Raw genomic sequence first — 72089 nt, 5'->3', positions numbered from 1 at the left:
AATGAACCGGTACTTAACTTCTTAACTGTCTTAACTCAGTCCAAATTAGTATGATCCAACTCAACTTAAAAACTTTCTGAATGTCATGCATTAGCCCCCAAGTGCCAAGCGTTGTTACTTTGTAAAACACTTGGGACTTGAAACATAGAAGAGTCATGTTGCATAAAAATTGCTTTGGCAGACATTAGCCCCCAAGTGCCAAGTGGTATTGCGTTTGTAAAGTACTTGGTACTTCAATCATTATAACCTTTAGTTAAATCTTGACACACCTGTGCATGCTTGTAGACCGCCCTAACTGAATTGGGCTCTCAATTGACGGATGCAAAGACCCGGCTAGCGGATTCCAAACTTCAATTGAGTCTCTCTAAGACTGAAAAATTGAAGACCAGTTTGACTGAGAAGAAGAAATCCTAGGCCGATGAGAAGGCCTTGCTGATACAACGTGCCGAGACAGCAGAGGTGGCTCTTGAGGAGGTTACCACGGAGCTCACCGGCTTAAAAATAGTGTGTCTCAAATGGTCTCCACCATCTTCGGTAAGTCATTTGTATTAATCACTTATACTTTATTTTGACCAGGAATATAAGCCGCCTGCTGAGCCTTTGTTAAAAAACACTCGCAGGTCCATGAAGCAAAAATCTAAGCCAAGACAGTGTGACAAAACTGAAGGCGGTTTATACCTTGGTGGAGCAATTGTATACTGGCGCTCAACGAGCACTTGCTACTATCTCCCCTGCCAACCAAGGACCCAACAGTTTGAGTGATGTCTTGAAGAAGTTATCGATCTTACCTGCCAGGTTTCAACAGGTCAAACGATTTGTTGGGGAACGTAGTAATTTCAAAAAAAATCCTACGCACACGCAGGATCATGGTGATGCATAGCAACGAGAGGGGAGAGTGTTGTCTACGTACCCTCGTAGACCATTCGCGGAAGCGTTATATCAACGCGGTTGATGTAGTCGTACGTATTCACGATCCGACCGATCCAAGTACCGAAAGCACGGCACCTCCGAGTTCTGCACACGTTCGGCTCGGTGACGTCCTCGCCTTCTCGATCCAGCAAGAGGGGCGAATTAGTAGATGAGTTCCGGGAGCACGACGACATGGTGACGGTGTTGGTGAAGAACAATCTTCGCAGGGCTTCGCCTAAGCACTAAGAAAACTATGACAGAGGACAAACTAGAGGGGATGGGGTTGCCGGCACACGGCTTGGTGTTTCTTGATCTCTCTTGGGTGCTAGCCCTACCCCTCAATTTATATGTTGAGCCTTGGGGTCAAAACTTGGAGTAAAAGCCTCCACAAAGTCGGTTTCACCCGAAAGGCAAGAGTCCTTCTCGCACTCCAGGGCCAGACGCCAGGGTTCCCGGCGTCTGGTCCCTAGATTCCGCAAAACTTCCTTTTGCGCTATCCAAAAACCTTGTGGGCTTTCCCCTTTGGCCCAAATAAAGTGTTCTCGTGCCCAAACATTTCGGGAAACATCCGGAACCCCTTCCGGTGAATTCCGGAACCCTTCTGGTGACCAAACACTATTATCCCATATATCAAACTTTATCTCCGGACCATTCTGGAGTTCCTTGTCATGTCTGTGATCTCATCCCAGACTCCGAACAACATTCGGTCACCAACATACATAACACATATAGTACTATATCGTCAACGAATGTTAAGCGTCCGGACCCTACGGGTTCGAGAACTATGTAGACATGACCGAGACACCTCTCTGGTCAATAACCAATAGCGGGTCCTAGATGCCCATATTGGCTCCTACATATTCTACGAAGATATTTATCGGTCAGACCGCATAACAACATACGTTGTTCCCTTTGTCATCGGTATGTTACTTGCTCGAGATTCGATCGTCGGTATCTCAATACCTAGTTCAATCTTGTTACTAGCAAGTCTCTTTACTCATTCCGTAATACATTATCCCGCAACTAACTCATTAGTTGCAATGCTTGCAAGTCTTATAGTGATGTGCATTATCGAGTGGGCCCAGAGATACCTCTCCGACAATCGGAGTGACAAATCCTAATCTCGAAATACGCCAACCCAACAAGTACCTTCGGAGACACCTGTAGAGCACCTTTATAATCACCCAGTTACGTTGTGACGTTTGGTGGCACACAATGTGTTCCTCCGGTAAACGGGAGTTGCATAATCTCATAGTCATAGGAACATGTATAAGTCATGAAGAAAGCAATAGCAACAAACAAAATGATCAAGTGCTAAGCTAACGGAATGGGTCTAGTCAATCACATCATTCTCCTAATGATTTGATCCCGTTAATCTAATGACAACTCGTGTCTATGGTTAGGAAACTTAACCATCTTTGATCAACGAGCTAGTCAAGTAGAGGCATGATACGTCTCCAACGTATCTATAATTTTTGATTGCTCCATGCTATGTTATCTACTATTTTGGACATTATTGGGCTTTATTTTCCACTTATATATTACTTTTGGGACTAACCTATTAACCGGAGGCCTAGCCCAGAATTGCTGTTTTTTTTCCTGTTTTGGGGTTTCGAAGAAAGGAATATCAAATGGAGTCAAAACGGAATGAAACCTTCGGGAACGTGATTTTCTCAATGAACAAGACCCGGGAGACTTGGACCCTACGTCAAGAAAGAAAAGAGCAGGCCACGAGGTAGGGGGGCGCGCCTACCCCCCCCCCCCCAGGCGCACCCTCCACCCTCATGGCCCCCCCTGTTGCTCCACCGACGTACTCCTTCCTCCTATATATACCTACGTACCCCCAACCGATCAGATACGGAGCCAAAAACCTAATTCCACCGCCGCAACTTTCTGTATCCATGAGATCCCATCTTGGGGCGTGTTCCGGAGCTCCGCCGGAGGGGGCATCGATCACGGAGGGCTTCAACATCAACACCATAGCCCCTCCAATGAAGTGTGAGTAGTTTACCTCAGACCTACGGGTCCATAATTAGTAGCTAGATGGCTTCTTCTCTCTTTTTGGATCTCAATACAATGTTCTCCCCCTCTCTTGTGGAGATCTATTCGATGCAATCTTCTTTTTGTCGTGTGTTTGTTGAGACCGATGAATTGTGGGTTTATGATCAAGTCTATCTATGAATAATATTTGAATCTTCTCTAAATTCTTTTATGTATAATTGGTTATCTTTGCAAGTCTCTTTGAATTATCAGTTTGGTTTGGCCTACCAGATTGATCTTTCTTGCAATGGGAGAAGTGCTTAGCTTTGGGTTCAATATTGTGTTGTCCTTTCCCAGTGACAGTAGGGGCAGCAAGGCACATATTGTATTGTTGCCATCGAGGATAACAAGATGGGGTTTTCTTCATATTGCATGAGTCTATCCCTCTACATCATGTCATCTTGCTTAAGGCGTTACTCTATTTTTAACTTAATACTCTAGATGCATGCTAGATAGTGGTCGATGAGTGGAGTAATAGTAGTAGATGCAGGCAGGAGTCGGTCTACTTGTCTCGGACGTGATGCCTATATACATGATCATACCTAGATATTCTCATAACTATGCTCAATTCTGTCAATTGCTCAACAGTAATTTGTTCACCCACCGTAGAACACTTATGCTCTCGAGAGAAGCCACTAGTGAAACCTATGGCCCCCGGGTCTATCTTTATCATATTAATCTCCTACTACTTAGTTATTTCCTTTGCTATTTACTTTGCCTTTATTTTACTTTGCATCTCTATCACAAAAATACCAAAAATATTATCTTATCATATCTATCAGATCTTACTCTCGTAAGTGGCCTTATAGGGATTGACAACCCCTATTTGCGTTGGTTTCGAGGATTTATTTGTTTTGTGCAGGTACGAGGGACTCGCGCGTAGCCTCCTACTGGATTGATACCTTGGTTCTCAAAAACTGAGGGAAATACTTACGCTACTTTGCTGCATCATCCCTTCCTCTTCGGGGAAAACCAACGCAGTGCTCAAGAGGTAGCAAGAAGGATTTCTGGCGCCGTTGCCGGGGAGGTATACGCAAAAGTCAACATACCAAGTACCCATCACATACCCTTATCTCCCGCATTACATTATTTGCCATTTGCCTCTCGTTTTCCTCTTCCCCCCCCCCCCACTTCACCCTTGCCGTTTTATTCGCCCCCTCTCTCTCTATCCTCCCTCTCTTTCTCTATTTGCCTCTTTTGCCCGCTTGCTTTTTGTTTGCTTGTGTGTTAGTTTGTTTACTTGTCGTTATGGCTAGTCCTTTACCTTCTGCCTCTATGTCTGAAATTGGGAAACTATTCTCGATAATAATTCTGATGCTCCTACTAAAGAACCCACTATCTCACATACAAAAAGATTCAAGATTTATTTACTTGTGCCGGTGCTTTACCCTCTATGGGTAGTTCTATCCTTCATAGAACTAGTAGTCTTTCGGACGCTATTGCCATGCTTGTAGTTGAACTTGAAAGACAATTCATGCACATGCATCCTTCCATACAAAGGATTTTTCTGGAATTTTCTAATATTGAGCATTCTTCTGTTAAGCGTGCTGCTACTATCTTTTTGGCTCATGAGTTTATATTCATAATAAAAGAGGCCAAACAAATCTTTGCACATTATAGGATGGACGCTTGCCATCCTCCCATAGAGGCTATCCTCTTTGATCAAGAAGAAATAATGCATTTTCAATCTCTAGATTATGTTGCTTTCAATGAAAATCTTAGAAAAAGGGTTCCTACCAATGTTTTAGCTGATAGAATTTCTGAACTTAATGATGATTTGGCTATTCAAAATAATGAACTAGGATATTCTCTTGAATATAGGCTCACAAAGTTTTGTCAAAAGAATGCTTATAATGATGAATTGGTTGTGCAATATGAAGGACCAAAGGAGGAACCTATACCTCCCAAGGTTGATCTTGGGGACTTTTGTCCCATTAAATTTAGCCCTTTTGATTACTTTTGCTTGCCTCAAAGAAAACTTTCTGCCGAACGTAGAGAATATGAAATGAGTTTTAATAATTTATCTTACTATTATGGCAATACCTAGATCTATTCTTGCTTGTTATGCCTAGCTAGGGGCGTTAAACGATAGCTCTTGTTGGGAGGCAACACAATTTTATTTTTATTCCTTGATTTTTGCTCCTGTTTAGTAATAAATAATTTATCTAGCCTCTGTTTTGGTTGTGTTTTTGTGTTTAATTAGTGTTTGTGCCAAGTAGAACCGTTGGGAAGACATGGGGAAAGTCTTGTTGAACTTGTTGTAAAAAACAGAAACTTTAGCGCTCACGAGAACTGCTGTCATTTTTATTTGGAAAAGGTGCTATTTAGTTAATTATTTTTGCAGATGATTTATAGATAAGTTCCTCACGTCCAGCAATTTATTTTAGAATTTTTGGGGTTTCACATCTTGCGCTAGCTACAGATTACTACAGATTGTTCTGTTTTTGACAAATTCTGTTTTTCGTGTGTTGTTTGCTTATTTTGATGAATCTATGGCTAGTAAAATAGTTTATAAACCATAGAGAAGTTGGAATACAGTAGGTCTAACACCAATATAAATAAATAATGAGTTCATTACAGTACCTTGAAGTGGTCTTTTATTTTCTTTCGCTGACGAGCTCACGAGATTTTCTACCTTAAGTTTTGTGTTGTGAAGTTTTCAAGTTTTGGGTAAAGATTTGATGGATTATGGAACAAGGAGTGGCAAGATCCTAAGCTTGGGGATGCCCATGGCACCCCCAAGATAATCTAAGGACACCTAAAAGCCAAAGCTTGGGGATGCCCCGGAAGGCATCCTCTCTTTCATCTACTTCTATCGGTAACTTTACTTGGAGCTATATTTTTATTCACCACATGATATGTGTTTTGCTTGGAGTGTCTTGTATGATTTGAGTCTTTAATTTTTAGTTTACCACAATCATCCTTGCTGTACACACCTTTTGAGAGAGCCATACATGATTTGGAATTTGTTAGAATACTCTATGTGCTTCGCTTATATCTTTTGAGTTATATAATTTTGCTCTAGTACTTCACTTATATCTTTTAGAGCACGGTGGTGGATTTGTTTTATAGAAACTATTGATCTCTCATGCTTCACTTAGATTATTTTGAGAGTCTTAAATAGCATGGTAATTTGCTTAAAATCCTAATATGCTTGGAATACAAGATTAATAATAAAACTTTCTTATGAGTGTGTTGAATACTATGATAAGTTTGATACTTGATAATTGTTTTGAGATATAAAGATGGTGATATTAAAGTTGTGCTAGTTGAGTAGTTGTGAATTTGAGAAATACTTGTGTTAAAGTTTGTGATTCCCGTAGCATGCACGTATGGTGAACCGTTATGTGATGAAGTCGGAGCATGATTTATTTTTTGATTGTCTTCCTTATGAGTGGCGGTCGGGGACGAGCGATGGTCTTTTCCTACCAATCTATCCCCCTAGGAGCATGCGTGTAATACTTTGCTTTGATAACTTGTATATTTTTGCAATAAGTATATGAGTTCTTTATGACTAATGTTGAGTCCATGGATTATACGCACTCTCACCCTTCCACCTTTGCTAGCCTCTCTAATATCGCGCACCTTTCTCCGGTATCATACACCCACCATATACCTTCCTCAAAACAGCCACCATAACTACCTATTATGGCATTTCCATAGCTATTCCGAGATATATTGCCATGCAACTTTCCACCATTCCGTTTATTATGACACACTCCATCATTGTCATATTGGTTAGCATGATCATGTAGTTGACATCGTACTTGTGGCAAAGCCACCATTCATAATTCTTTCATACATGTCACTCATGAGTCATTGCATCCCGGTACACCGCCGGAGGCATTCATATAGTCATATTTTGTTCTAAGTATCGAGTTGTAATTCTTGAGTTGTAAGAAAAATAAAAGTGTGATGATCATCATTATTAGAGCATTGTCCCAGTGAGGAAAGGATGATGGAGACTATGATTCCCCCACAAGTCGGGATGAGACTCCGGACGAAAAAAAAGAGGCCAAAAAAAAGAGAAAAGGCCCAAATAAAAAAATGAGAGAAAAAGAGAGAAGGGACAATGTTACTATCCTTTTACCACACTTGTGCTTCAAAGTAGCACCATGATATTCATAGTAGAGAGTCTCTCATGTTATCACTTTCATATACTAGTGGGAATTTTTCAGAATAGAACTTGGCTTGTATATTCCAATGATGGGCTTCCTCAAATTGCCCTAGGTCTTCATGAGCAAGCAAGTTGGATGCACACCCACTTAGTTTCTTTTTGAGCTTTCATATACTTATATCTCTAGTGCATCCATTGCATGGCAATCCCTAACTCACTCACAATGATATCTATTGATGGGCATCTCCCTAGCCCGTTGATACGCCTAGTTGATGTGAGACTATCTTCTCCCTTTTTGTCTTCTCCACAACCACCACTCTATTCCATCTATAGTGTTATATCCATGGCTCACGCTCATGTATTGCGTGAAGATTGAAAAAGTTTTGAGAATGTCAAAAGTATGAAACAATTGCTTGGCGTTTCATCGGGGTTGTGCATGATTTAAATATTTTGTGTGGTGAAGATAGAGCATAGCCAGACTATATGATTTTGTAGGGATAACTTTCTTTGGCCATGTTATTTTGAGAAGACATAATTGCTTAGTTAGTATCCTTGAAGTATTATTATTTTTATGTCAATATGAACTTTTGTCTTGAATCTTTCGGATCTGAATATTCATACCACAATTAAGAAGAATTACATTAAAATTATGCCAAGTAGCACTCCGCATCAAAAATTCTATTTTTATCATTTACCTACTCGAGGACGAGCAGGAATTAAGCTTGGAGATGCTTGATACGTGTCCAACGTATCTATAATTTTTGATTGCTCCATCCTATATTATCTACTGTTTTGGACATTATTGGGCTTTATTTTCCACTTTTATATTATTTTTGGGACTAACCTATTAACCGGAGGCCCAGCCCAGAATTGTTGTTTTTGCCTGTTTTAGGGTTTCGAAGAAAAGGAATATCAAACGGAGTCCAAACGGAATGAGATCTTCGGGAACGTGATTTTCTCAACGATCAAGACCCGGGAGACTTGGACCCTACGTCAAGAAAGAAAATAGGAGGCCACGAGGTAGGGGGCGCGCCTACCCCCCCCCCCCAGGCGCGCCCTCCACCCTCGTGAGCCCCCTGTTGCTCCACCGACGTATTCCTTCCTCCTATATATACCTACGTACCCCCAAACAATCAGATATGGAGCCAAAAACCTAATTCCACCGCCGCAACTTTCTGTATCCACAAGATCCCATCTTGGGGCCTGTTTCGGAGCTCCGCTGTAGGGGGCATCGATCACCGAGGGCTTCTACATCAACACCATAGCCCCTCCGATGAAGTGTGAGTAGTTTACCTCAGACCTACGGGTCCATAGTTAGTAGCTAGATGGCTTCTTCTCTCTTTTTGGATCTCAATACAATGTTCTCCCCCTCTCTTGTGGAAATCTATTCGATGCAATCTTCTTTTTGCCGTGTGTTTGTTGAGACCGATGAATTGTGGGTTTATGATCAAGTCTATCTATGAATAATATTTGAATCTTCTCTGAATTCTTTTATGTATGATTGGTTATCTTTGCAAGTCTCTTCGAATTATCAGTTTGGTTTGGCCTACTAGATTGATCTTTCTTGCAATGGGAGAAGTGCTTAGCTTTTGGTTCAATATTGTGGTGTCCTTTTCCCAGTGACAGTAGGGGCAGCAAGGCACGTATTGTATTGTTGCCATCGAGGATAACAAGATGGGGTTTTCTTCATATTTCTTGAGTCTATCCCTCTACATCATGTCATCTTGCTTAAGGCGTTACTCTATTTTTAACTTAATACTCTAGATGCATGCTGGATAGCGGTCGATGAGTGGAGTAATAGTAGTAGATGCGGGCAGGAGTCAATCTACTTGTCTCGGACGTGATGCCTATATAAATGATCATACCTAGATATTCTCATAACTATGCTCAATTCTGTCAATTGCTCAACAGTAATTTGTTCACCCACCGTAGAATACTTATGCTCTCGAGAGATGCCACTAGTGAAACCTATGGCCCCGGGGTCTATCTTTATCATATTAATCTCCTACTACTTAGTTATTTCCTTTGCTATTTACTTTGCCTTTATTTTACTTTGCATCTTTATCACAAAAATACCAAAAATATTATCTTATCATATCTATCAGATCTCACTCTCGTAAGTGGCCTTATAGGGATTGACAACCCCTATTTGCGTTGGTTGCGAGGATTTATTTGTTTTGTGCAGGTACGAGGGACTCACGCGTAGCCTCCTACTGGATTGATACCTTGGTTCTCAAAAACTGAGGGAAATACTTACGCTACTTTGCTGCATCGTCCCTTCCTCTTCGAGGAAAACCAACGCAGTGCTCAAGAGGTAGCAAGGCATACTAGTGACACTCTGTTTGTCTATGTATTCACACAAGTATTATGTTTCCGGTTAATACAATTCTAGCATGAATAATAAACATTTATCATGATATAAGGAAATAAATAATAACTTTATTATTGCCTCTAGGGCATATTTCCTTCAGTCTCCCACTTGCACTAGAGTCAATAATCCAGATTACACAGTAATGATTCTAACACCCATGGAGCCTTTGTGCTGATCATGTTTTGCTCGTGGAAGAGGCTTAGTTAACGGGTCTGCAACATTCAAATCCATATGTATCTTGCAAATTTCTATGTCTCCCACCTAGACTAGATCCCGTATGGAATTGAAGCGTCTCTTGATGTGCTTGGTTCTCTTGTGAAATCTAGATTCCTTCGCCAAGGCAATTGCACCAGTATTGTCACAAAAGATTTTCATTGGACCCGATGCACTAGGTATGGCACCTAGATCGGATATGAACTCCTTCATCCAGACTCCTTCATTTGCTGCTTCCGAAGCAGCTATGTACTCCGCTTCACATGTAGATCCCGCCACGACGCTTTGTTTAGAACTGCACCAACTGACAGCTCCACCGTTTAATGTAAACACGTATCTGGTTTGCGATTTAGAATCGCCCGGATCAGTGTCAAAGCTTGCATTGACGTAACCATTTACGACTAGCTCTTTGTCACCTCCATAAATGAGAAACATATCCTTAGTCCTTTTCAGGTATTTCAAGATGTTCTTGACCGCTGTTCAGTGATCCACTCCTAGTTTACTTTTGTACCTCCCTGCTAGACTTATAGCAAGGCACACATCAGGTCTGGTACACAGCATTGCATACGTGATAGAGCCTATGGCTGAAGCATAGGGAACATCTTTCATCTTCTCTCTATCTTCTGCAGTGGTCGGGCATTGAGTCTTACTCAACTTCACACCTTGTAACATAGGCAAGAACCCTTTCTTTGCTTGATCCATTTTGAACTTCTTCAAAACTTTGTCAAGGTATGTGCTTTGTGAAAGTCCAATTAAGCGTCTTGATCTATCTCTATAGATCTTGATGCCCAATATATAAGCAGCTTCACCGAGGTCTTTCATTGAAAAACTCTTATTCAAGTATCCCTTTATGCTATCCAAAAATTCTATATCATTTCCAATCAACAATATTTCATCCACATATAATATCAGAAATGCTACAGAGCTCCCACTCACTTTCTTGTAAATACAGGCTTCTCCAAAAGTCTGTATAAAACCAAATGCTTTGATCACACTATCAAAGCATTTATTCCAACTCTGAGAGGCTTGCACCAGTCTATAAATGGATCGCTGGAGCTTGCATACTTTGTTAGCTCACTTTGAATCGACAAAACCTTCTGGTTGCATCATATACAACTCTTCTTCCAGAAATCTATTCAAGAATGCAGTTTTTACATCCATTTACCAAATTTCATAATCATAAAATGCGGCAATTGCTAACATGATTCGGACAGACTTAAGCATCGCTACGGGTGAGAAGGTCTCATCATAGTCAATCCCTTGAACTTGTCGAAAACCTTTCACAACAAGTCGAGCTTTATATACAGTAACATTACCATCAGTGTCAGTCTTCTTCTTGAAGATCCATTTATTCTCAATGGCTTGCCGATCATCTGGAAAGTCAACCAAATTCCACACTTTGTTCTCATACATGGATCCCATCTTATATTTCATGGCTTCAAGCCATTTTGCGGAATCTGGGCTCACCATCACTTCTCCATAGTTCGTAGGTTCATCATGGTCTAGTAACATGACTTCCAGAACAGGATTACTGTACCACTCTGGTGCAGATCTTACTCTGCTTGATCTACGAGGTTCAGTAATAACTTGATCTGAAGTTTCATGATCATCGTCATTAACTTCCTCACTAATTGGTGTAGGCGTCACAGGAACCGGTTTCTGTGATGAACTACTTTCCAATAAGGGAGCAGGTACAGTTACCTCATCAAGTTCTACTTTCCTCCCACTCACTTCTTTCGAGAGAAACTCCTTCTCTAGAAAGGATCCATTCTTAGCAACGAATGTCTTGCCTTCGGATCTGTGATAGAAGGTGTACTCAACAGTCTCCTTTGGGTATCCTATGAAGACACATTTCTCCGATTTGGGTTCGAGCTTATGAGGTTGAAGCTTTTTCACATAAGCATCGCAGCCCCAAACTTTAAGAAACGACAACTTTGGTTTCTTGCCAAACCATAGTTCATAAGGCGGCGTCTCAACGGATTTCGATGGTGCCCTATTTAACGTGAATGCAGTCGTCTCTAAAGTATAACCCCAAAACGATAGCGGTAAATCAGTAAGAGACATCATAGATCGCACCCTGATGACCCACAAGTATAGGGGATCTATCATAGTCCTTTCGGTAAGTAAGAGTGTCGAACCCAATGAGGAGCAGAAGGAAATGATAAGCGGTTTTCAGCAAGGTATTCTCTGCAAGTACTGAAATAAGTGGTAACAGGTAGTTTTGTAATAGGATAAATTGTAACGAGCAACAAGTAACAAAAGTAAATAAAGTGCAGCAAGGTGGCCCAATCCTTTTTATAGCAAAGGACAAGTCGGAACAAACTCTTATAATAGGAAAAGAGCTCCCGAGGACACATGGGAATATCGTCAAGCTAGTTTTCATCATGTTCATATGATTCGCGTTCGATACTTTGATAATTTGATATGTGGGTGGACCGGTGCTTGGGTGTTGTTCTTACTTGAACAAGCATCCCACTTATGATTAACCTCTATTGCAAGCATCCACAACTACAACAAACGTATTAAGGTAAACCTAACCATAGCATGAAACGATCCAAATCATCCCCTTACGAAGCAACGCATAAACTAGGGTTTAAGCTTCTGTCACTCTAGCAACCCATCATCTACTTATTACTTCCCAATGCCTTCCTCTAGGCCCAAATAATGGTGAAGTGTTATGTAGTCAACGTTCACATAACACCACTAGAGGCTAGACAACATACATCTTATCAAAATATCAAACGAATACCAAATTCACATGACTACTAATAGCAAGACTTCTCCCTTGTCCTCAGGAACAAACGTAATTACTCACAAAGCATATTCATGTTCATAATCATATGGGTAATAATATGCATATAGGATCTGAACATATGATCTTCCACCAAATAAACCAACTAGCATCAACTACAAGGAGTAATCAACACTACTAGCAACCTACTAGCACCAATCCCGAACTTTGAGACAAGAATTGGATACAAGAGATGAACTAGGGTTTGGAGATGAGATGGTGCTGGTGAATATGTTGATGGAGATTGCCCTCTCCTGATGAGAGGAGCATTGGTGACGCTGATGGTGATGATTTCCCCCTCCTGGAGGGAAGTTTCCCCGGCGGAACAGCTCTGCCGGAGCTCTAGATTGGATCCGCCAAGGTTCCGCCTCATGGTGGCGGAGTCTCGTCCCGAAAGGTTCCTTCTTATTCTTTTTCTCATCGAAAGACTTCATATAGGAGAAGATGGACGTCAGAGAGCCACCAGGGGGCCCACGAGGTAGGGGGGCGCGCCTTGGGGGGCACCCTAGTGAGCAGGGTGTGGGCCCCCTGGCCTTCATCTTTGGCGAGGATTTTTCTTTATTTATTTTAAGATGTTCCATGGAGTTTCAGGAATTCTGGAGTTGCGCAGAATAGGTCTCTAATATTTGCTCCTTTTCCAGCCCAGAATTCCAGCTGCCGGCATTCTCCCTCCTTATGTAAACCTTGTAAAATAAGAGAGAATAGCCATAAGTATTGTGACATAAAGTGAAATAACAGTCCATAATGCAATAAATATCGATATAAAAGCATGATGCAAAATGGACGTATCAACTCCCCCAAGCTTAGACCTCGCTTGTCCTCAAGCGAAAAGCCGACAATAAATATGTCCTCATGTTTAGAGGTAGAGGCGTCGATAAAAATAAAATACGGACATGAAGGCATCATGATTATTCTCATAATAGCAACATATATAGATTCTGTCATATGATTACTTATGTTCAAGTGATGATCTATTCACAATGCAAAAGTATAAAGCATAAACCTTATTGGGCTCCGACAAACTATAATCTCAGTCATTGAAGCAATTGCAATTTATCATAACATCGGAAAGAGTCTATGTCAGAGCTAAAAAGCAAGTCCACATACTCAACTATCATTTAGTCCTCCATAATTGCTAACACTCACGCAATACTTGTGGTTACGGAGTTTTAATCAGACATAGAGAAAGATAGGGGCTTATAGTTTTGCCCCACAACCTTTTACCTCAAGGGTAATGTCAACAATAATGGTTCATGCTCCCCTACATCCAATTAGATATATATATATATATATATATATATATATATATATATATATATATCATGTTCTTTCCAACATGCTGAGTTTGCCAAAGGATAAAATGAAAAAGGAAAGGTGAAGATCACCGTGACTCTTGCATAAGGTAGAAGATAATAATAAAAGATAGGCCCTTCGCAGAGGGAAGCAGAGGTTGCCATGCGCTTTTATAGTTGGATGCACAAAATCTCAATGCGAAAGAATGTCACTTTATATTGCCCCTTGTGATATGAACCTTTATTGTGCAGTCCGTCGCTTTTATTACTTCCACATCACAAGATCGTATAAAGCTTATTTCTCCCACATCAATCAATCATACATATTTAGAGCAATTTTTATTGCTTTGCACCGATGACAACTTACTTGAAGGATCTTACTCAATCCATAGGTAGATATGGTGGACTCTCATGGCAAAACTGGTTTAAGGGTATTTGGAAGCACAAGTAGTATTTCTACTTGGTGCTGAGAATTTGGCTAGCATGAGGGGGAAAGGCAAGCTCAACAAGTTAGAGGATCCATGACAACATACTTTATCTCAGATATAAGAAAGACATAACTCATTAAGTTGTCTTCCTTGTCCAACATCAACCCTTTAGCATGTCATATTTTAATGAGTGCTCCCAATCATAAAAGATGTCAATGATAATATATCTATATGTGAAAACCTCTCTTTCCTTATTACTTCCTATTAATTGCAACAATGACCAAAGCTATGTCTGCCAACTCCCAACAACTTTTAATCATCATACTCTTTCTATGTGAAGTCATTACTCTCAATAAGATCAATATGAACTTTTTGTTTCTTTTTATTCTTTTTCTCTTTTCTTTTATTCACCCAAGATCATGGCAAAATAATCAAGCCCTTGACTCAACACTAATCTTTATTATATTTAGCTCACAGACTCGATTACAAAGAGAGATCATAAAGCAAAACTCAAAACTAGATCATGCCATAAACTTTATTCTACTAGATCAAGATACTACTATTAGGATCGAACTAAGAAAAACGGTAAAGATAGGAGTTGTGATTGTGATACGATACCGGGGCACCTCCCCCAAGCTTGGCAGTTGCCAAGGGGAGTGCCCATACCCATGTGATTATATCTCCTTTGTCGGTGAAGAAGGTGGAGGTGACGGATAATCGCACATCGAGCGTAAGAGGTCCTCCAGCTTGCGAATAATGCCCTTGAGTGCGACAATATGCTCCTTAAACAAAATATTTTCTTGTGTGAGATACTTGTTTTGTATACGAGCTAACTCAATCATCTTGAAAGCTTCGATCTCAGGTGGGGTAAGAAGGTTATGATCAAGTTGAAGGATGTCTTTTGCTACCGGAGCTTTATCCTCCGTGGCCTTCTTGATCCTTTCATCCTTGTTGACCCTCGTGGGTTCTTCCCTCTTCAGATCTATCTTCATTAGCCAAGCATCGTTGTCACCATTGTTGGAGGAGGGAGACGACATGATGCCTATCCTGGAAAACCCTGACAAAAAACAGCTCGAAACAAGAACAGAGGAGATTTGTGTGATACGGGAGTCAAAACCTTCGGGAGGTTATATAATGAATTTTTACCGAACAAAATACGTAACATGCAAGAAAACGAAGTCCGGAAGGTACACGAGGTGCTCACGAGGTAGGGGGCGTGCCCTATGGGCGCGCCCACCACCCTTGTGGGACCCTCGTGTCCTTCCCGGGCTGCTACTTATTTTTCTATTTTTCTAAATATTCCAAAATGGACAAATGTTGCCTTAAAATTGTTTCGGAGTCGGTTTACTTACCGTACCACATACCTATTCCTTTTTGGAGTATGAAACGTTCCGGAAAGTGTCCCTTATGTATTCCTCCGGGGTTACGGTTTCAATAATATTGGTTTCAACATTTATGGGATTACCTGAGATATAATGTTTGATTCTTTGACCGTTTACCACCTTCGGATTTGTGCCTTCAAAGTTGTTGATTTTTATGGCACCAGAACGATAGACCTCCTCGATAACGTAGGGGCCTTCCCACTTAGAGAGAAGTTTTCCTGCAAAAAATCTTAAACGAGAGTTGTATAGCAATACATAATCACCTACATTGAACTCACGCTTTTGTATCCTTTTGTCATGCCATCTTTTAACTTTTTCTTTAAACAACTTGGCATTTTCATAAGCTTGGGTTCTCCATTCATCAAGTGAGCTAATATCAAATAACCTCTTCTCACCGGCAAGTTTAAAATCATAGTTGAGCTCTTTAATAGCCCAATACGCCTTATGTTCTAGTTCGAGAGGTAAGTGACATGCTTTTCCATAAACCATTTTATACGGAGACATGCCCATAGGATTTTTATATGCAGTTCTATAGGCCCATAATGCATCATCAAGTTTCTTGGACCAATTCTTTCTAGACCTATTAACAGTCTTTTGCAAAATTAATTTGAGCTCTCTATTGCTCAACTCTACTTGACCACTAGACTGAGGGTGATAAGGAGATGCAATTCTATGATTAACATCATATTTAGCAAGCATTTTACGGAAAGCACCATGAATAAAGTGTGAACCACCATCAGTCATTAAATATCTAGGGACTCCAAACCTCGGAAAAATAACTTCCTTAAGCATTTTAATAGAAGTGTTGTGATCAGCACTACTAGTTGGAATAGCTTCTACCCACTTAGTAACGTAATCAACAGCAACTAAAATATGTGTGTATCCATTAGAGGCAGGAAAAGGTCCCATATAACCAAAGCCCCAAACATCAAATGGTTCAATAACAAGTGAATAATTCATAGGCATTTCTTGACGTCTACTAATATTACCAATTCTTTGACATTCATCACAAGACAAGACAAACTTACGGGCATCCTTGAAGAGAGTAGGCCAATAAAAACCAGATTGCAATATCTTATGTGCAGTTCTATTCCAGCGTGGTGTCCTCCATAAGCCTCAGAATGACACTTGTGTAGGATCTGTTCCTGTTCATGCTCAGGTACACAACTTGTAATTACACCATCTACTCCTTCTTTATAAAGATGTGGGTCATCCCAAAAGTAATGTCTCAAGTCATAGAAAAACCTTTTCTTTTGCTGGTATGTGAAGCTAGGTGGTATAAACTTAGCAACAATATAATTAGCATAATCAGCATACCATAGAGTACTATGAGAAGTACTTATAACATTAATTGTTCATCCGGAAAGCTATCATTGATAGGTAGTGGGTCATCAAGAACATTCTCTAACCTAGACAAGTTGTCTGCAACGGGGTTCTCAGCTCCCTTTCTATCAACAATATGCAAATCAAATTCTTGTAGCAAGAGAACCCATCTAATAAGTCTAGGTTTAGCATCTTTCTTTTCCATAAGGTATTTAACAGCAGCATGATCAGTGTGAATAGTTACTTTAGAATCAACAATATAAGGTCTGAACTTATCACAAGCAAATACAACTGCTAAAAGATCTTTTTCAGTAGTAGCATAATTTCTTTGAGCATTGTCTAGAGTCTTACTAGCATAATGAATAACATTTAATTTCTTATCGACTCTTTGCCCTAGAACAGCACCTACAGCATAATCACTAGCATCACACATAATTTCAAAGGGTAAATTCCAATCAGGTGGCTGAACAACAGGTGCAGAGACTAATGCTTTCTTAAGTATTTCAAATGCTTCTACACAATCATCATCAAAGACAAATGGTATATATTTTTGCAATAAATTATTCAGAGGCCGAGAAATTTTTGAGAAGTCCTTAATGAACCTCCTGTAAAATCCAGCGTGACCAAGGAAACTTCTTATACCTTTGATGTCCTTGGTACATGGCATCTTTTCAATCGCATCAACCTTGGCTTTATCAACTTCAATACCTCTTTCAGAAACTTTATGCCCCAAGACAATACCTTCATTAACCATAAAGTGGCACTTTTCCCAATTCAAGACAAAATTAGTTTCTTCACATCTCTGCAAAACTCGATCAAGATTGCTCAAGCAATCATCAAAAGAGGAACCATAGACGGAAAAATCGTCCATGAAAACCTCACAAATCTTTTCACAAAAGTCAGAGAATATAGCCATCATGCATCTTTGAAAGGTAGCAGGTGCATTACATAAACCAAAAGGCATACGTCTATAAGAAAAAGCACCAAAAGGGCATGTAAAAGTAGTCTTTGATTGATCTCTAGCCGACACAAGTATTTGAGAGAAACCAGAATAACCATCTAGAAAGCAATAGTGTGTATGTTTGCATAATCTTTCTAGCATTTGATCAATAAAAGGTAAGGGGTAATGATCTTTCTTAGTAGCTTTATTTAATTTGCGGAAATCAATTACCATCCTATAACCTGTGATAATTCTTTGTGGAATAAATTCATATTTATCATTAGGAACAACAATAATACCTCCCTTCTTAGGGACACAATGGCAGGACTTACCCACTAACTATCAGCAACGGGATAAATTATACCTGCCTCCAGAAACTTGAGTATTTCTTTTCTTACCACTTCTTTCATTTTAGGATTGAAACGTCGTTGAGGATCACGAACTGGTTTGGCATCTGCTTCCAAATTTATTTTATGTTGGCATAGAGTGAGACTAATGCCCTTAAGATCATCAAGAGTATATCCAATAGCAGCACGGTGCTTCTTCAGAGTTTTCAGCAATCTTTCTTCTTCATGCTCTGAAAGGTTAGCACTAATAATAACAGGATATATCTTCTTTTCATCAAGATAAGCATATTAAGATTATCAGGCAATGGTTTAAGCTCAAACACGGGATCACCCTTGGGTGGAGGAGGATCCCCTAAAATTTCAACAAGCAAATTGTGTTGTAGAATAGGTTCCTGTTTAAAGAATACTTCATCTATTTCCCTTCTTTCATTCATGAACATATCATTTTCATGGTCTAGCAAATAGTGTTCTAAAGGATCACTAGGAGGTACGGCAATAGAGGCAAGACCAATAATCTCATCCTTACTAGGTAATTCTTCCTCATGATGTTGTTTACTAAATTTAGAGAAATTAAACTCATGAACCATATCATCCAAGCCAATAGTAACAACATTCTTTTCGCAATCTATCCTAGCATTAACAGTGTTGAAGAAGGATCTACCAAATATAATGGGACAAAAGCTATCTTGCGGAGAAGTAAGAACAAGAAAATCAACAGGATATTTAGTTTTCCCACACAAGACTTCAACATCTCTAACAATTCTCATCGCTGAAATAGTATCTCTATTGGCAAGTTTAATTGTGACATCAATATCTTCTAATTCAGCAGGTGAAATTTCATGCTTGATTTCTTTATACAAGTCATAAGGTATAACACTAGCACTAGCACCCATATCACATAAGCCGTGATAACAATGATCTCCTATTTTAACAGAAATAACTGGCACGCCTACCACAGGTCTATGTTTATCTTTAGCACAAGGTTTAGCAATTCTAGCAGTTTCACCTTTGAACTGAATAACATGCCCATCAATATTATCAGACAAGAGATCTTTAACAATAGCAATATTAGGTTCTACTTTAACTTGCTCAAGGGGTGTATAAGTTCTAATCTTGCTTTTACGAACAATAGTTGAAGCTTTAGCATGATCCTTTACTCTAACAGGGAAAGGTGGTTTCTCAACATAAGAAGTAGGAACAATAGGATCATTATAAGTGACAGTCTTTTATTCAACTTTAATAGGTGCAGCTATTTTTACTTCTATGGGAGGATGATATTTAAACCACTTCTCCTTAGGGATATCAACATAAGTAGCAAAAGATTCACAGAAAGAAGCTACTATCTCAGAGTCAAGTCCATATTTAGTGCTAAACTTACGGAAAATATCAGTGTCCATACAAGATTTAACACAATCAAACTTAGGTGTCATACCTGACTCCTTGCCTTCGTCGAGGTCCCAATCTTCACAGTTGCGTTTAATTCTATCCAATAAATTCCATCTGAATTCAATAGTCTTCATCATAAAAGAGCCAGCACAAGAAGTATCGAGCATGGTTTGATTATTATGAGAAAGCCGAGCATAAAAACTTTGCATAATTATTTCTCTCGAGAGCTCATGATTGGGGCATGAATATAACATTGATTTAAGCCTCCCCCAAGCTTGAGCGATGCTTTCTCCTTCGCGAGGCCGGAAATTATATATATAATTGAGATCACGATGAACAAGATGCATAGGGTAATACTTTTGATGAAATTCCAACTTCAATCTTGTATAGTTCCATGATCTCATATCATCACATAGCCTATACCATATCAATGTGTCTCCCTTCAAATATAAAGGGAAGACCTTCTTCTTAGCAACATCATCGGGTATACCTACAAGCTTAAATAATCCACGAACTTCATCCACATATATTAAGTGCTCATCACGATACTTTGTTCCATCTCCTGTAAAAGGGTTAGCTAGCAGTTTTTCCATCATACCCGAAGGAAATTCAAAAGGAGTTTCATTTTCAATAGGTTTAGTAGGTTGAGGAGCAACTCTTTGCTCTACTGGACGGGGTGAAGATACCCCGAACAAGCCCCTCAGAGAATTACTTTCCATAGTAACAAGTGACAGTAAATTTCTGCACACTACATAATTTTTTCCTTACCAAATTCCACCTACCAAAGGCGCTACACTCCCCGGCAGCGGCGCCAGAAAAGAGTCTTGATGACCCACAAGTATAGGGATCTATCGTAGTCCTTTCGATAAGTAAGAGTGTCGAACCCAACGAGGAGCAGAAGGAAATGATAAGCGGTTTTCAGCAAGGTATTCTCTGGAAGTACTGAAATAAGTGGTAACATATAGTTTTGTAATAGGATAAATTGTAACGAGCAACAAGTAACAAAAGTAAATAAAGTGCAGCAAGGTGGCCCAATCCTTTTTATAGCAAAGGACAAGCCGGAACAAACTCTTATAATAGGAAAGGAGCTCCTGAGGACACATGGGAATATCGTCAAGCTAGTTTTCATCACGTTCATATGATTCACGTTCGATACTTTGATAATTTGATATGTGGGTGGACCGGTGCTTGGGTGTTGTTCTTACTTGAACAAGCATCCCACTTATGATTAACCTCTATTGCAAGCATCCGCAACTACAACAAAAGTATTAAGGTAAACCTAACCATAGCATGAAACATGTGGATCCAAATGAGCCCCTTACGAAGCAACGAATAAACTAGGGTTTAAGCTTCTGTCACTCTAGCAACCCATCATCTACTTATTACTTTCCAATGCCTTCCTCTAGGCCCAAATAATGGTGAAGTGTTATGTAGTCGACGTTCACATAACACCACTAGAGGCTAGACAACATACATATTATCAAAATATCAAACGAATACCAAATTCACATGACTACTAATAGCAAGACTTCTCCCTTGTCCTCGGGAACAAACGTAATTACTCACAAAGCATATTCATGTTCATAATCAGAGGGGTAATAATATGCATATAGGATCTGAACATATGATCTTCCACCAACTAAACCAACTAGCATCAACTACAAGAAGTAATCAACACTACTAGCAACCTACTAGCACCAATCCTGGACTTTGAGACAAGACTTGGATACAAGAGATGAACTAGGGTTTGGAGATGAGATGGTGTTGGTGAAGATGTTGATGGAGATTGCCCTCTCCCGATGAGAGGAGCGTTGGTGACGATGATGGTGATGATTTCCCCCTCCCGGAGGGAAGTTTCCCCGGCAGAACAGCTCTGCCGGAGCTCTAGATTGGATCCGCCAAGGTTTCGCCTCGTGGCGGCGGAGTCCCATCCCGAAAGGTTCCTTCTTATTTTTTTCTCATCGAAAGACTTCATATAGGAGAAGATGGACGTCGGAGAGCCACCAGGGGGCCCACGAGGTAGGGGCACGCCCTAAGGGGGCGCCCCCCACCCTCGTGAGCAGGGTGTGGGCCCCCTGGCCTTCATCTTTGGCGAGGATTTTTATTTATTTATTTTAAGATGTTCCGTGGAGTTTCAGGACTTTTGGATTTGCGCAGAATAGGTCTCTAATATTTGCTCCTTTTCCAGCCCGGAATTCCAGCTGCCGGCATTCTCCCTCCTTATGTAAACCTTGTAAAATAAGAGAGAATTGCCATAAGTATTGTGACATAAAGTGAAATAACAGTCCATAATGCAATAAATATCGATATAAAAGCATGATGCAAAACGGATGTATCACACCATATCTAGTAAAGTACGATTACGACGTTCGGACACACCATTACGCTGTGGTGTTCCCGGTGGCGTGAGTTGCGAAACTATTCCACATTGTTTCAAATGTAGACCAAACTCGTAACTCAAATATTCTCCTCCACGATCTGATCGTAGAAACTTTATTTTCTTGTTACGATGATTATCAACTTCACTCTGAAATTCTTTGAACTTTTCAAATGTTTCAGACTTATGTTTCATTAAGTAGATATACCCATATCTACTCAAATCATCTGTGAAGGTGAGAAAATAACGATATCCGCCACGAGCTTCAATATTCATTGGACCACATACATCTGTATGTATGATTTCCAACAAATCTGTTGCTCTCTCCATAGTTCCGGAGAACGGCGTTTTAGTCATCTTGCCCATGAGGCACGGTTCGCAAGTACCAAGTGATTCATAATCAAGTGGTTCCAAAAGTCCATCAGTATGGAGTTTCTTCATGCGCTTTACACTGATATGACCTAAACGGTAGTGCCACAAATAAGTTGCACTATCATTATCAACTCTGCATCTCTTGGCTTCAACATTATGAATATGTGTATCACTACTATCGAGATTCATCAAAAATAGACCACTCTTCAAGGGTGCATGACCATAAAAGATATTACTCATATAAATAGAACAACCATTATTCTCTGATTTAAATGAATAACCATCTCGCATCAAACAAGATCCAGATATAATGTTCATGCTCAACGCTGGCACCAAATAACAATTATTTAGGTCTAATCCTAATCCCGAAGGTAGATGTAGAGGTAGCGTGCCGACGGCGATCACATCGACATTCGAACCGTTTCCCACGCGCATCGTCACCTCGTCCTTGGCCGGTGTTCCCTTAATCCGTAGTCCATGTTTCGAGTTGCAAATATTAGCAACAGAACCAATATCAAATACCCAGGTGCTACTGCAAGCTCTGGTAAGGTACACATCAATAACATGTATATCACATATACCTTTGTTCACCTTGCCATCCTTCTTATCCGCCAAATACTTGGGGCAGTTCCGCTTCCAGTGACTAGTCTGCTTGAAGTAGAAGGACTCAGTCTCAGGCTTAGGTCTAGACTTGGGTTTCTTCTCTTGAGCAGCAACTTGTTTGCTGTTCTACTTGAAGTTCCCCTTCTTTTTCCCTTTTCCCTTTTTCTTGAAACTAGTGGTCTCATTGACCATCAACACTTGATGCTCCTTCTTGATTTCTACCTTCGCGGCCTTTAGCATTGTGAAGAGCTCGGGAATCGTCTTATCCATCCCATGCATGTTATAGTTCATCACGAAGCTCTTGTAGCTTGGTGGCAGTGATTGAAGAACTCTGTCAATGACACTATCAACAGGAAGATTAACTCCTAGTTGAGTCAAGTGATTATGATACCCAGACATTTTGAGTATATGTTCACTGACAGAACTATTCTCCTCCATCTTGCAGCTATAGAACTTATTGGAGACTTCATATCTCTCAATCCTGGCATTTGCTTGAAATATTAACTTCAACTCCTGGAACATCTCATATGCTCCATGACGTTCAAAATGTCGTTGAAGTCCCAGTTCTAAGCCATAAAGCATGGCATACTGAACTATCGAGTAGTCATCAGCTTTACTCTGCCAAACGTTCTTAACGTTGTCAGAAGCATCTGCAGCAGGCCTGGCACCCAGCGGTGCTTCGAGGACGTAATTCTTCTGTGCAGCAATGAGGATAATCCTCAAGTTACGGACCCAGTCCATGTAATTGCTACCATCATCTTTCAACTTTGCTTTCTCAAGGAATGCATTAAAATTCAACGGAACAACAGCACGGGCCATCTATCTACAATCAACATAGACAAGCAAGATACTATCAGGTACTAAGTTCATGATAAATTTAAGTTCAATTAATCATATTACTTAAGAACTCCCACTTAGATAGACATCCCTCTAATCTTCTAAGTGATCACATGATCCATATCAACTAAACCATAACCGATCATCACGTGAAATGGAGTAGCTTTCAATGGTGAACATCACTATGTTGATCATATCTACTATATGATTCACGCTCGACCTTTCGGTCTCAGTGTTCTGAGGCCATATCTGCATATGCTAGGCTCGTCAAGTTTAACCTGAGTATTCTGCGTGTGCAAAACTGGCTTGCACCCGTTGTAGATGGACGTAGAGCTTATCACACCCGATCATCACGTGGTGTCTGGGCAGGACGAACTTTGGCAACGGTGCATACTCGAGGATAACACTTTTATCTTGAAATTTAGTGAGAGATCATCTTATAATGCTGCCGTCAATCAAAGTAAGATAAAATGCATAAAAGATAAACATCACATGCAATCAATATAAGTGATATGATATGGTCATCATCATCTCGTGCTTGTGATCTCCATCTCCGAAGCACCGGCATGATCACCATCGTCACCGACGCGACACCTTGATCTCCATGGTAGCATCATTGTCGTCTCGCCAATCTTATGCTTCTATGACTATCACTACCGCTTAGTGATAAAGTAAAGCATTACAGGGCGATTGCATTGCATACAATAAAGCGACAACCATATGGCTCCTGCCAGTTGCCGATAACTCAGTTACAAAACATGATCATCTCATACAATAAAATTTAGCATCATGTCTTGACCATATCACATCACAACATGCCCTGCAAAAACAAGTTAGACGTCCTCTACTTTGTTGTTGCAAGTTTTACGTGGCTGCTACTGGGCTTAGCAAGAACCGCTCTTACCTACGCATCAAACCCACAACGATAGTTCGTCAAGTTAGTGCTGTTTTAACCTTCGCAAGGACCGGGCGTAGCCACACTCGGTTCAACTAAAGTTGGAGAAACTGACACCCGCCAGCCACCTGTGTGCAAAGCACGTCGGTAGAACCAGTCTCACGTAAGCGTACGCGTAATGTCGGTCCGGACCGCTTCATCCAACAATACCGTCGAACCAAAGTATGACATGCTGGTAAGCAGTATGACTTATATCGCCCACAACTCACTTGTGTTCTACTCGTGCATATGACATCTACGCATAAAACCTGGCTCGGATGCCACTGTTGGGGAGCGTAGTAATTTCAAAAAAAAATCCGATGCACACGCAGGATCATGGTGATGCATAGCAACGAGAGGGGAGAGTGTTGTCTACGTACCCTCGCAGACCGTTCACGGAAGCGTTATATCAACGCGGTTGATGTAGTCATACATCTTGACAATCCGACCGATCCAAGTACCGAAAGCACGGCACCTCCGAGTTCTGCACACGTTCGGCTCGGTGACGTCCTCGCCTTCTCGATCCAGCAAGAGGGGCGAAGTAGTAGATGAGTTCCGGCAGCACGACGGCGTGGTGACGGTGTTGGTGAAGAACAATCTTCGCAGGGCATCGCCTAAGCACTACGAAAACTATGACGGAGGACAAACTAGAGGGGACGGGGTTGCCGGCACACAGCTTGGTGTTTCTTGATCTCTCTTGGGTGCTATCCCTACCCCTCTATTTATATGTTGAGCCTTGGGGTCAAAACTTGGAGTAAAAGCCTCCACAAAGTCGGTTTCACCCGAAAGGCAAGAGTCCTTCTCGGACTCCAAGGCCAGACGCCAGGGCTCCCGGCGTCTGGACCCAAACGCCAGGGACCCTGGCGTCTGGCCCTAGACTCCACAAAAATTCCTTTGCACTTTCCAAAAACCTTGTGGGATTTCCCCTTTGGCCCAAATAAAGTGCTCTCGTACCCAAACATTTCGGGAAACATCCTGAACGCCTTCCGATGAATTCCGGAACCCTTCCGATGACAACACTATTATCCCATATATCAAACTTTATCTCCGGACCATTTCGGAGTTCCTCATCATGTCCTTGATCTCATCCCGGACTCCGAACAACATTTGGTCACCAACATACATAACTCATATAGTACTATATCATCAACGGACGTTAAGTGTGCGGACCCTACGGGTTCGAGAACTATGTAGACATGACCGAGACACCTCTCTGGTCAATAACCAATAGAGGGACCTAGATGCCCATATTGGCTCCTACATATTCTACGAAGATATTTATCGGTCAGACCGCATAACAACATACGTTGTTCCCTTTGTCATCGGCATGTTACTTGCCCGAGATTCGATCGTCGGTATCTCAATACCTAGTTCAATCTCGTTACCAGCAAGTCTCTTTACTCGTTCCGTAATACATCATCCCGCTACTAACTCATTAGTTGCAATGCTTGCAAGGCTTATAGTGATGTGCATTACCGAGTGGGCCCAGAGATACCTCTCCGACAATCGGAGTGACAAATCCTAATCTCGAAATACGCCAACCCAACAAGTACCTTCGGAGACACCTGTAGAGCACCTTTATAATCACCCAGTTACGTTGTGAAGTTTGGTGGCACACAAAGTGTTCCTCCAGTAAACAGGAGTTTCATAATCTCATAGTCATAGGAACATGTATAAGTCATGAAGAAAGCAATAGCAACAAACTAAATGATCAAGTGCTAAGCTAACGGAATGGGTCTAGTCAACCACATCATTCTCCTAATGATGTGATCCCGTTAATAAAATGACAACTCATGTCTATGATTAGGAAACTTAACCATCTTTGATCAATGAGCTAGTCAAGTAGAGGCATACTAGTGACACTCTGTTTGTCTATGCATTCACACAAGTATTATGTTTCCGGTTAATACAATTCTAGCATGAATAATAAACATTTATCATGATATAAGGAAATAAATAATAACTTTATTATTGCCTCTAGGGCATATTTCCTTCACGATCCCGTGCCAGAGCCAGAGCCCTGACTGCCCTGAGCCGCTCCAAAGCCTGGGTACCGGATTTAGACCCGGTGGACGTGGCTAAGGGGTACCTGCTACCTCTTGAGCACTGCGTTGGATTTCCTTGAAGAGGAAAGGATGATGCAACAACGTAGCGTAAGTATTTCCCTCAGTTTTTGAGAACCAAGGTATCAATCCAGTAGGAGGCTGCGCGCAAGTCCCTCGTACCTGCACAAAACAAATAACTCCTCGCAACCAACACGATAAGGGGTTGTCAATCCCTTCACGGTCACTTACGAGAGTGATATCTGTTAGATATGATAAGATAATATTTTTGGTATTTTTGTGATAAAGATGCAAAGTAAAATAAAAGCAAAGGAAAAAACAAAGGAAATAACAAATTATTGGAAGATTAATATGATGAAGATAGACCCGGGGGGCATAGGTTTCACTAGTGGCTTCTCTCAAGAGCATAAGTATTTTACGGTGGGTGAACGAATTACTACTGAGAAATTGACAGAATATCTAGGTATGATCATGTATATAGGCATCACGTCCGAGACAAGTAGACCGACTCCTGCCTACATCTACTACTATTACTCCACTCATCGACCGCTATCCAGCATGCATCTAGAGTATTAAGTTCATGAAAACAGAGTAACGCCTTAAGCAAGATGACATGATGTAGAGGGATAAATTCATGCAATATGATAAAAACCCCATCTTGTTATCCTAGATGGAAACAATACAATACGTGCCTTGCTGCCCCTACTGTCACTGGGAAAGGACACCACAAGATTGAACCCAAAGCTAAGCACTTCTCCCATTGCAAGAAAGATCAATCTAGTACGCCAAACCAAACTGATAATTCGAAGAGACTTGCAAAGATTACCAATCATACATAAAAGAATTCAGAGAAGATTCAAATATTGTTCATAGATAATCTTGATCATAAACCCACAATTCATCGGTCTCAACAAACACACCGCAAAAACAAGATTACATCAAATAGATCTCCACAAGAGAGGGGGAGGACATTGTATTGAGATCCAAAAAGAGAGAAGAAGCCATCTAGCTAATAACTATGGACCCGAAGGTCTGAGGTAAACTACTCTCACTTCATCGGAGAGGCTATGGTGTTGATGTAGAAGCCCTCCGTGATGGATGCCCCCTCCGGCGGAGCTCCGGAACAGGCCCCAAGATGGGATCTTGTGGATACAGAAAGTTACGGCAGTGGAATTAGGGTTTTGGCTCCGTTTTTGATCGTTTGGGGGTGCGTAGGTATATATAGGAGGAAGGAGTACGTCGGTGGAGCAACAATGGGCCCACGAGGGTGGAGGGCGCGCCCAGGGGGTAGGCGCGCCCCCCTACCTCGTGGCTTCCTCCTTTATTTCTTGACATAGGGTCCAAGTCTCCTGGATCATGTTCGGTGAGAAAATCACGTTCCCGAAGGTTTCATTCCGTTTGGACTCCGTTTGATATTCCTTTTCTGTGAAACTCTGAAATAGGCAAAAAACATCAATTCTGGGCTAGACCTCCGGTTAATAGGTTAGTCCCAAAAATAATATAAAAGTGGATAATAAAGCCCAATAATGTCCGAAACAGTAGATAATAGCATGGAACAATCAAAAATTATATATACGTTGGAGACGTATCAGTACCCTACCGTGAAGGAAGAGGGACTCCATTTGAGCAAGACGACTTTATTGCCTGTGTGAGGGGAGTTCGTCCTCAAGCTACCATTCTTGGAGAGGAGACCAACCTCGACAAATATCAATTGGGTTTTCATATGGAGAATAAGAAGATGGTGACTCCCTCTTATAAAGTGACGGATCTTATCCCGCCGGTTCGTCAACACATTTTTGCCCCAGAAATTGACCCGGCCGGCCTAATTGACGATGAGTCCGAGTTCATTGCTCTGAACGGCTTTGACTGGTCCAATCCCAGCTTCCAACCAGTGGAGGGACGTGAGCCGGCCAGGGGGAGTCATAACCATCTGAACAATCCAGCTTTTAGCTTAAGACCTGCTTAGGAGAGAAAAAACAGTCTAACCTTTTGCGCTCTCAATGCCTTGTAATAGGTTAGTTTGAAGACTGCATATTTTGCCTATGCCATCGTGCATAAGATGTTGCATATGACTCTTTACCCATGATGTCAATATATGCGTTACATCTGTGGTTACATCTGTAATGTTTTAACTCTGTTCCTGTAAAAGATGAAAAACTGTCCTGGCGGTTTAGCACTGGACGGGTCAAAAACACCTGATATATGACTATGAAATTATCATAGTGGAAAAACAGAACTAGATGTAAGATAAACAAGGCTGAAAAAACCTTTGATTAACGAAAAACACAGAGAAACTTGTTCATGAATGACACTGTCATACCTGTGTTCATTGAACCTGGACTGCCGGTTTACATGACCCGGATGATGAGGTTGATAACCCAATCTTTTGTATAAGTCAATACTTCCATATGTCTGATGACTATTATGCCTTGGCAACTCATTGTCAAATAACCGAGCCGGTTTAATTTGAAACCGTACTGACAGTTAGATTTGAGATGATAAAAATAGTAAGACAAAACACTAGGCCTCAGACAATGTAAATCAAAACATTTAAAAACTAGAGGCTTCTGATTCGAATACGATCAATAAACCGGACCAAAGGGGTTAATGCTAAGATTCAAATACGATCATATAGCCCCCAGTGGCTTTGGCGTTGCGCCGATCAAGAGGGTACCGACAGCTATGTTCTCTTTGGTTCGAATACGACCTATGTTTGAACAGGAAGCCCCCAAATGACCTTGAGAGGTTTTTAACGACCCTGATTCGAATACGATCCAAGTCGGACCCAAAAGGGGTTAAGCTATGATTCGGATATGATCAAGAAGCCCCCTAGTGAGTTTGGCTTTGAGCCGATCAAGAGGGTTACGACAGCTATGTTCTCTTTGGTTCAAATACGACCTATGTTTGAACATGAAGCCCCCTAGTGACCATGAAGTTTATGGCTAGATTCGAATACGTCCTGAGCCTGACCAAAAGGGTTAAGCTAGATTCGGATACGATCTGCCCCTTAATAGTCATTTAAATAATGAAAATAGTAAAGATATATGATCATGAAGAGGAAAAGGACAGAGGTCCTGATTTATTACTTATCATAATATATACAACGTCAAAGTATGTACATGACGAGAGCCGGTGGCTCAGGTGTAGTATGGCCGAAGCTGGGCAATATTCCATGGCCGGCGGGTCTCCTCCTCCGACTTACGTGAGTCTTTGTGCTCTCGAACGTCAATAAGGTAATATGACCCGTTGTTTAAGTTCTTACTGACCACAAAGGGCCCTTCCCAAGGTGGGGATAGCTTGTGTGTGTCGGACTGATCCTGGATGAGTCGGAGCACCAAGTCGCCTTCTTGAAAGGTTCTAGTTTTAACCCGACGGCTGTGATAACGGCGCATGTGTTGTTGATAAATTGTTGATCAGACTGCTGCCAAATCTCGTTCCTCATCTAACAAGTCAAGTGCATCCTGTCGGGCTTGTTCATTATTAGCTTCAACGTAAGCCGCCACGCGGGGTGAGTCATGACGGATGTCACTAGGCAGGACTGCTTCTGCTCCATAAACCATGAAGAAAGGTGCATAACCTATAAACCTGTTAGGAGTGGTATTGATACTCCATAGCACCGAAGGTAACTCCTCTACCCAACAACCTGGTGTTCGTTGTAAAGGAACCATAAGCCGGGGCTTGGGACCTTTTAAAATTTCCTGATTTGCTCTCTCAGCTTGACCATTAGATTGGGGGTGAGCTACTGAAGAAATATCAAGCCGGATATGCTCACGTTGACAAAACTCCTCCATAGCACCTTGGGACAAATTAGTGCCGTTGTCAGTTATAATGCTGTGTGGAAAACCAAAGAGAAAAAACACCTTTTTCATGAACTGAACCACCGTGGCTGCATCACACTTGCTCACTGGCTCTACCTTAACCCATTTTGTGAATTTTTCAACTGCCATCAAAAGATGTGTCTTTTTATCTTTGGATCTTTTGAAAGGTCCAACCATATCAAGCCCCCAAACTGTAAACGGCCAAGTGATTGTAATCATCCGCAGTTCTTGAGCCGGTACGTGTGATTGTCGTGCGAACTTTTGACATCCATCGCACCTACTGACCAGATCCTCTGCATCAGCGTGAGCCACTAACCGGTAAAAGCCATGACGAAAAGCTTTGGCCACTAGAGATTTTGAGCCGGCATGATGACCACAATCTCCCTTATGGATCTCACGAAGAATCTCTTGACCTTCTTCAGGAGAGACACATTGTTGAAACGCCCTAGTGACGCTGCGATGATACAACTCACCGTCAGAAATTGTCATTGACTTGGACCGCCGGGTTATCTGTCGGGCCAGGGTCTCGTCCTCTGGCAACTCGCCCCGGGTCATGTAATCCAAGAACGGTACTGTCCAATCTGGAATGACATGAAGAGCCGCCACCAACTGTGCCTCCGGGTCAGGAATGGCCAAATCTTCCTCTGTAGGCAACTTAACAGACGGGTTATGTAAAACATCTAAAAAGGTGTTAGGTGGCACCGGCTTACGCTGAGATCCCAACCGGCCTAAGGAGTCAGTTGCTTTGTTCTTCTTGCGGTCAATGTGTTCCAGTTGATAACCCTTAAACTGCCCTGCAACAGCGTCGACCTCGCGGCGATAAGCCGCCATGAGAGGATCCTTAGAATCCCACTTGCCTGACACTTGTTGAGCCAGCAGATCTGAGTCTCCTAGGCATCGTACCCAGCTTAAACTCATTTCCTTAGCCATTCGAAGACCATGAAGCAAGGCATCATACTCAGCTGCATTGTTAGTGCAAGGAAACATCAATCGTAACACATAACGAAATTTGTCACCTCGAGGAGAAGTTAGAACAACTCCAGCCCTCGAGCCTTCCAATTGCCTGGACCCATCAAAGTGAATCGTCCAATATGTGTTGTCTGGATTCTCCTCTGGCATCTGTAACTCTGTCCAGTCATTAATGAAGTCAACCAGTGCTTGAGATTTGATTGCAGTACGTGGCACATACTTCAAACCATGAGACCCAAGTTCAATAGCCCACTTGGCGACTCGTCCCGTGGCTTCTCTATTTTGAATAATGTCTCCTAGAGGAGCAGAGCTAACCATAGTGATTGGGTGACCCTGAAAGTAATGCCTGAGCTTCCGGCTTGCCATGAACACCCCATAAACAAGCTTCTGCCAGTGTGGATATCTTTGTTTAGATTCAATGAGCACCTCACTAACGTAGTAAAACGGCCGTTGGACCAGATGTTCCTTACCAGCCTCCTTGCGCTACACAACAATGGCCACACTGACAGCATGTGAGTTAGCAGCCACATACAACAACGACTCTTTCTCAACCGGAGCAGCAAGAATCGGCGACTCAGCGAGCTGTTTCTTCAGATCCTCAAAAGCAGAGTTAGCAGCGTCACTCCAGACAAAGGCATCCGCCTTCTTCATCATTTGATACAAAGGCATCACCTTCTCCCCTAACCAGCTTATAAAATGGCTTAAGGCTGCGATGTGATCCGCCAACCGCTGAACGTCATTGATGCATGCCGGTTTAGCTAGAGATGTAATTGCTTTAATTTTCTCCGGGTTAGCCTCAATACCTCTGTTAGACACCAAAAAAACCCAAGAGTTTGCCAGCTGGGACTCCAAAAACACACTTGGTCGGGTTAAGCATCATCTTGTAGACCCAGAGGTTATCAAAGGTCTCCTTCAGATCAGTTACCAAGGTTTCCTTCTCTCTGGATTTCACCACTATATCATCCACATAAGCATGAACATTACGCCCAATCTGATTGTGAAGGCAATTCTGCACACATTGTTGATAAGTCGCCTGGGCACTCTTAAGCCCAAAAGGCATAGACACATAGCAGAAGGCTCCAAACGGAGTGATGAAAGTTGTCTTCTCCTGGTCCTTAACTGCCATCTTGATCTGATGATAACCCGAATAGGCATCCAAAAAACTCAAACGCTCGCAACCCGCCGTAGCATCAATGATCTGATCAATACGAAGGAGAGCAAAAGGGTCAGCCGTACAAGCCTTATTTAAATCGGTGTAATCCACACACATACGCCAGGTGTCGTTCTTTTTGAGTACAAGCACTGGGTTAGCCAACCACTCCGGGTGAAAAACTTCAACAATGAACCCGGCCGCCAAGAGCCGGGCCACCTCTTCTCCAATCGCCTTGCGCCTTTCCTTGTTAAACCGTCGAAGAAATTGCCTGACCGTCTTAAATTCGGATCAATATTGAGAGTGTGCTCAGCGAGTTCTCTCGGGACACCCGGCATGTCAGAAGGCTTCCATGCAAAGATGTCCCGGTTCTCACGGATGAACTCGATGAGCGCGCTTTCCTATTTTGGATCCAAGTTAGCACTGATAATGAACTGTTTGGATGAGTCGCCAGGCACAGAATCAACCATCTTGGTGTCATCAGCTGATTTGAATTTCAATACCGGTTCATGCTCCGTAGTTGGCTTCTTCAAAGACGTCATGTCTGCCGGGTCAACATTACCTTTATAAAATTTTAATTCTTCTGTTGCACAAACAGACTCAGCATAAGCGGCATCACCTTCTTCACATTCCAGGGCTATTTTCCAGCTTCCATGTACTGTGATGGTGCCTTTATAACCCGGCATCTTGAGCTGCAGATATACATAACACAGCCGAGCCATGAACTCGGCATAAGCTGGCCGTCCAAACAGGGCATGATATGGGCTTTTGATCTTAACTACATCAAAAGTTAACTTCTCAGCCCTAGAATCGTATTCATTCCCAAAGGCTACTTCCAGCTCAATCTTACCAACTGGGTATGCTAACTTATCAGGTACAACACCATGAAAAACAGTGTTGGACTATTTAAGACTCTTGTCAGTCAACCCCATGCGACGAAACGTCTCATAATAGAGGATGTTGATGCTACTGCCTCCGTCCATGAGAACCTTAGTAAACTTATATCCACCAACCTGAGGCGCCACCACCAAAGCCAAGTGACCCGGATTATCAACCTGGGGAGGGTGATCCTCCCTACTCCACACAATAGGCTGCTCTGACCATCTCAAATAACATGGAACCGCCGGCTCAACAGCGTTTACAGCCCTCTTATGAAGTTTCTGGTCCCTCTTGCACAAACTAGTGGTAAATACGTGGTACTGCCCACTGTTCAGCTGTTTCGGGTTACTCTAATACCCGGACTGCTACTGCTATTGCTGCTGATTACTTTGGCCGGATTGCTGATTATAACCACCTTGGTTACCCAGATGGCCCTAGCCGTGAAAACCGCCTTCGCCTGAGCCGGCGCCCGGGCCATGAAAGTCGCCGCCACCTGAACTGCCGCCAGGTCCGTGGTTACCATCGAACATGTTGGAATTTTTAAATGCCTTCATGATCATACAGTCCTTCCATAGATGGGTAGATGGCTTCTCCCGGGTGTCGTGTCTCGGACAGGGTTCATTTGGTAGTTGCTCAAGGGTGGGACCTGACCCGCCTGACCGAGGAGGTGGCCTCCCCTTGCGCTGTTGGTTGTTTCCCTGTGTACTAGCATTAGCCACAAACTCGTCAGCCTTATGTTTATTACCTCCTTGATTCGCTGGGTTATGCTGGTGACCCTTGCCATTACCGTTCTTTTTTCCCTTCCCTGCCTTCTCTTCATCAGACGCGGGATCCTTGGTACTATCTGAATCAACATATTTGACCAGAGCCGCCATCAACTGGCCCATGTCATGACAATCACGCTTGAGCCGCCCCAGCTTCTGCTTCAGAGGTTCAAAACGGCAATTTTTCTACAACATTAAGACCGCAGAGCCGGCATCCATCTTATCAAATGCATGTATTATCTCCTTGACCCGGCGCACCCAATGGGTCGTGGACTCACCTTCCTCTTGCTTACAGTTAGTCAAGTCCATGATTGACATAGGTTGCTTACATGTGTCCTTGAAGTTCTGAATGAACCGGGCTTTTAACTCTGCCCATGAGCCGATGGAGTTGGGTGGCAACCCGAGCTATTCCATCCAACACCATAGTGAAATACTTAGCCATTGCTGCATCGCTGACCTCCAATAGCTCCATCACCATCTCATAACTTTCAATCCATGCCCTAGGATGCAAGTCGGCCGTGTAATTAGGCACTTTACGAGGCCCCTTGAAATCTTTTGGCAAGCGCTCATTACATAGAGCCGGCACCATGCAAGGGACACCTCCTGTCCTTGTGGCCACTCCTGCCTCAACAGAGGTTGCTGGATAAACCGAAAAAGTCTGATGAGCCGCCTGCTCAGCTGCCAGTTGAACCGCCCGCTCAGCCTCCTGACGGATCCTCTCCTGATCTACCAAGTTAAAGGCTCCATCCTGTGCTGGGTCATGCCTGCACAGTTGGTTATGGCGTTGGGCATTGCTTGACATAGACGCCGAGTCCATATGCCTGCTATAGCTCGGGCTCCGGCTTGGGCGAGGGGTTGAGTGGATTCTGTCTCGACTATAAGAGTGCACATCCTACTGTGCCATGGATGTCTGAAGAAGTTCTCTGACTCTTCATGTTTCGATCACCGTTGAAGAGTCGCCTTCCATTGGGAGAGCCGCCAGACGAGCCAACGCGGCAATTAAATTCTCCAAAGGGTTAGAGAAGTGACCCGGTGGTACTGGCATGTAATGAGGCGGAGCAGTATTCACACCGGGTGGTTCCATAGCCCTCGGCTGAACCGGTGCCCCCGTCACGAGTGTTGTGAACCAGTTTGCCTCCGGTGAGTTGCTAGGACCGGCCCCGAGTGTGTGGAAAAGGTTCCTAGGATCGTAAGTCAGAGGCAGACGTGACTGAGTTTTCTGGTATCTTCTCCTCATGACCTCGTCTGAAGTGTTCAGATCCACCGAGAGCCGGAAAGTCTTCGCTTGAAGCTGCCGAGCACGATCATCCAAAGCCGCCCAGTCCGCAGCCATCCTGACATCTTCTGCTGCTAAATTTTCCTTGGCTTGTGCCACCTCTTCACGTAGTCGTGCCACCTCCACGTCATGCTGAGCCTTATCTGCCGACTCAACCACAGCTGTCAACAGAGCCGTCATCTTATCCATGAGGTCCATTAGTACCTGAGCCGGGGGCACGTGGGGTCTCTTGACTCGGCTGCTGCCGACCCGGTGGTTATTGTTGCCACAGCCGTAGAATTCTGCCCGGGTTGAGTGTTAGTCATGAAGACTCCGGCTTGATTCGGCGGCTTAGAGGGGTCCAGAATACTGCTGCCATTGGAACAGCCCCCAAGCACGCCATCCTGTAGTTGATACAAAGAATCTGTCTCGCCTGTGGACGACGCGCCGTCAGAGCAGATGGCTGTCTCACCACCGTCTATCGATCCTTCAGAAAATTCCCCTCCATGGATGCAACCCACGAAGGCCCGCCGCACGGCAGATTGAGCCCGGGCGGGTCTCGCGCGCTGAGCCGTCTCGATGAGTTTGGTGCAGATGTCCGGCTTAGGGCCTGACTCGCTGATCCGATCGATGAAAACATGGATTCCGCCGAAGGGGACCTGGTACCCGTACTCAATCGAGCCGGCGTCGAGGCCCCAGCCTTCGTCGTCGATGTAGAGCTTTCCGCGACGACTCTTGGTCATCCGGCCCACAGCGTATCCCTTGAGACATTCGAAGTTTCCCTTCAAGAACTCAAATCCACCGTGCGCTGGCCCCACGGTGTGGGCGTCAACTGTCATGGAATTGTCACGGCAGATGTCCTAGCGAAAGGACTTAGTCATAGGGCCATCGCAACTAGGAAGTTTAAAGGGGTTAATCAGGACAAAGGACACGAGAGGTTTATACTGGTTCGGCCCCTTACGGTGAAGGTAAGGCCTAGTCCAGTTGATGTTGTATTGCTAGGTTTCGATTACCAAGGAGCGAGTCCGCTAGCTTGGCTACCGATCTGTTGTCTCTTGCCCTAAGCCGCCACCGGGTCGTCCCCTTATATACACGGGTTGACACCTGGCGGCCTACAGAGTCCCGGCCGGCTCATATAATGTGTCCGGCTCGGTGACTTCCTTTACATGCCTTTCTTTACAAGCCTTTCTTACTCATGGCGATTTACAATCATGGGCCTCAATCCGCCTCTGGGCTTGGGCCTACTACAAGGTTTATACTAAACCATCGCCTTGTATATTCACTGAACTTTTAGTAACCCGCCATTAGGATTGACCCGACCCCTTCTGGGCGGGTCATACCTGGTAGTTATATCCCCAACAAAACCCTAAATCTAAACATAAACTTAATATTACGAATTGAGTTGATTCATATGGGACTTGTTAAAACTTTTTGAAGTTTGGCAAAAAAAGTAATTATTATGAATTCAAGTTTTAATATTTTAAACTTGGTGAAATTGTAAAAATTGTCAAAATTTATTCTAGAGTGGTTTAAAAATATTCATAGCAAGGATCACAATATGCAAACGAAACATATATTAGCCTTTCAGTTCAAAAGATATAAGAGATTCAAGATTGGAAGTGAAATAAAAACACATGGGGAGAGAGAAACTAGCATGGTGTGATGGGTGGACAACTCACAAAGTCACTCATGAATGGGATAAAGGTGGGCTAACACATCACATTTCCCCACAGTAATTATACACTAAGCCATTAGCATGTTTTTCAATCACTGTAACACCCCGGTGTAATGATGCTACAGTAACCCCTGGGGTTAAGTTAATCTTTTTGCTAAACATGTGCCTGATCATTATTGTCTCATGTTCTTTCACATTCCAGTTGAATTCAAATTCAAATTTTGTCTGAAATTCAAAATGCTCAGACATGAAAACAAAAATGTTCATCATGTGCAGAATAATCCACAACTAATTTTGGTGGTGAACCAACATTTTTGCAAAAAGGTTTGAGTGGCCTAAGCTACTTCAAACAGTGGCCTAAGAAATAAATTAAATGCCTTTTTAATTTATGAAAATGGCAAACTATTTCTAAAGCCTCACAATCTTTTTTTGGCAGTGCCTAATAATTCTTTGAGATTGTTTTGGCCAGTGGCATAATTTTGCAAAGTCAATTGTGGCAAAAAGAAAATGCAAAAGCTGCTGGAAAAAAAAGGAAAAGCCCCCCTCTCAACTGGGCCGACTGGCCAGCTGGCCACCGTGCCCCCCCCCCATGGGCCTCGGCCCACCTCAACCAGCCGGCCCAGCTCCCCGCATCGCTCTCCCCTCCCTCCTGTTCCCCCGGTGCGCACCGCTACAGGGGCGCGTCGCCGCCCGACCACCTCGCCGGCAACGCCGCGGGTGGATAAGGGCCCCTCCCCTCGACGCCTCGACCTCCTCCCCACCTACCTCCACTCCCCTCTCTCGCCTCCCAGATCCACCTACTCTTTCCCCCACCCTGTCTCGCTCGCCCGCCTCTCCCGAGCGCGCTCGCCGCCGTTCTCCGTCGTCACCGCGGCCACAGCCACCGCCTCGCTCCGCCGTCTTGTCGTGAAGCTCCGCCGGGGTCGACTCCGTCGTCTGGTGCCCCCAGGTGGAGCTGGGAAGCACCGCTGACGTCGCACGAGCTCGTCCCCTTCCGCCCTTGTCGCCGGCGAGATCCCTCGATTCCGGCTTCCCCTGCGCTCCTAACCTACCAAGGGCCATCGGCGTGCCGCTCGGTGAGCTCCACCCCCCTTCCTCTACCCGTCCTTGATCTCTTTCCGCGCCGTAGCAAGCCCTGGGCAACGCGCTGCCATTGCCGCACCCTGGCTCCGTCGTTGAGGTCGCGGCCTTCGCTGTAGGGCCCGTCCCAGTCCGCCGAGCTCACCGACGCGTTCGTGGCTTCGAGTAGTCATCGTAGGAGTTGTGTGTCGTCCTTTTACCGCGACTTTCGTCTCGCGCGAGCTCGCCATGCTTCGGGCCCCGCCACTCTCGTCGCCGGCGCCGTTTCCGGCAGCTCCAGCTCCAGCCGGCCTCACCACGCGACGCGGCGGGCTCTCCCCGTTCGAACGCGCCCGCCCGCGCCTGTGTTGGCCCCCTGTAGGCGAATCCCGGCCGTCTCTGGCGTCGTGCCATCGCGGGAGATGTCGCCGGAGCCTTCTCCGGCGCCCTGCCGACGTGGCCGGTCAGGGCCACCCCCCTGGGTCACTGGCAGCTGGGCCCGGCGGTCCCAGTTGACCAGGTCAACGACTGACTGGGCAGCTCCAGTCACTGACTGGTGGGCCCCAGTTGACTGGTCAACTGGTCAGCCGACCGCTGACGTTATGCTTACGTCATGCTGACGTCATTTTATCCTTTCTGTCAATTTAAATAAATCCAGAAAATGGTTTAATCTTTAAAAATTCATAGAAAATAAACCGTAACTCGGATGGAAATGTTTTCTATATGAAAGTTGCTCAGAAAAATCCAACGAATCCGAATATGCGGTCCGTTCATCTGTCACATGCCCCTAGCATGCTGAACATGGAACTTTCCCCCTCCGGTCATCTGTCTGACACAGGTCCGGAACCGGGAACACCTTCCCGGTTGATTTCCCCCTTCACCTATAACGTCTAGGACCGCGTTAGAGCACGCTTAGCGCTACGTATCGTCATGTCATGCTTAGTGTTACCTCTGTTTGCTATGTATTTACGGTTTCTTCCCCCTCTTCTCTCCGGTAGACCCCAAGACCGATGCCGATGCCCCTGTGATCGACTACGTCGACGACAACCCCTCCTTGCCAGAGCAACCAGGCAAGCCCCCCCTTTGATCATCCCGATATCGCCCATTCCATTCTCTCATGCTTGCATTAGATTTTGCTATTGTTATTGTTTGCTCCTATTCTGATGCATAGCCTCCTTTTGTAACCTGCTTATTGTTACCTTACCGGCTTATCCTAAACTGCTTAGTATAGGTTGGTTAGTGATCCATCAGTGACCCCCACCTTGTCCTTGTTGCCCCTGCTTCATCATTGAAGACCCGATCAACGGGATCGAAGACCAGGCCCCGGCACCGCACATCACTTTCCCCTTAGTTGCTCGACACTACTGGGATACTATCGAGTGCCGAGGGTGAGACCTCTACAACACTTCTGATGTTAACCCTGTAGTGTAGCTATTCGGTCGTGGTCATCGAGGGTGATTTCCTCTTTAACCACTTCCGATACGACTCTGTCGTGCAACCCCTCAAGTGTGAACCTCGAGGGTGATTCCTCTACGTTCACCTTGATGATTACATTGAGTGGAACCCACCGAGGGTGATTCCTTGGGTTTTCCTCTTGATGTTTGGACACACGGATACTTGGACTTTACAACTGTTACTTGGAAAGTGATGTGGAGACGGGTTGACCTGGAAGGTGCCCGTGAGATAATTACGAGGCGTGGCCGGGCATTCTTAGCCCTTGCCGCAAGTCCTCGAGACGGGGCAACGGGGTCACCTCTTTCGTGAGTCTCTGCTTGTTACCGCGCGTTCCTAATCCACTACGATTTGGATATTTGATCCGAGGGGCCTCTGGCCTGATAGCACTAACCATCACGTGGGCATAGTATGGGCGTTCTGCGTCGTATACATCAGCCAAAGCTTAATAGACGTCAGCGACTGAGTGGCGCGCGCCGGGTTGGACTGCGCAAGCGCCTGCCTTGTTGAAGGAGGTAGCTAGGTCTGCTCACCGGCCGCGTACGCAACGTGCAGGAGTTTCCGGGGAGATGGCCCATGACCCCTGGGGGCATAGGTTTAGTCCGGCGTGCTGACCTCTCTGTTAAGTCTAGGTTGGGTTGCGGCGTATTGTTTGGCCGAGGCCGGGCATGACCCTGGAAAGTGTGTCCGGCCGGAGTTAATCGAGCGTGGTGGGTAAGTTGGTGCACCCCTGCAGGGAAGAAAACATCTATCGATAGCCTGTCCTACGGTAACGGACACTTGGAGTTGTATCCCGATCGATACAACTAGAACTGGATACTTGTGATGAGAACTGGATGGTGATGAGGATTTGATTGTGATGCTAACTGGATAGTATGGCTCTGGGATTGCTTTCTCGCAGGGAGTCGAGAAAGGATCTCTGGCCGAGGTTGTTAACACTACTACCGCTTTACTTTATGTTACTCTACTCCCTCTTGTTTGCTGCAAGATGGTGGTTTCCAGAAGATGCTAGTCTTCGATAGGACTAGGCCTTCTCTCTATTCTGGCATTTCTGCAGCCCAGTCCACATATATAGCCTTCCTTTGATAATGTTGCATATGTAATGTAGATCCTTGCTTGCGAGTACTTTGGATGAGTACTCACGGTTGCTTTGCTCCCCTTTTTCCCCCTTTCTTTTCTTTCTGGTTGATGCAACCAGATGTCAGAGCCCAGGAGCCAGATGCCACCGCCGGTGCCTACTACTACATGGAGACCGCTGACGACCAGGAGTAGTTAGGAGGCTCCCAGGCAGGAGGCCTTGCCTTTTCGATCGTTGTTGTTTTGTGCTAGCCTTCTTAAGGCAAACTTGTTTAACTCATGTCTGTACTCAGATATTGTTGCTTCCGCTGACTCGTTTGTATTCAAGCTGATGTATTCGAGCCCTCGAGGCCCCTGGCTTGTAATATAAAGCTTGTATTATTTTAATTTGTGTCTAGAGTTGTGTTGTGATATCTTCCCGTGAGTCCTTGATCTTGATCGTACACATTTGCGTGTATGATTAGTGTACGATTGAATCGAGGGCGTTACAAGTTGGTATCAGAGCCGACTGCCTGTAGGTAGCCCCCTTTCCAACTCCTTGGCCGAAGTTGAGTCTAGTCACTCAAAACTTTTACTAACATTGGCTGTGTGGCTTACGGGCCCACGTCGCTATTGGGTGGTATTAGCATCTTTTACTCCTCGTCTATACTCTGGGACTCTGAACTCTCTTCTACTCGGGTTAAATGAATTTACTAACATTAGGATCCCGTGACCACATTCACCCCGAAGTTGGATGAAGCCATAGTTATTCCTTAGAATAGCTTTTTGAGTAGTGCACACCCTGTCGTGTTGACTACGGAGTGGAATCCATCGTACCTCCTTCATTATGCATGTTTTCATCATGAATGATCCTTATCTTTGCAAATGCTCAATGCTGAACTACCCCTGTTACATGTTAGCAGGATGGTTAGACCCGCTGGTCGTGGCTGTGGTGCCAACGACCCACCACCGCCTGAATTCTTTACTGGAATGAGGCAACAGTTTGAGTTAACTCGCCAGTTCATGGAAGGAATGATGGCTCAGTTTCCTCGTCCGAACATGAATCAACATCCAACCCGAGTAACTCTGCAGGACTTCATGCGCCTCAACCCAACTATCTACCGCAGCTCAACTCAACCCCTTGATGCTGATGACTGGCTCCGCGACATCACATATGAAATGGAGTCTGCTAGTGTTGCCCCTGCCAGCTATGTCACCTTCGCATCTTTCTTTCTGAAGGGTCCTGCTGCTCAATGGTGGGACAGCCACAGGCGTACCCTACCTGCTGGAACGGTCATTACTTGGCCGGATTTCCAAGCTGCCTTCCGTGCCCGTTTCATTCCTCAGGGAACCATGGACAGGAAGAAGCGAGAGTTCCGCAACCTCACCCAAGGCAACAAGACTGTAGATGCTTATCAACGGGAATTTCTGGACTTGTCGCGTTATGCTGAAGAAGACATTGCAATTGATGCTCGTAAGCAAGAGAAGTTTCGTGATGGACTTCACCCTGATATTAAGCTAGCATTGCTCGTTCATGACTTTGCCGACTTCGCCACCCTGGTGAACAAGGCTATTCAGGTTGAGACTGGTCTTCAGGAACACCAGGGATCCCTCAGGCGTAGCCGTGATGCTGGCCCATCTTCGGGCCCGTCAGCGCAGAAGCGTCGGATATGGATTCCCCACAGCATGTATCGTCCAACTGCACCTGCACCAAGACAGTCCTATGTTGCACCTCGTCTGCCTCCTCAACCGCAGAGGCAGCCCCTTCGGGCTGTACCACCCCAAGCTTCTGCTCCCAATCCCAATGATGGTCTGTGCTTCAAGTGTGGCCTTCCAGGTCACCGCTCCAGGAAATGCCCTCAGAATCAGAATCAGCTGGCTCTGTCTTCAACTGACCGTAACAATCAGCCCCATAACAACAATGCCAGACCTTATGGTCGTGGTCAGGCTAATCATATTGATCTGAATGAAGCTCAAGACCAGCCTGCCACTGTGATGGGTACTCTCCTTGTTAATTCAGTACCAGCTTCTGTTTTGTTTGATTCAGGAGCATCACATTCATTCATGTCAGAAAATTTTGCTTACGCACATGACATTCGATGCGAGCCCATGAACACTCCGATAGTGGTACGCACCCCTGCGGGCCGATGTCAAACTACCATGATTGGTCGCGACGTTCCTGTTGAAATTGAAGGGTTGGAATTCCTTGTTTCTCCCATTATTCTGGAGTCTTCCAATATTGACCTCATTCTGGGAATGGAATGGTTGAAAGCGCATACTGCCTCTATCGTTTGCGCTACCAAGGTCGTTCACCTCCTACATCCTTCAGATGAGATTGTAACCTACCATGCTCAGCTTGTTCAAAACGCTGAAGCACGACTTTATGCTTTGAATGCGTTGAACGCGGCACCTCTTGAGGGAATTGAAAAGATTCCAGTCGTTCGCGACTTCCAAGACGTATTTCCAGAAGAACTTCCAGGAATACCCCCTGCCCGGGCTGTCGAGTTCGTCATCGACTTGAAACCAGGCACCGTTCCTATTGCAAAACGACCCTACAAGATGCCACCTCATGAACTCCTTGAGCTTAAGGAGGAAATCGACAAATCTCTTCACAAGGGTTTCATTCGTCCAAGTTCCTCTGCTTGGGGAGCACCTTCTCTCTTCGTCAAGAAGAAGGACGGTACGAACCGTTTGGTCCAAGACTATCGTCCTATCAACCAAGCTACAATTCAAAACAAATATCCCCTTCCTCGGATCAATGATCTGTATGATCAACTGGCTGGTTCATCGATATTCTCTAAACTCGACTTGAGGTTGGGTTACCACCAGATCCGTGTTCGTGAAGAGGATATTCCAAAGACCGCATTTGTGACTCGTTATGGTTCTTACGAGTACACCGTCATGTCATTCGGTTTAACCAATGCTCCAGCTACATTCTCTCGTCTGATGAACTATATATTCATGGATTACCTCGACAAGTTCGTCGTAGTCTATCTGGATGATATACTGGTATATTCGAAGAATAAAGAAGAACATGCTGAACATCTTCGTCTTGTTCTGGAGAAGCTTCGAGAGCATCAACTTTATGCCAAGTATTCCAAGTGTGAATTCTGGTTACCCGAAGTCACCTACCTTGGTCATGTTATCTCCAAGGATGGTATTGCCGTCAACCCAGAGCGCGTTCAGGCTATTCTTGACTGGACCCCTCCAAAGACTGTCAAGCAAGTCAGAAGCTTTCTCGGACTGGCCAGCTATTGTCGCCGCTTTGTCGAGAACTTCTCCAAGATCGCCAAGCCACTGACTAATCTGCTTCACAAAGGCGTTAAGTTTGATTGGACAGACAAATGTCAGGAAAGTTTCCAGGCACTCAAGGATAAACTGACTTCTGCCCCAGTGCTTGCTCCCCCTGATTCTCGCAAGGACTTTGTCATCTATTGTGACGCTTCACGTCAAGGATTAGGCTGTGTTCTAATGCAAGAGCGCAGGGTGATTGCCTATGCCTCCCGTCAAGTGCGTCCTCACGAAGAAAACTACCCGGTTCATGACCTTGAGCTTGCAGCGGTTATCTTTGCATTGAAGCTATGGCGACAATACCTTCTCGGTAATCGTTGTGAGATCTTCACTGATCATCAGAGTCTGAAGTACCTGTTTACTCAGCCAGATCTGAACCTCCGTCAGCAGCGATGGATGGAAGCTATTGCTGACTACAACTGCGGTATATCTTATACACCTGGCAAGGCTAATGTAATGGCCGATGCCCTAAGCCGAAAGTCTTATTGCAATAATCACCAGGTCTACAAAGCTCAACCCCGCCTTTATGAAGAGCTATGCAAGCTGAACCTTCAACTAGTTCCACAGGGTTCTCTGAATAACCTTGTTTTGGAACCAACTCTTCTGAAAGCAATCAAGTCTGCTCAAGCCAAAGATGCTCATGTTGATCTGATGAAAAAGGATCTTGCCTTAGAGAAATCCAGAGATTTCTCACTTGGTGAAGATGGAACCTTATACTTCAGAGATCGCATTGTCGTACCCCGGTTCGAGCTTATGACAGAGAAGGTGATGAAAGAAGCGCATGACACCCCTCTCTCTATTCATCCGGGAAGTACCAAGATGTATCTTGACATCCGTCAGAAGTACTGGTGGTCTAAGATGAAGCAAGACATTGCTCGATATATTGAAGAATGTGACGTTTGTCGTCGCGTCAAAGCAGAACATCAAAAACCGGCTGGACTTCTACAACCGCTTCCGATTCCTGAATGGAAGTGGGATAAGATCCAAATGGACTTCGTCACTGGCCTTCCCAAGTCTCAGAAAGGTAACGATGCTATCTTTGTCGTCATCGACCAATTCTCGAAGGTTGCTCACTTTCTGCCAGTCAAGGAGACTATCACTGCTAGTCAATTGGCAACCTTGTATATCTCCCGAATTGTGTCACTCCACGGCATTCCGAAGGAGATCAGTTCAGACCGCGGCAGTATTTTCACTTCTAAGTTCTGGGATAGTTTCCAAGAGGCAATGGGAACTCATATTACCTGGAGCACTGCTTATCATCCCCAATCCCAAGGCCAAGTCGAGCGAGTCAATCAAATTCTTGAAGACATGCTTCGAGCTTGTGTTATTTCTTTCGGCAAGAAGTGGGAAGAATCTCTCCCTTATGCGGAGTTCTCTTATAACAACAGCTATCAAGCCAGCTTGAAGATGGCACCCTTTGAAGTGCTTTATGGACGTAAGTGCCGAACCCCTCTGAATTGGTCAGAAACTGGGGAACGAGCACTCATTGGTCCGGACATTATTCAACAAGCTGAAGAGCAGGTTCGCATTGTCCGGGATAATCTCAAGGCGGCCCAATCCCGCCAGAAGAGCAACTATGACCGGAAACACTGGGGTTCAACTTATCAACCTGGTGAACAAGCTTATCTGCGTGTCACTCCTTTGAGAGGCACTCATCGGTTCGGAGTCAAGGGAAAGTTAGCTCCTCGCTACATTGGTCCCTTCCGTATTCTCGCCCGTCGTGGACTGGTGGCTTATCAACTGGAGTTGCCACCTCAGTTCTCTCACGTTCATGACGTCTTCCATGTGTCGCAACTTCGTCGATGCTTCAAGGATCCGGAACGTGAAGTGGATCCGGAATTGATTGAAATTCAAGATGATCTCACATACAAGGAGCATCCGATCTGCATTCTTGAAGAAGCTGAACGTCGAACCCGCCAGAAGGTTACTAAGTTCCTCAAGGTGCAATGGTCGAATCATACTAAAGAGGAAGCCACTTGGGAACGCGAAGATAACCTCCGGGCTGAATACCCCGATCTTTTCCCTTCTACCTCTTAATTCTCGGGACGAGAATTTCTTTTAGAGGAGGAGAGTTGTAACACCCCGGTGTAATAATGCTACAGTAACCCCTGGGGTTAAGTTAATCTTTTTGCTAAACATGTGCCTGATCATTATTGTCTCATGTTCTTTCACATTCCAGTTGAATTCAAATTCAAATTTTGTCTGAAATTCAAAATGCTCAGACATGAAAACAAAAATGTTCATCATGTGCAGAATAATCCACAACTAATATTGGTGGTGAACCAACATTTTTGCAAAAGGTTTGAGTGGCCTAAGCTACTTCAAACAGTGGCCTAAGAAATAAATTAAATGCCTTTTTAATTTATGAAAATGGCAAACTATTTCTAAAGCCTCACAATCTTTTTTTGGCAGTGCCTAATAATTCTTTGAGATTGTTTTGGCCAGTGGCATAATTTTGCAAAGTCAATTGTGGCAAAAAGAAAATGCAAAAGCTGCTGGAAAAAAAAAGGAAAAGCCCCCCTCTCAACTGGGCCGACTGGCCAGCTGGCCACCGTGCCCCCCCATGGGCCTCGGCCCACCTCAACCAGCCGGCCCAGCTCCCCGCATCGCTCTCCCCTCCCTCCTGTTCCCCCGGTGCGCACCGCTACAGGGGTGCGTCGCCGCCCGACCACCTCGCCGGCAACGCCGCGGGTGGATAAGGGCCCCTCCCCTCGACGCCTCGACCTCCTCCCCACCTACCTCCACTCCCCTCTCTCGCCTCCCAGATCCACCTGCTCTTTCCCCCACCCTGTCTCGCTCGCCCGCCTCTCCCGAGCGCGCTCGCCGCCGTTCTCCGTCGTCACCGCGGCCACAGCCACCGCCTCGCTCCGCCGTCTTGACGTGAAGCTCCGCCGGGGTCGACTCCGTCGTCTGGTGCCCCCAGGTGGAGCTGGGAAGCACCGCTGACGTCGCACGAGCTCGTCCCCTTCCGCCCTTGTCGCCGGCGAGATCCCTCGATTCCGGCTTCCCCTGCGCTCCTAACCTACAAAGGGCCATCGGCGTGCCGCTCGGTGAGCTCCACCCCCCCTTCCTCTCCCCGTCCTTGATCTCTTTCCGCGCCGTAGCAAGCCCTGGGCAACGCGCTGCCATTGCCGCACCCTGGCTCCGTTGTTGAGGTCGCGGCCTTCGCTGTAGGGCCCGTCCCAGTCCGCCGAGCTCACCGACGCGTTCGTGGCTTCGAGTAGTCATCGTAGGAGTTGTGCGTCGTCCTTTTACCGCGACTTTCGTCTCGCGCGAGCTCGCCATGCTTCGGGCCCCGCCACTCTCGTCGCCGGCGCCGTTTCTGGCAGCTCCAGCTCCGGCCGGTCTCACCACGCGACGCGGCGGGCTCTCCCCGTTCGAACGCGCCCGCCCGCGCCTGTGTTGGCCCCCTGTAGGCGAATCCCGGCCGTCTCTGGCGTCGTGCCGTCGCGGGAGAGGTCGCCGGAGCCTTCTCCGGCGCCCTGCCGACGTGGCCGGTCAGGGCCACCCCCCTGGGTCACTGGCAGCTGGGCCCGGCGGTCCCAGTTGACCAGGTCAACGACTGACTGGGCAGCTCCAGTCACTGACTGGTGGGCCCCAATTGACTGGTCAACTGGTCAGCCGACCGCTGACGTTATGCTTACGTCATGCTGATGTCATTTTATCCTTTCTGTTAATTTAAATAAATCCAGAAAATGGTTTAATCTTTAAAAATTCATAGAAAATAAACCGTAACTCGGATGGAAATGTTTTCTATATGAAAGTTGCTCAGAAAAATCCAACGAATCCGAATATGCGGTCCGTTCATCTGTCACATGCCCATAGCATGCTGAGCATGGAACTTTCCCCCTCCGGTCATCTGTCTGACACAGGTCCGGAACCGGGAACACCTTCCCGGTTGTTTTCCCCCTTCACCTTTAACGTCTAGGACCGCGTTAGAGCACGCTTAGCGCTATGTATCGTCATGTCATGCTTAGTGTTACCTCTGTTTGCTATGTATTTACGGTTTCTTCCCCCTCTTCTCTCCGGTAGACCCCAAGACCGATGCCGATACCCCTGTGATCGACTACGTCGACGACAACCCTCCTTGCCAGAGCAACCAGGCAAGCCCCCCTTTGATCATCCTGATATCGCCCATTCCATTCTCTCATGCTTGCATTAGATTTTGCTACTGTTATTGTTTGCTCCTATTCTGATGCATAGCCTCCTTTTGTATCTGCTTATTGTACCTTACCGGCTTATCCTAAACTGCTTAGTATAGGTTGGTTAGTGATCCATCAGTGACCCCCACCTTGTCCTTGTTGCCCCTGCTTCATCATTGAAGACCCGATCAACGGGATCGAAGACCAGGCCCCGGCACCGCACATCACATTCCCCTTAGTTGCTCGACACTACTGGGATACTATCGAGTGCCGAGGGTGAGACCTCTACAACACTTCTGATGTTAACCCTGTAGTGTAGCTATTCGGTCGTGGTCATCGAGGGTGATTTCCTCTTTAACCACTTCCGATACGACTCTGTCGTGCAACCCCTCAAGTGTGAACCTCGAGGGTGATTCCTCTACGTTCACCTTGATGATTACATTGAGTGGAACCCACCGAGGGTGATTCCTTGGGTTTTCCTCTTGATGTTTGGACACACGGATACTTGGACTTTACAACTGTTACTTGGAAAGTGATGTGGAGACGGGTTGACCTGGAAGGTGCCCGTGAGATAATTACGAGGCGTGGCCGGGCATTCTTAGCCCTTGCCGCAAGTCCTCGAGACGGGGCAACGGGGTCACCTCTTTCGTGAGTCTCTGCTTGTTACCGCGCGTTCCTAATCCACTACGATTTGGATATTTGATCCGAGGGGCCTCTGGCCTGATAGCACTAACCATCACGTGGGCATAGTATGGGCGTTCTGCGTCGTATACATCAGCCAAAGCTTAATAGACGTCAGCGACTGAGTGGCGCGCGCCGGGTTGGACTGCGCAAGCGCCTGCCTTGTTGAAGGAGGTAGCTAGGTCTGCTCACCGGCCGCGTACGCAACGTGCAGGAGTTTCCGGGGAGATGGCCCATGACCCCTGGGGGCATAGGTTTAGTCCGGCGTGCTGACCTCTCTGTTAAGTCTAGGTTGGGTTGCGGCGTATTGTTTGGCCGAGGCCGGGCATGACCCTGGAAAGTGTGTCCGGCCGGAGTTAATCGAGCGTGGTGGGTAAGTTGGTGCACCCCTGCAGGGAAGAAAACATCTATCGATAGCCTGTCCTACGGTAACGGACACTTGGAGTTGTATCCCGATCGATACAACTAGAACTGGATACTTGTGATGAGAACTGGATGGTGATGAGGATTTGATTGTGATGATAACTGGATAGTATGGCTCTGGGATTGCTTTCTCGCAGGGAGTCGAGAAAGGATCTCTGGCCGAGGTTGTTAACACTACTACCGCTTTACTTTATGTTACTCTACTCCCTCTTGTTTGCTGCAAGATGGTGGTTTCCAGAAGATGGTAGTCTTCGATAGGACTAGGCCTTCTCTCTATTCTGGCACTTCTGCAGCCCAGTCCACATATATAGCCTTCCTTTGATAATGTTGCATATGTAATGTAGATCCTTGCTTGCGAGTACTTTGGATGAGTACTCACGGTTGCTTTGCTCCCCTTTTTCCCCCTTTCTTTTCTTTCTGGTTGATGCAACCAGATGTCGGAGCCCAGGAGCCAGATGCCACCGCCGGTGCCTACTACTACGTGGAGACCGCTGACGACCAGGAGTAGTTAGGAGGCTCCCAGGCAGGAGGCCTTGCCTTTTCGATCGTTGTTGTTTTGTGCTAGCCTTCTTAAGGCAAACTTGTTTAACTCATGTCTGTACTCAGATATTGTTGCTTCCGCTGACTCGTTTGTATTCAAGCTGATGTATTCGAGCCCTCGAGGCCCCTGGCTTGTAATATAAAGCTTGTATTATTTTAATTTGTGTCTAGAGTTGTGTTGTGATATCTTCCCGTGAGTCTTTGATCTTGATCGTACACATTTGCGTGTATGATTAGTGTACGATTGAATCGAGGGCGTTACAATCACGGTGGAGATCAATGGCGTGCAAAATTTGTGCTAAGATCGTTGTGTGTTTCACCGGTAAAATGGAAACTAGAGTCTATTCGCGGCTTACAATGGACGAACGCTTTGTTTAATGCGGGTTGCATGCACCAAAGTTGTTTTTTCTAATGTTTGATGTGCGCACCAAATTGAGTTTGGAACCTATGAGTGATCCACGTCCCCTGGACTTCTAGTGGAAACCTACTTGCGCTCGTAGGACATGTGAGTGACTCGACTACTAATCTGTCTTTGCCTGTGCCACACCAGACATGTGTTGATCAAAATTAGCCATGACGTGTTCATGATTGAACAAGAACCTAGCCATATGGGAAGGTCCTGATGCTACAACAAGAATGACCGGCATGGCCATGTAGGTGGCTACTCTGAATCTCCCCTTGATCACTTTATCTACCCTCCCCATTTTTGAGACCCCCATCATGCATGGTTGACTTTGAATTGTTGTTTACGCAGTTGGTTGCTGTGGTAGGTCACAAATCGCACCACGATTTAGGTAATCATGTATATCTCACAGGGTCACATTTATCTCTCAATCGTCTATTTCAAATTAGCATGCATTATGCCTTGATTCATGTCTGCCAGTGTACCGTTGTTATTACATTTGGACTATTGGACCTGATTATTGGCTCCCATTAAATTTTTTGCATCAAAATAATCTCAAGAAAGAAGTACCGACATCAGTAACGGACTACCTGAGACGTAGTGTTCTACAAGAAAAAAACAAAAAGTGGTTACCCCGAATGAGCTGACTTTGAGTAATTTACTTACAAAAGCAACTTTGTTTGCTCTTTCCTTCTAGTTATGCTTTGTCAGGTTGTCATTTAGTCATGATAACCCCATGGGAGAGGTACCAAACAAAGATTTTAAACTTTAGGGGTATTTTAAGTTTTCAAATAAGCGAAATTGACAATGTGTATCCATTAGATCCCTTTGCATAGATTTGATGTTGATTGAACACACATGTCAGGACACATCTAGACATAGATCAAACCCCTACCCCAGTTAACCAGTCTAGCATTTCTGCCCATGCCAATAATTTTGCAGCAATGAGAACTCACATAGAGCTGACATTCATCGGCATCGAGCACCTCACTTCCACCACACAACACCTAGCAAAGTACACATGCAAAAACATGGTAACACATTAATAGCATATCAGCCCTTATTTCATCAATAGTGGAAAACATATAGACACGTTTGAAATACGAAACTTCATGAGGATATTGATAACGAGATCGATATACCATCATATATCATATTTACATATCATAGAATATTTATTGATTATATTTTTATCATTTAATAATTACTAAATAAAAGATACAAAATAATAAACCAGTGCCAACATATTTATTGTTACATGGCATACCAAACACATTTAACATACAAGAAACGGAAACCTTCACAATGCATATCTTAAAAGATACTAAGACATTAAAACCTCGTGATACTAAACATTTGTTAATTGAGTGCTCACCAATATCAACTATATCATGTCTTATCAAGTATTAGGTGAATGCACATGCACATACATCAAATAATACAATTACTCACACAAACTTCTGAATGACACAATTAGACCACAAAACTAGATCCAATAGCATAAGACATGGAAGCAACCAGGGAGTTGTTTGTAGTTTGATCTAGACATAGGATCAAAGGATCATCAAACATGTGGACATGTAAAATTCAAAGTACCACAATTTTTTTTTCACACAACATAAAATTTGGGCTATCACGATATCATGGTTTGATACATTACCATGTAAGAAACTTGTGTTGTTAGAAATTCCACATTTGAAGTCCAGACATCACTTTTTTTTGAGGAATCACCGGGCAGAGAGTTCTCCCACCTAAATATATTGCTCAAAAGCGGCCAAAGCCAAGAGCCACCTGGGGGAGAGTTCTTCCACATTTGAAGCCCGCACATCACTATTTGTTCGCAGCTATAAGTAATCCTGTAAAACATCGAAAAAGCATTGCAGAGACCGAGCTCCACATAGCTCTTTATTTTTTTTCAGCGAAAATACTATTTTCACACATTGAAAAAATCTGAAAAAAAAGTCTATACATACATGTGTATTTGTATTATACACGTATGAAATTTCATGAACATATATGTTTTCATGTAGTGTATATGAAAAAGATAAATACACAGATTAATATAGGCTATATCTTTGTTGTTTTTACACATATTTATCTTTTTGTGTAGCACACAAATAACTGAATTACATGATGAAACTTTTTACCTACTTGACAAACATGCATATGTATTTGTATAAAAAAAATTGATATTTTTTGAAACTTTTAAGTATATTTTGAATATATTTTTTTGGCAAAACGGGCTCAATGGAGCCCGGCCTCTGCAACGCCGCACTCTGTAAAACATGTCCTATTATGTGTTCCCACGCAAGACTTCTTTCGCGCGCCGAAATCGTTTATCCGTGCAATTGGACGAGTCCTATCAAAAAAGTTGAGGGTACAAGGTCTCAAGTTTTGGTACTTCCTCCGTCACGGTTTAGTAGTCGCGCTTGTAAATTCTCTGGGACCTAGGTGGTTATCTATTGGTTGTAAGATGGCCTAAGAAATAGCATTCACACTACGCATGCATATAGAAATAGTATATCGGAGTACTAATTAGCTACTAGAAATAAATGCAATGCGTCCTAAACCTTGTCTATTATGGAAACGCAGGCAAATTTAACTGTGCCTTCTAAACTGTGACGGAGGGAGTAAGACAAATTGAACCATGCCATTAATTGGGTTTATTGACATACACATCCTCTATCCATGTGTACAACAAATACAATCGCTCATACAATCTAGGCCTAATTAGACTGATTTTGGATCTACAAGTAAAAGTAATCATTAAATTCACCATATCACGCAAAATATCAACTGGTAAATTGACCATATCGTGCACGAAATGCCACAACCAATATAGCCTCGTAAAATCAGCTAATGAATAAAGAGCGAATTTTACACAAAATACAAAAAGTAAAGTAGAACAATATACCATCTATATCATGCAAAATGTTACTGCACCATATATAAGTAACTACAACCACGGACAAATATCAGCAGCAGTCAGCGCAATCAAATTGGTGATATGGAGTATTTGGAGATCTCCAATCTCTATCTTTTATACGCCATAAATCGAGCAAAAAAAGCCACCCCTACCCGACGTCATCGCCGCCGTCCCTCTCGCTTCTCTCCCTCCTTTTATACCCTCGCCTTTGCTCCCACCACCAGCACCACGCTGACAGGACAGACACATCCCAGCTCCACGCAGGAGCAGCCACGCCCCATTCTTGTCGCTGCTAGTTTACTCGCCTCTCGTCTGCTAACGTGCGTGCTGCTATGGAGGCGGCGGAGCAGATTGCGGTGGTGTGGAAGCAGGTCCGCGGCCCGGTCATCGCGCCGCTGCTGCGCGCGTCCGTGATGGTCTGCCTCGCCATGTGCGTGATCCTGTTCGTGGAGAAGGTGTACATGGCCGTCGTCATCGTGGCGATGAGGCTGATCGGCCGCCACCCCGAGCGGCAGTGGCGGTGGGAGCCCCTCCGCGACGACGACCCCGAGCTCGGCAACGCCGCCTATCCCATGGTCCTCGTCCAGATCCCCATGTACAACGAACGCGAGGTGAGCACTGTCTACGCTCCACAGCCTAGAGGAAAGAGAGAGCACGAAACCACGTCGCTGTACGGATTTTACTGTATTGGCTGCTGACAATCTGCCATTTGCTGGCAAAATCTTTCGCTGTAATGCCGCCCTCCGATAAAAATTGTAGGAGTTCTTCTTACTTTTTTTGTATGGTTGACTCGCAGGTTTACAAGAAGTCGATCGGGGCGGCGTGCGGGCTGTCCTGGCCGTCGGATCGGATCGTCATCCAGGTGCTGGACGACTCCACGGACCCCGCCATCAAGGTAAACCGCATAGGCATACGCGCACAAACCATAAGCATTTTCTCCAACTTCCAGCACATTTCCAGTATCCATAAGATTCAGGTAGTTCAGACTTTTCATTTACCGTGGTTTCTTCAGAAAAAGAAGCACACGCATGTATATACGCACTTAGCATATATCAGTACACGTGCGGTTGTTTGTTGAATTTTTTTTCAAATTTTTTCATCTGTTCATCTTCAATCGTGGCAGTACAACGAACACTAGAAATAATAAAAATTACATCCAGATCCGTATACAATCTAGCGACGACTACAAGCACTGAAGCAAGCCGAAGGCGCGCCGTCGTCATCGCCCCTCCCTCGCTGGAGCCGGGCAAAACTTGTTGTACTAGACAGTCGGGAAGCATCATGCTAAGGCATCATAGGACCAACGGATCAGAACAGCAACCGATGTGGTTGAAGAGTAGCGCAGATCAGAAGGATCCAACCTTAAGACAGACGAACATAGACGAACAACGACATGATCTGAGCAAATCCATCAAGAACAGATCCGCCGGAGACACACCTCCACATGCCCCAAACGATGCTAGACGCATCATCAGGATAGAGACTGAGCGATGAGAACCTGATTCCATCTTTAAGGAGCTGCCGCCATCTCGTCTTCCTGAGGCCCTATCCGCCGGGAGACACGGAAAACCTAGCATTTTCTTATGGCAGGAAGTGTGCGAAAAGAGCGCATAACATGCACATGCTCACCCATTGTTGTTTCTTTAATTCTTTTAGTACAATTGGTACATACGGCCATTAACGTGAACTGCATGCATATACTATATGCAGTTATGCACGGATCCTGATGTTTTCATTTCGTGATCGCGTATACCACGGTGCAGGAGCTGGTGCAGGCGGAGTGCCATCGGTGGGCGAACAAGGGTGTAAACATCAAGTACGAGATCCGGGACAACCGGCGCGGGTACAAGGCCGGCGCGCTCAAGGAAGGCATGAAGCACGGCTACGTCAAGGACTGCGACTATGTGGTCATCTTCGACGCCGACTTCCAGCCCGAGCCGGATTACCTGAGCCGCGCCATGCCCTTCCTCGTCCACAACCCCGAGATCGCCCTCGTCCAGGCCCGCTGGGTATTCGGTACATCATCTCGGGCATCCCTTCTTGTTTTGGCCGAAATTCTGTACTGCATGGTGCTGACATTTCTCTTGCTGCTGCTGATTCTGTGTGAGTAAGCAGTGAATGCAAATGAGTGCTTGATGACAAGGATGCAGGAGATGTCCTTGGACTATCACTTCAAGGTGGAGCAAGAAGTGGGTTCCTCAGCTTATGCCTTCTTTGGCTTCAATGGTAATAAACTTTTGATCTCGCAATATATGAATGTCACCATTTACATTTGTGAGGCCTCTGTGTTTCCTTTTGACCAATTATAAGCTTCTGTCTCTTTTTCCTGTGTACATAAATAGGAAAAGGCAAACATGGCATCAAATCACACTGTCAGAAAATCGTATGCAATTGCATCAGTGTACCATTTGCCTTCTGTGTCAGCTCTTCCACGAAACAATACTAGGAAACCAAGGGACACAATAGTATTACTAGAACAAGCATAGGTTGCAACATGATCAGAGTTACCATTAGGCAGATAATCAATTGCGCTAACGATTTTGATGTTAGGCAGCTCTAGGTCTAACCGGGAAAAAGATACAGAAAAAACACAAAGGTTGATAGAGATAACACAACTGAAGGATCAAATTCCCCATATATATTTTCCTGGACTAACTAACAGATAGTAGTACATACTTGAACATGGATTTTAGCAGCAGCCAGCAGTCACACTTTGCATCACCTGATCCGTCTTCTTAACATGCAAAATACTTGTTTAACAGGAACCGCTGGTGTGTGGCGCATATCTGCTCTGAATGAGGCAGGTGGCTGGAAGGACCGAACCACGGTCGAAGACATGGACCTGGCTGTCCGAGCAAGCCTCAAGGGATGGAAGTTTGTGTGCCTTGGTGATCTCAGGGTAAATATGCACCAGTAACCTATCAGTTTCATGCAAGAAAACCACTGCATCACTTTGCACTCCTTGTATGAACCATGTGCCAAACTTGTAAATGTTGTTTCAGGTTAAAAGTGAGCTCCCAAGTACGTTCAAGGCATTTCGGTACCAGCAACATAGATGGTCGTGCGGGCCTGCAAATCTGTTCAGGAAAATGTTGATGGAGATTGTCAAAAATCAGGTCACTTGCACCAAGCTAGTATATTTTGAAATTTCTGTTACAGATAAAATTTATTGCTAACAAGCTATATTGATCTTGATGCAGAAAGTGACGCTTTGGAAGAAAATCTACGTCATCTACAACTTCTTTCTCGTGCGCAAGATAATCGGGCACATTTTGACGTCTGTGTTTTACTGCCTTGTTATCCCAGCCACAGTTTTTGTTCCTGAGGTTGAGATACCAAGGTGGGGTTACTTCTACATTCCAACCGTTATCACCCTTCTCAATGCTGTTGGGACTCCAAGGTACCAATCATCTCATCTATGCAATTTGTTTAAAAGGTGATGAACCTAAACCTCCTAACTTCGACACATGTGTATTAACATGAGAAATCATCAATTGATGCAGGTCTTTTCACTTGGTTATCTTTTGGGTACTGTTTGAGAATGTCATGTCATTGCATAGAACAAAGGCGACCTTCAGCGGTCTACTGGAGCTAGGGAGGGTGAATGAGTGGGTGGTGACAGAAAAGCTTGGTGATATTCTGAAGATGAAAGTACAAAGCAAAGTTACCAAGAAGCTGCGAATGCGGATAAGAGAAAGGTACATTATCATAATTGGTTTTCTCATGTGCATCTCTCAACTCTCGTACCTAAACTTTAATATGGAATCAGGTTGCAGCTTTTGGAGCTTGGTGTTGCAGCCTATATATTCTTTTGTGGAAGTTATGACCTTTTGTTTGGCAAAAGATATTACTATGTCTTTCTCTTCATGCAATCCATCGCTTTCTTTGTCGTCGGTGTGGGTTTTGTTGGGACACTTGTCCCCAACTGATAATGCTCTCCATTCATGGTGTAATGTTGTCCCGAAAGATTCAGTGTAACAGCACTGGAAGAGAAGACATAGATAGATATGTAGGTTTGTTTTAGCTGGTAGGCATGTGCTGTGAAGCACATTACTTAGGTGATGATCAAGAAGGCTTGTTAGAGCCTCTGCATTACCGCAGTAGATTGCTGAGGTTTAATCATTTGTCCGAAAAGAATAACATAAGGGAGTTTGTTCATTCAGTCTTAGCAGGCACGGTTTGTTATGGGAAGAGGAGGAAATAGTGTCTGGTGTCTCAACTTTGCCCACCTGAAATACTATAAGGATGATCTACTTGTTTATCTCCAGTTTTTACCCATAATTTATATCTTGTCGACGTTAAGCGCAATAAACATTTGGGAAAGTTTCATTCAGGCAACTGTTGTTGGAAACAGAGTTAGTATGGCACTAGCTGACCTGAGTTTGTTGCTTCCAGAGAAACCAGCTGTTCTATCTCTTTCCGAACGACCGACTGTGCTGTATCATTCAGAAACATCCCCTTCAGATGGTACTGCCGGTACTGCCTGTCAGTCCATGGATACAGCTGAATTGCAACAAACGACAAGGCCAGCATCGTCACTCAACAAATCGCAAGGATTTATGAACATCTCCGACCAGCAGCGATTGCCGATCCTTTCCACCATAGCTCACACTCGCAAGGAGTGCTCGTTGATCGAGCGGGCCAAGGCATTGCAGGCTTCATATATCTCCCAACTCTCGTCGTGGTATGTGTCTCTGGCGAGGAAGACGTGCTTCTTCCCCTGGACTTCGACGGCGCTCCAAGCAGGGTCCTTCCGAATGCCCAGCGACTTCATGGACTCGTGCATACCGGCCACGCTGTCCCACATGTCGCAGGCAGCGTACGTGTTCGCGAGGACGACGTACTTGCCGGCATTCCCCGGCTGCAGCCGAAAGAAGCGCTGCGCGGCAAGCTCGACCAGCCCCACGTCGCCGTGCTTCCTGCAGGCGCCCAGCAGCGCGCCCCAGACCACCGAGTGCTCCTGGCAGTCCGGCAGGTTCTTGACAAGCTCGTAGGCTTCGCGGAGCCTGCCGACCCTGGCGAGCATGTCGACCACCGCCGCGTAGTGCGCGCCCTTCGGGGTGAGCCCGTAGTCCGACGGCATGGACGAGAAGTGCATCAGACCCTCATCGACGAGCCCGCCGTGCGCGCAGGCCGAGAGCACAGCGAGGAACGTCACGTCGTTCGGCCGGAACCCGTCGCGCGTCATCTCGCCGAAGAGCGCCAGCGCCTCGCGCACGTGGCCGTGCTGGCCGTGCCCGGAGATGAGCGCGGTCCACATGGTGACGTTCCGCTCCGGCGCGGCCGCGAACGCCCGGCGCGCGTCCTCGGCGCTGCTGCACTTGAGGTACATGTCGACGAGCGCGCTGTTGGCGAACACGTTGACGGCGGCGACGGCGGACTTGACCATGACGCCGTGCACGCGCCGGCCGTGGTCCAGCGCGGCCATCCTGGCGCACGCGCAGAGCACCGACGCGAACGTGAACTGGTCCGGCCTCAGCCCCTCAGCCCGCACCAGGCCGAACATGTCCACCGCCTGCGCCTCCTCCCGCCCGCGCGTGCACCCGGATATCATCGCGTTCCACGCCACGACGTCCCTGCGCGGCATTCCGTCGAACAGGTTCCGGGCGACGCCGAGCTCCCCGATCTTGGAATAAAATATCAGCAGCTTGGTGGCCATGTAGTCGCTGCATCTGAAGCCGGTGGAGACCATGCGCGCGTGGATCCTCTTGCCGAGCCTCGCGTCCCTCCGGTTCACGCACTCTTGCAGCAGAAGAGCGTAGGCGCTCGAGACGGCGAACACGGCGCTCCGGTGGAGGAGGCTCACGGCACGAGAGAGCTCCCCCGCGATGCACAGCGACCTCAGCTTTCGCGCTAGGCTACTCGAGTCCATGGCCTAGGGAAATCAGGCAGGGTCAGAACAGGGGAATTAACCGTAGCATGTTTTAGTTTCTCAGAAGCATGTTGTTGTTCTGAATTCCAACGGAACAAGGGCTTGCATATCAGTATGTAGTTCTGTAGTAGATAGTTAGGGCATCTCTAGCAGATTCTGCAACCACGCGTCCCATAAAATGTGTATAACAAGGGATGTGTTTACAGGATCTGTTCGGCCGGAGCGCTCGTCGCACCGTAAAATTTTCATAAAACATCAAACATATTACACATATGGAGGGAAATTTGTGGAGTGGATGCAGCGCAGGGTGAAGGAAATATGCCCAAGAGGCAATGATAAAGTTATTATTTATTTTCTTATTTCATGATAAATGTTTATTATTCATGCTAGAATTGTATTAATCGGAAACATAATACATGTGTGAATACATAGACAAACATAGTGTCACTAGTATGCCTCTACTTTACTAGCTCGTTAATCAAAAATGGTTAAGTTTCCTAACCATAAACATGAGTTATCATTTGATTAATGGGATCACATCATTAGGAGAATGATGTGATTGACTTGACCCATTCCGTTAGCTTAGCACTTGATCGTTTAGTATGTTGCTATTGCTTTCTTCATGACTTATACATGTTCCCATGACTATGGGATTATGCAACTCCCGTTTACCGGAGGAACACTTTGTGTGCTACCAAAACATCACAACTTAACTGGGTGATTATAAAGGTGCTCTACAGGTGTCTCCGAAGGTACTTGTTGAGTTCGCGTATTTAGAGATTATGATTTGTCACTCCGATTTTCGAAGAGGTATCTCTGGGCCCTCTCGGTAATGCACATCACTATAAGCCTTGCAAGCATTGTAACTAATGAGTTAGTTGCGGGATGATGCATTACAGAACGAGTAAATAGATTTGCCGGTAACGAGATTGAACTAGGTATTGAGATACCAACGATCGAATCTCGGGCAAGTAACATACCGATGACAAAGGGAACAACGTATGCTGTTATGCGGTTTGACCGATAAAGATCTTCGTAGAATATGTGGGAGCCAATATGAGCATCCAGGTTCCGCTATTGGTTATTGACTAGAGACGTGTCTCGGTCATGTCTACATAGTTCTCGAACCCGTAGGGTCCGCACGCTTAAAGTTTGGTGACGATTTGTATTATGAGTTTATGTGTTTTGATGTACCAAAGGTAGTTCGGAGTCCCGGATGAGATCGGGGACCTGACAAGGAGTCTCGAAATGGTCGAGACGTAAAGATCGATATGTTGGACGACTATATTCGGACATCGAAAAGGTTCCGAGTGATTCGGATATTTTTCGGAGTACCGGGGAGTTACGGGAATACGGGAAAGAAGTGTTGGGCCTTAATGGGCTTTAGCGGGAAGGAGCGGCAGCAGCCAGGAGGTGGCGCGCGCCCCTCCCAAGCCCAGTCCGAATTGGACAAGGGGTTTGGGGCGCGGCCCCCCTCTCCCTTCCTTCTCCCCTTCCCTCCTTTCCCCCTTCTCCTAGTTGGACTAGGAAAGAAGGAAACCTACTCCTACTAGGAGTAGGAATCCTACTCCCTTGGCGCGCCCCTCCTAGGGCCGGCCTCCTCCTCCCTTGCTCCTTTATATACGGGGGCAGGGGCACCCCAGGACACACAAGTTGATCGGTTGATCTCTCCCAACCGTGTGCGGTGCCTCCCTCCATCATAATCCACCTCGATCATATCGTAGCGGTGCTTAGGCGAAGCCCTGTGTCGGTAGCATCATCATCACCGTCACCACGCTGTCGTGCTGACGAAACTCTCCTGTGAAGCTTTCATGCATCGGAGCTCGCGGGACGTCATCGAGTTGAACGTGTGCAGAACTCAGAGGTGTCGTGCGTTCGGTACTTGGATCGGTCGGATCGTGAGGACGTATGACTACATCAACCGTGTTGTGCTAACGCTTCCGCATTCGGTCTACAAGGGTACATGGACACACTCTCCCATCTCGTTACTATGCATCACCATGATCTTGCGTGTGCGTAGGAATTTTTTTGAAATTACTACGTAGATGTTATATGCACGAGTAGAACACAAGTGAGTTGTGGGCGATACAAGTCATACTGCTTACCAGCATGTCATACATTGATTCGGCGGTATTGTTGGATGAAGCAGCCCAGACCGACATTACGCGTACGCTTACGTGAAACTGGTTCTACCGATATGCTTTGCACATAGGTGGCTGGTGGGTGTCAGTTTCTCCAACTTTAGTTGAACCGAGTGTGGCTACGCCCGGTCCTTGAAAAGGTTAAAACATTACTAACTTGACGAACTATCGTTGTGGTTTTGACGCGTAGATAAGAACGGTTCTTGCTCAGCCCATAGCAGCCACGTAAACTTGCAACAACAAAGTAGAGGACGTCTAACTTATTTTTGCAGGGCATGTTGTGATGTGATATGGTCAAGATATGATGCTATAATTTATTGTATGAGATGATCATGTTTTGTAATGGAGTTATCGACAACTGGCAGAAGCCTTATGGTTGTCTCTTTATTGCATAAGATGCAAGCGCCAAATAATTGCTTTACTTTATCACTATGCGATAGCAATAGTTGCAAGAGCAATAGTTGGCAAGATGACCATGTGACAACATATTGATATAGATCAAGATGATGGAGATCATGGTGTCATGCCGGTGACAATGGAAACCAGGACGATGCTTTGGAGATGGAGATCAAAGGCACAAGATGATGATGATCATATCATGTCACATATTTTGATTGCATGTGATGTTTATCTTTTATGCATTTTATTTTTCTTAGTTCGATGGTAGCTTTACACTACTAGGGAAAAGATTGGCAGTAGCGCTGGTTTTTGGCCTATCAGTAGCGCGGGTAAGCGCGCTACTGATAAGGTGCTACAGCTAATGCTTAGCAGTAGCGCCTACTAGCACTCGCTAGTGCTATATCTACTTAGTAGTAGCGCTTTCCAAGTCAATCGCTACTACTAATTATTAGTAGCGCTTTCGAAAACAACCGCTACTACTATTATTCCCTATTCCATTTCTTTTGAATTTTAGGTCGTATTCATATACCTGTATACAATTTTTCATACAGTAGCAATTTAGAGATTGTTTTTACATCGTAATGAGTTATTAAATCACTAGGTGAAAGAACCTTGGATTAGTTTCAAGTGCATGGATCCAAAGTAACCAATGGTCACTTTGGATCCATCCATTTGAAACTAATTGATGGTTCTTTCACCCAATGACATAATAACCTCTCATCAATATCATTAACAACTTATCATCGTAATATATCATTGTCATATAACTCCTCATAATCATCATTTTCGTCCATGATGGGACATCATATAACAACTTCGTCACTAGTTATAATAACAACTCGTCGTCATCATCATAGTACTCATAGTCACTACTCCTACTCAGCATCACCATCAAGTCTAAGACATTGTAGTCATATATAATCAACACTAACTAATTGTTCTTAATACTTAGGACCTACTCCTCTCTCCTAGCTAAAATACCATAAAACAGATAAACCGGTCCTTCACCATAATGAAAAATGGGCATAAACCTATCTCTAACTTGTGGCTTGCGCACATTCATTTTGTCTCCAATTATTTGCGTGTGCGCATTCATCACTTTGCTCCATCCTTTGATTTTCAGCCTTCCATCGTTTGGAGAAATCGAGTATGCAGTATGGTAAGCCTCCGAAGGAGTTGGTCGTAAGCTAACCATATGCATATCACCTTCGGTAAATAGCATGTCAGACACAACCTGCTTCGGGAGCCTCTGTTCAAAAACGAAATAGTAACATATATAGTTAGCAATGGTTTACTTAAGAATAATGTATGCAATGAAGTTACCATCATTAACAAAATCTAACCATGTTTTTAGCAATGAAGTTATCATCAAGCAATGTATGGACTAGTGGCATGTATCTAGTATAATTTTGGCTGATAGAGTGACTGGTTTTGAAGGCCTCAACATCTTCTATGAATGAGACAAGATAACCTTTCTCCTCACAATTAAGCTTGGAGTCATAGCTGTAGTATGTGTTGTCTACTACCTTCCGAGTATTTCTTGAAGATAAGAAATAAGCTGAAAATTATAAATAAATAAGTTTAGTATGGACGAACACCAAATATTTTTAAATTAACAACATAAATTACTGAACTTAACAAATTAGTTTGACAAACTCACATCTAGGCAAAACTGGAGGCATATCCACATCCACCCAGATGTCGATATTATCATCATCATCATAATCTTCGGGACGAATATCAAATCTTATTCGCATTCCCTCCTCAAATCCATATGCCTTGCAGAGAGCTTCCCAATTAGAGCAACCGAAATGGGAGCGATCGACCGCATTGTAGAACTTAACCAGAAACTCGTAACCATGTTTTGTTCTTAAGTGAGCCCTCCTTGTCTCCACATTCTCAAAGTCATCTAAACCAAAACCAAGCTTCTCCAATACATATGGTCTAGCATGGCACAGGATGTACTAATCGAATTGAAAAAATCCATAAATTACAGGTTGAACAAAAGAAGCACAAGTGATTATATTAATTACGATGAAATGCTTGTCGTTGCATACCGTACAAACATCGAAGGTCTCTTCCAGCTTCACGGTGAAAAACCTATCATTTTGCAGGTGAGGAAACCTGTCGCACACACCCCGGTCATCATAGCAGTACCCGCACTCCGGGATCCCATCGTCATCAGACATCTCCTGTGTTCAAAATTCAGAGATTATAACTCGACAGCAAAACCCAAAATATCCGACATGACCTTTGCTAAAAAAGGACACATCAAGCGCCTGAAATTTGCTGGAACGGAAATTAATCAACACTCCGGCAAAACATAGGCCACTTATCGATGGTCATTGCATTTCAATGGTTCAAAATATGAAAAAAAATCGAAATATCTTATATATAATCCTAAAACTAATTAAACTAGTTTTATTAACTACTTACTAAATAAACTAGTTCTATTAAGCACTTACTAAATAAACTAGGTCCATTAAGCACTTAATATAAATAAGGTAGTTATATTAATCACTTGCGAAATAAACTAGTTACCTATGATTTGCAAAAACAGAGACAAGGGAGGGAGGGAGGAGAGAGGAGGGGGAGGGGCGGCCGGAGGAGGAGGGGGAGGGGCCGGCCGGAGCAGGAGGGGGAGGGGCCGGCTGAAGGAGAAGGAGGGAGGGACGGTGGGAGGAGGGCTGCTGGCGGAGGAGGGAGGAGGGGGCGGCCGCAGGCGAAGGGAGGAGGGCGCGGTGGGAGGAGGAGGGTGGAGGGCACGGTGGGAGGAGGAGGGACGGAAGGAGGGAGTACCTCGGTGGCAGACGGACGACGGCGGCGGCGGCGGCAACGAACGACAATGGTTATCGGCGCAGGCGAGAGTGACTGAGAGGGTGAGAGAGAGGGTCGGCCGCATGGTGATAAGGTAGGGTTAGTAGTAGCGCGGGTATGAAAAAGCGCTACAGGTAAGGAGAATAGCTGTAGTGCGGTACGGTGTAAGGCGCTACTGCTATAACTAGCTGGACGGCGAGGTCATGGCAATTAGAGCAGTAGCGCGTCTTAGAGATGACGCGCTGTTGCTATTTTTCTTTCAGCAGCGCGTTTTTCTGGCACGCGTTGTTGCTAAATAGCAGTAGCGTCGTATTTTGAAGAGCGCTGCTGGTAATATTCTGTGTATAAGGTTTTCCCTAGTAGTGTTATAAGATGATCCCTTACTAAAATTTCAAGGTATAAGTGTTCTCCCTGAATATGCACCTATCGGCATTCTGGGAACGGGGGTCCCCAGACTTGCCTGCCTGCGGCCCGCGGCGTGGCTGAGCCAGCAGGCCGTACGGCCCATCTTCACCAACAAAGTATCCAAGACCCTCGCGAGGGGCCAAGCCTCGCGAGGCGGACGACGCAAGACCTCCTCTGGAGTAGCCTAGCTAGGCAGGATCGCGAGGAGCGGAGATATCAAGGCGAGGCGAACCTAACGAGGCTCTCGTGACGTGAGCCAAGACGATCGACACCAGGCGGGCGCAAGGCGGGCGCCAGTGCACGCAGCGTCCTTGTTTCCCCTTTGGTGCAAAGGAGGCAAGCGCAGCCGTGGAATACCGAGGCCTCAGGCAAAGGTTGCCATTTCGGTGCAACAAGACCAAGACCATGGACTGCAAGACGGAGGTCGTGGAACCCAAGACGGCGTCACCACCAGAGCTTTGTGCAGGCGAAGACCGCTTTTGTCTGGATAGCTTGTACTAGATGTCCATTTCAAATTAGCCCGCCATTGTTGGCTCCCTTCCCGCTCGATATTTGAGAAGAGGACCAGGGTCTCTATAAATAGGACTAGCCACCACCATAGGAGGGGGAGACGAGACTAGAGAGAAAGAGAAAGGGAGGACGAGACTAGAGAGAAAGAGAAAAAGAGGAGGAGACTAGAGAGAGGAGAGTTCACATCAGGTCGAGAGAGACACCACAAGTCTGAAAGCATAAGAACACCTCAACCTCAGGAGGCTGTTCTTCCCTTGTATTGTTCATCATCAGCGCAAGAGACAATCCACCACCACCACACTGGAGTAGGGTATTACACCACAACGGTGGCCCTAACCAGTATAAACCCCGTGTCTTTTTGTGTTGTGAGTTCGTCAAGTTCGTCCTCAAGATCTAGCGAGCTAGAGCGTTGATCGGCAGGAGGGAAAGACTTCGTGCGCACCCCAGTGTTCGAACCTTAAGGGTTTGTCAGAACCCCACATCCGACATTTGGCGCGCTAGGTAGGGGTGCGCCGGAGCTTCTTCTCCGCCAATCAACTCTTCGATGTTCACCGGCTACGATGTATGGCGACCCAAGGGCCAGATCTGGCCACTGGGCAGCCTAGCCAACCCGGACGGTGCCGCCTGCCCATGAAGATCTCGACCCCGCACCCCAAGCGGCGCGGGTGCCACCAAGCTCCGCCGGGCATGGACAGCGCGGCCAGGCATCATCCACCCTCACCCCGCGGCAAGCACGAGCCGCGGCGAGAGCAGCGAGTCACGCCGCCGCAACAGCGCCGCACTCACGGTGGGAGCAAGCGAACGTGCGGGCGGCACTCACAGTGGCAAGGGAGCTGCTATGATGCAGGCTGATGGAGAGCGGCCGGGACACGCTGCTTGAGCGTGTTGCTGAGCTGCTCAATGCAGCGGCGTCGGGAGCGCCACCCTTCTGCTATCGACTTCCCCCCAGGTCAATGCAGGGTCGCGCGGCGAGCCTCACCACATCTGCGCGCCATCGACTACGCCCGGGGTCTACGTCAACATCAGCACGGCTGGTGACGTAGGGGGCTCCAACCATGCTGCCCTCGACAAGCACGAGCACAAGCGTCACCCCTATGGTCCCGGCCAGATGCCATATAATCATCCCCAGGACGCCATCATGGGCGGAGCAACATGGAGCGTGGGGCACCACGGCGAGGTGTTCGGGGTGGCGGCCCCGGAGGCCTACGTGCCCCGCATGATGGACCAAGGGTACGCACCGGAGGACAAAATCGGCTCATTCATTGGAGAATATTGGGGAGAAGGGGCGCTAGGAGCCGAAGCCTTCCAAGAGCCAGTGGAGAACCACAGCGACCACGCCAGTGATGGCAACTACAGGGTACCGCTAACCTCTCAGGAACAGGCTTATGCTAACCATGGGCTACAGATGAATCAGGTTGCGGCATCGATCGGCGAACCTGGCACGGTGACACCCGTTTCAACAAGGGAGACACGCTGGGGACCACCGGGAGGGAGCCAGGAGCGAGGCCCCTTCCTAAGGCACGCGAAACCAGGGGACACCGGGAGGTAGGCCCTCTGCCGGGGTGGCTTCAACAACCCTTCCCCCGGCAGAGGACCCGTGGTTGCCGAGGGAACCGCTGGCGTCCTCTTTCCCTCCTTTGTGTCGTCCTGGTCTCCGGTCGGCTCAAAGGAGGTCAAGAGTGGTGCAAGGCAGGGCCCTCGTCTGGCGATATGAAGCAAGGCCGGTACCTGTGAAAAAGGCCCGGTGCCTGTGAAGCTCGCCGCCTGTGACACTCTCACGTAATAATGAGTTGGGGCTGTACACACCCCGGAGTCTCAGGAGCGCCGGCCTCAGGCCCTGGGGCTCCCTCCCATGCCTAGTGGACAGCACTTAGCTCCGCGCTGGTGAGAAGACTTGAAGACCCGAAGACTAGACTAGGTGCCGAACGCGGCCTTTTGCTTTGGATCTCTCTTTTTGTGGATTTGCTTTCTGATTCCGGACTTAAGTTGAAGCTGAATTTTTATCAATGCGCGTGGGGGGGGGGGTGGGTGTCTTTTCTCGTTCAAGCCGTTTCTTGCCTTCTGGATCTTGTTTAATTTGGGACTCGCGCCCATCGCCTTTCCCTTGCAAAGCTCCTCGCGAGGCAGACCGCGCAAAGCACGCGCTAGCACTACGCCTGGTGCTCACCCCTTGCGCCCCCCCCTCAAACGGGGCGATAAGCTCCGCAGGGTTCTCAGGAACTCGTCGCCTCACGACCCAGCCCTAAGTTGGCGCTGACTAAGATAATCCACGTCGGGAAACTCACCCCAGCTTCATGAGCTCACGAGGACACATACCCACATCAGATAGGAAAGTAAAAACTGCAATTTGCTTACACAAGGGGCTCCCCCTCTCAAAATGCTCCTACAAGTTTTCCAAGGGCCACGCCCAAGTCTTGCGTGCAGAATAAAACAACAGGAGAATATGGGATCAGCCAGAGACATCGCTCGCTGCATCGTCCATGGACGGGTCACTCGCATCATCATCATCTCCGTTGAAATCATCGCCACCGTCGGTGACGCCCCCATCGCCGTTGTTGACCACGTCACCTTCGTCTGTGACGACCACCACCCCATCATTCTCCGAGGTGAAGGCCCTGACCAACACGTCGACATGGTCCTCTACCCAATGCGCCAGGTCGCCCCGGACGGCCATGGGTACAGGGGCAATTGCGGCATCGAAGCCGAAGTTGGGGTAGGCGTTCAGAATGTGGTTGAAGACACGGGAGAAGGCGCGCTGAAGCAGGCCACGACCCCTCTCCTCCACAAGCTGCCGAGCTCTGGCAGATTGAGCCTCCAGGCGCATCACCACCTTGGTGAAGAAGGTCAAGTGGATGGCGTAGTCACTTGAGTTAGGGGTCGGGGCGTTCTCATCGCAGATATTGTCGGATGTGGGGATCCAGCAAACCCTTAAGGTTCGAACACTGGGGTGTGCGCAAAGTCTTTCCCTCCTGTCGATCAATGCTCTAGCTCGCTAGATCTTGCGGACAAACTCGACGAACTCACAACACAGAAAGACATGGGGTTTATACTGGTTTGGGCCACCGTTGTGGTGTAATACCCTACTCCAGTGTGGTGGTGGTGGATTGCCTCTTGGGCTAATGATGAACAATACAAGGGAAGAACAGCCTCCTGAGGTTGAGGTGTTCTTGTGCTTTCGGACTTGTGGTGTGTCTCTTCACCTAAGATGAGATCTCTCTCTTATCTCCCTTTTCTCTCTCTCTCTCTCTCTAGTCTCGTCCCTCCCTCCTATGGTGGTGGCTAGTCCTATTTATAGAGTCCCTGGTCCTCTTCCCAAATATCGAGCGGGAAGGGAGCCAACAATGGCGGGCTAATTTGAAGGGGGACAACTAGTACAAGCTATCCTGACAAAAGCGGTCTTTGCCTACACAAAGCTCTGGTGGTGACGCCGTCTTGGGCTCCACGATGACCTCTGTCTTGCAGTCCATGGTCTTGGTCTTGCTGCACCGAAATGGCAACCTTTGCTTGAGGCCTCGGTACTCCGCGGCTGCGCTTGCCTCCTTTGCACCAAAGGGGAAATAAGGACGCTGCGCGCTGGCGCCCACCTGTCGCCCGCTTGGTGTTGATTGTCATGGCTCACGTCACGAGAGCCACGTGAGGTTTGACTCGCCTTGATATCTCCGCTCCTCATGAGCCTGTCTAGCTAGGCCACTCTAGAGGAGGTCTTGCGTCATCCGCCTCGCGAGGCTTGGCCCCTCGCGAGGGTCTTGGATGCTTTGTTGGTGAAGATGGGCCGTAGGGCTTGCTGGCTCAGCCACACCATGGGCCGCAGGCAGGCAAGTCTGGGGACCCCCATTCCTAGAACACCGACAGTAGCCCCCGGGCCCAAGGTGCGCGCGGGCTTGGCTTCGCGGTGAAGCCAAGGGTCAAGTTCGGAGCACCGCGAGCCCCAAAATCCTACGGCCTCGGTTGACGCGTGGCGGTTGATTGGACGTGCGCGTCTCCGCTTCCCCACGCTGCCTTTGAATCCTCCTGGCTATGCGGCCCCGCTTCTTGCACAGTTATTCTTCCCTCTCCGCGCCTGGTTTTTCCAATCTTCCAATCTCCTACTTCCTCGACGCCCTGCTCCGCCTCCTCAATCCGACCAACGCTCCGCCCGCTTCACCGCCATGGCGCCGAAGCAAGCTCAAAAGGGGAAGAAACCTCTGTCCTTGCCAACTGCGCCTCCATCCTTCGAGCCGGCGCTCGGCCGGCCTCGGGTGCTCAACGACGAGGCCATGGGCAAGGTGCGCCCCATGCTCGCCTCCAGCTTCAACGAGTGGGGAGAGACGCCAGCTTGGCCTACATCTCGCTCCAGCATGGCTCGGGCAGTCACCGAGGTTCCGATCTTCATTGACGCCCTCTGGGCGGGCCTGCTTCCTCCCTTCTCTGCCTTCTTCAATGCGGTGCTCGAGAACTATCAGATCCACATGCTCCATCTCGACCCTCAATCTGTGACCCTTCTTGCCGTCTTCTCTTTCGTGTGTGAGGCCATGGTGGGCATCACCCCCTCCGTGGCACTCCTTCGCCACTTCTTCTCACTGCATCTCACCGGTGCCCGACAGAGCTTAGGGTGTGTGGGCTTCCAGGCCGTGGCTACGACAGCGGGCATGGGGATCGACTTCGAGCTCCCTTAATCCGCGAGCGAGTTCCGCACGCGATGGGTGTTTGTTGATGCCGGCGTGCTCAACCTCTGCTCCAAGCTCCGGTAGGGACTGCCATTCCAAACTCTGGCTGGGGCCATCAGAAGCTCACGAGCCCCTACCTTGCCCCGGTCTGGGCCAGGCTGCGGTGGTTGAAGGACCTTGGTGTGACTGCGCCCATGGTGCTGAGGGAGTTCGTCAGCCGTCGAGTTGCTCCGCTTCAGCGCCATTCTCGCCCGATGTGGGACTTGCTCAGCAGTCAGGACAATGTGAGGGTTCAGGAGGAGGGGCTCCCTCTCGCTGCGTGGCAAACGGTGCTCACGGTCCTATCCGGTGTCCCTCTGCCGGACGAGATGCCCAAGAAAAGTTGCATGATGTACCGCCACGAGAACAAGGTCACCTTTGCCGCGACCATGCCTTCCTTTGATGAGTGGGGGCTGCACCCAATTGGCTTGGTGGGGTCCCGCGAGAATCCCTTCATCGTGGTCCCATTCTTCGCAGCCGGTGCCGAGCTCGCCCCTGGTGATGGTGCGGGGGAGCGAGCGGCGACGGTGGCCGGCTGCTCAGATGTTGAGGAGCACGTGCCGAGCGGTGATCCGGGGGCGTCATCTTCGGAAGCTTGCGACGCCCCTCCTCAGACGCCGGTCGTTGATGAGATGCGGCATGCGGCTCCCGAGGCCGAGGCTCCAGGGGCCTCAGGAGGTCGCAGCGAGAAAGAGCTGGGCTGTTCCCCACAGCCGGGCTCCCCTGAGGCTATCCCTCTTGGTTCTTCTTCGGCTCCGCCGCGCGCCGGCCATCACGTCCAGCGCTTCGGCCGCCTTTGCATGGACTTCGAGGAGCTCTACAAGAGGAAGGATCCCCCAGTGGCAGCAACATCTTCGGGCCGTTGAAGCGACGGGAGTACATCGCTGTCGACAAGTAAGTACCTTATCTTGGCGATCTTCTATGTGCCGCCTTCCTTTCCTGACAATTGGCCCTTCAGGTCCTCTTCTGCTAAGGCCGCGAAATCTCCAGAGAAGCAGCTCCCTCTCGTCCCATCGCGCCCGCCAAGCTCTAGCGCTACAGGCTCGGTCGCTGCCCACGGCGTGGGGTCAGCCAGGGGAGTTGGTCCATCAGCAAGGCGCCCCGAGCTTGCGCCTTCGCCGTCCTTTCTTCGCGGCCTTGCTCGCAGCACAACAGGCGTGCCAATGGCTCCTCCCTTGGTCACGGTTGGCATCTGGCTAGCCTCGGTCCTGGGGTCTTCTTCAAGCAGCGGGCCTTGTTTAGTTCGGGCCCCTCGCGAGGGTCAGCTGGCGCCTGGGGCCGCGCCAGCCCCTGATAACCCACAAGTATAGGGGATCGCAATAGTTTTCGAGGGTAAAGTATTCAACCCAAATTTATTGATTCGAAACAAGGGGAGCCAAAGAATACTCTCAAGTATTAGCAGTTGAGTTGCCAATTCAACCACACCTGGAAACTTAATATCTGCAGCAAAGTATTTAGTAGCAAAGTAATATGATAGTAGTGATAACGGTAACAAAAGGTAACTGTAGTGAAATTAATGTTTTTGGTATTTTGTAGTGATGATAGCAATAGCAATGGAAAAGTAAATAAGCGGAGAACAATATATGGAAAGCTCGTAGGCAATGGATCAGTGATGGAGAATTATGCCGGATGCGGTTCATCATGTAACAGTCATAACCTAGGGTGACACAGAACTAGCTCCAGTTCATTGATATAATGTAGGCATGTATTCCGAATATAGTCATACGTGCTTATGGAAAAGAACTTGCATGACATCTTTTGTCCTACCTCCCGTGGCAGCGGGGTCCTATTGGAAACTAAGGGATATTAAGGCCTCCTTTTAATAGAGTACCAGACCAAATCAATTCTGCTAAAAACAGCGTCAGTCCGGGTTAGTTCCATTCAAATCATGCAAGTTAGAGTCCAAAACAAGGGCAAAAGTGTTTGGAAAAGTAGATACGACGGAGACGTATCAACTCCCCCAAGCTTAAACCTTTGCTTGTCCTCAAGCAATTCAGTTGACAAACTAAAAGTGATAAAGAAAAACTTTTACAAACTCTGTTTGCTCTTGTT

At 46.1% G+C, this 72089-nt stretch overlaps 2 protein-coding genes across 3 annotated transcripts; one reads left to right on the top strand and one right to left on the bottom strand.

The window, feature by feature from the left end:
- The first annotated feature begins 53445 nt into the window (after positions 1-53445).
- On the top strand, positions 53446-57374 carry LOC123148377 (probable glucomannan 4-beta-mannosyltransferase 9). The gene is made up of 9 exons (XM_044567769.1): positions 53446-53819; positions 54005-54103; positions 54972-55224; positions 55324-55434; positions 55971-56107; positions 56211-56324; positions 56409-56608; positions 56712-56906; positions 56978-57374. The coding sequence occupies exons 1-9, from the start codon at positions 53541-53543 to the stop codon at positions 57135-57137; spliced, it is 1548 nt and encodes a 515-aa protein (XP_044423704.1). The 5' UTR covers positions 53446-53540; the 3' UTR covers positions 57138-57374.
- LOC123148376 (pentatricopeptide repeat-containing protein At4g16470) lies at positions 55204-59163 on the bottom strand. Of its 2 annotated transcripts, XM_044567767.1 has the most exons (3): positions 57585-59163; positions 55885-56285; positions 55204-55534 (listed from the first exon to the last, which is right to left on the bottom strand). In XM_044567767.1, exon 1 carries the CDS (start codon positions 59078-59080, stop codon positions 57815-57817), a length of 1266 nt encoding a protein of 421 aa, XP_044423702.1. In that variant the 5' UTR covers positions 59081-59163; the 3' UTR covers positions 55204-55534; positions 55885-56285; positions 57585-57814. The 2 variants fall into 2 exon arrangements, with proteins under 2 accessions (XP_044423702.1, XP_044423701.1); XM_044567766.1 differs by lacking the exon at positions 55204-55534 and having other exon boundaries at positions 55884-56285.
- Positions 59164-72089: the final 12926 nt, after the last annotated feature.

This window comes from Triticum aestivum, chromosome 7A, assembly GCF_018294505.1.
Source record: "Triticum aestivum cultivar Chinese Spring chromosome 7A, IWGSC CS RefSeq v2.1, whole genome shotgun sequence".
Taxonomy (NCBI): Eukaryota; Viridiplantae; Streptophyta; class Magnoliopsida; order Poales; family Poaceae; genus Triticum; species Triticum aestivum.
Note: the sequence above shows the minus strand (reverse complement) of the source record. Positions and strands in the feature narration are given on the sequence as shown.

Bases quoted from the DNA above. Each gene is read 5' to 3' on its own strand.
- LOC123148377 (XM_044567769.1), top strand. From the start codon at position 53,541: ATGGAGGCGGCGGAGCAGATTGCGGTGGTGTGGAAGCAGGTCCGCGGC. The intron at 53,820-54,004 runs GTGAGCACTGTC...GTTGACTCGCAG, and splicing joins CCATGTACAACGAACGCGAG to GTTTACAAGAAGTCGATCGG. The intron at 56,609-56,711 runs GTACCAATCATC...CAATTGATGCAG, and splicing joins AATGCTGTTGGGACTCCAAG to GTCTTTTCACTTGGTTATCT.
- LOC123148376 (XM_044567767.1), bottom strand. From the start codon at position 59,080: ATGGACTCGAGTAGCCTAGCGCGAAAGCTGAGGTCGCTGTGCATCGCG.